General features: G+C 43.0%; 2 pseudogenes; one reads left to right on the top strand and one right to left on the bottom strand.

Annotated features, from left to right (window-relative positions):
* Positions 1-25,401: 25,401 nt before the first annotated feature.
* On the bottom strand, positions 25,402-25,520 carry LOC134971398 (5S ribosomal RNA; annotated as a pseudogene).
* Positions 25,521-28,333: 2,813 nt separating this feature from the next.
* LOC134971397 (5S ribosomal RNA) lies at positions 28,334-28,452 on the top strand (annotated as a pseudogene).
* Positions 28,453-72,089: the final 43,637 nt, after the last annotated feature.

Raw genomic sequence — 72,089 nt, 5'->3', positions numbered from 1 at the left:
GAGTCTATATAGACACGGTATACACAGTATACATAAAAACCAAACAAAACAAAGCAGAAAAAATAATAAAAATAATGGCAAAACTGACTTATAATTGAGACTGAATGCTGCTGCAAACACGGTTGTAATTATTAAAAAGAAAAATACAAGGAAAATATATATATAAAGAAAAATTAAATAAAAAATAATAAATAATAATCAACCCTTCGATAATACCGATAATTTCGGAAGGTACTGTTGTGTGCAATAGCATTCAGCCATAAATTTAACCTAGATAGCTAACAATTTTGAGATTAATTACTCATAAAGGAGTTAATTAAACACATACAATGTGTATAAATACCATTTCCAGTCAAAGTAAAAGGATGATCATAATTTAATATCAGATGACCTATATTTATTATGATAAAGTAGATATATTCAAATAAAAAATCAGAATCTTATAAAAATGTTAACTAACGTTCTAAGATACGAACTCGAGACCTCGTTATTCTATAGTCCGGTGTCTTAACAATCTGCGCCACTGAGCATTTGCTAGGTGTACAGTGGATAAATGAACAAGTGGAAAACAGAATCTAAAGAGAATATGTTGTCGTTCCTAAATACAGACTCAAAACCTTACTGTTCTATAGTCAGATGTCCTAGCCATCTGCGCCACTGAGAATTTGCTGAGTGTGCAGTGGATGAGCTAGAAAAGTATGATAGACATCGGCTACTAAGAGGACTTCATTATTACCAGTAAAACTGAATAATAATAAATAATACATAATATATGATAATTATAGATAAACAAAATATGAGTATGCTGTATATGCATAAAAAAAGGACAACTACAAGAGATGTCTATTAGTTAGGGGAACATAATAGCCGTTCTGATTGCAAAATTTGTTAGGAGAGTTATGGCTCCTATCAAAAAAAGACGTACCAGCACATGAATGATGGCATAGAGTGCATTCACAAAAAAGAGGGAATGTAACCAAGAATAGGAATTGATATCAGAACTGTCATATCTTAAAAAGAATGACATAACTCATACCGGAAAGACCACTCATTAAACACCTTACATTATTCACATGTATCGACTTATTTCATTAGTTGTACATGAGAAATAATTATGATTTATATTAATAGGAGGTATATAGAGACGAGGAGTATTTCAGCGAGAGTAAGGAATAGAGGATAGAGTGACATTCTACTGCAGATCAAACTCAATGCTTTCGTTTAACCCTTCCGGTATGAGGGATTTCAGTTTATGTATCCAATAGTTCTCTCGAAGGCATAACCTCCTATATCTATCACCTCCTCGTATTGTGGGTGTAATGGATTCAATACCAACCAAATAAATATCATCTGGGTTTTTATGATGTTTGTCTGCAAAGTGTCTAGAGACGCTATGGAACATAAATCCATTCTGGATGTTCCGTCTATGTTCAAGGAACCTGATCCTTAATTTACGCGTAGTCCTACCGACATAGATTAAATTGCATTTGCAAATAAGTAGATAGATCACAAAAGAGCTATTGCAATTAATAAAAGAGCGTATCTCCAGTGATGATGAATTCGGGGCAATGAAATTCCTAATGTTATTCTTAATATACGATCACGTTATATATTGTTTCGCACCACATTTAAAATAACCTGTGATTTTAGGTAACCACTGGGTATTCTTGGCAGAAACTGTATTATCATTCATAATTCTTTTATCTATAAAAAGGCTAGGTGCAAGGTATTGTTTAAGATTGTTAGATTTTTTAAAGATCACTGATGGTGCATCACTTAGTTCAGATCTAAGAACCTGGTCTGTAAGAAGGATGGGATAATTGTTCCGAATAATATTTCTAATCTTTGACGAAGAACAATTAAATTGTGATAGAAAATGAGGTTGAGTTTGTTCGAACTTCTGTACTTGAACTTTGTGTGTTAATAAATCCTTTCGATCTAGAGCATCTACCTTTTCGCGTGCTGACCTAATTAATGCACTCGGATAACCTCGGTTCTCAAGAGATAAAGAGAGCTCCTCTGCCTGTCGTTGATAGTCGGTAGTGTTACTACAATTACGTTTAATACGTCTTAATTGTCCGAAAGGAATATTATTTAACCAGGGCTTATAATGTTGGCTATTGTAGTGTAAAAAATTGAGAGTATCAACCTCTTTACGGAAAGTTTTGGTGGAGACTTTCCCATCTACTATAGAGAGTGACATATCTAAAAAGGAAATAGAAGATTTATGTGAAGTACCCGTAAAACATAAATTAAAATTATTATTATTTAATTGGGCAATAAGATTAGATGATAAAGATATATCACCATCAAAAATGAAAAATAAATTATCTATGTAACGGCCATAGTAGACGAGGTCCGCGCCGAAGTTCCGCCCCCAAACATGGCAATCCTCAAAGGCACCCATGTATAGGTTGGCGAAACTCGGCGCAAACCTCGTCCCCATGGCCGTTCCAAGTGTCTGTAAATAATATTTCCTATCAAAAACAAAAAAATTATGTGACAGAATAAATGATATTGAGTCAAGTATAAATTGTTGCAATTCGGCATCAATCAGACTGGTCTTTGATAGAAAATCCGCTATGGTCAACAGACCCTTCTGATGCGGAATGTTAGAATACAGTGCCTGCACATCGCAGGTCATAAAGAAAAAAGAGTTTTTCCAGTTAATATTGGAAATGGCACTCAGAAAAGAATTAGTGTCTTTAATATGAGAACGTAATGAAGAAGCAAGTGGCTGTAAAAAATAATCAACAAAATGTGATAGATTGGAAGTGAGGGACCCAACACCAGAAATAATAGGCCGCCCAGGAGGTGATGTGAGTGATTTATGGATCTTGGGGAGGTGATAATAAGTGGGAGTGATTGGATGTGTGGGAATTAAATACCTACATTCCTCCTTAGTTATAACACCTTTGTAAAAGGCGCCTTTAACTAAAATAGTGAGAGATCTATGATAATCCTGAGAAGGGTTAACTGCCAATTTTCTATAAGTATTGCTATCATTAAGCTGTCTGAAAGCTTCTAATAGATAGTCTTCTGTATTCTGAATCACAATGCCCCCTCCCTTGTCCGCCGGTTTAATGACAAGGGAGGGGTCATTGGCTAATTTCTGAAGAGCCAGTCTCTCCTGAACAGAGAGATTATGTCTATATTTAAATCTTTTAAATTCCTTCTGGCATAAGATATTGAAATCGTTCAAAGTTTTTTTATAGAATATCTCAATAGGTGGACTCCTATAATGTAACGGAAAAAATTGTGATTTATTCCTAAATCTAAAAGCACGCTCATTATAGCGTCCTAAGTTGAAAATAGGAACCGTAGAGTCAAATAAATGACTCTCTTGGAATAGAGATTCTAACATGTCTAAACCAGTCTTGTCTTGATCATCAAGTACAATGGGAACACCATCAAGTTTATGTTGGGAAAGCTTCTTAGTGGCAAAAAATCTTTTATGTGCTAACGTCCGTATATACGTATTTAATTCTACGAATAGATTAAAAAAAGCAGGAGGTTTAGAGGGGGCAAATTTTAAACCCTTCGCCAAAAGTTGAGTTTCAGATTTGCTCATTTGTGTAGATGATAGATTGTAAATATTAGTACAGCTTATACTCTCACGTCTCGCTTTTTTTCCTTGTAACCTACTGCCTGCTCTACATCCTCTATGTCTTCCTCCCTTGCTCTTTTTGGGGAGTCTATTCTGAGGACATCGTACCGATTGTGCATATGGTAAGGAGGTCTGATATTCAAAAGCCTCTGTTCCTTCTCTAAAAAATAACTGGAATGCGTAGTTGAAGTGGTAATCTTAGAGGGAGAATACTTCTGTGTTGGAATTTTGGGTCTGACAGATAAATCTGCCTGGCCCATTATTGGAAAATGAATTTGTTTATGGCTATGTTCATATGTGTTCGAGAAATAAGAAGGTTTAGTATATTGCTGCCTTTGATCAGTGTTAACTGTTCTCTTAAAGGAACCATTCATTCTATTCGGTCTTCGATTTGATGAACTCCTTGATCTCCCTCTATTAAAGGAGTTCAATTGTTTTTTGTAACTCCGAACTCTACCCTGATTATAATCCTCTGTGTCTCTATCAAATTTCTTATTCTTACCATCTATCACCTCTTTTTCATAGAGTTCTAATTTATGATTCAATTTTAAGTCATTATGATGAAATTGAGGATGATCAGAGAATGCACTAAGGCATTTCCTGGTTTCCTCTATCTCTGTTATGCACACCAGTGCCTGCAGGAAAGTACTGGTGTTTGAACTGTTATGCAAAACAGATGGACTCACAGACAAACTGGGGGATATGACATAATGTACACAGAAGGTGATAGGGTAACAAAATACACACAAAGTGAACAGAGAAGCCCAGAGGCTAAGGAACTGGGTATCTCCCTTGTATTAGAACTGCTCAGATGGAAAAGCAAGATGTTGTGTTTTAATACGTAGAGAACCCAAAATGCTGTTGCTAAGGGCAACAGCAAAACCCTAAAGGGTTACCAACGGGTGTGGCAGTAAACTCCTTGGTCAGAGATGGAATGATAGACACAAGGAGAATCTCCACAATCCTAATTCTCACTTGCAGTGCACAGGTTTTAGCTTACTGCCACTAAACTGACCCCTGACACCTAGCACAGTGAGACAGGATTAGACAGGCAAGTCTTAGAATACAGCCGCAAACTTGCTAAGTTCACAGAGTAGTAACAGAACCCCAGCAAGCTAAACGACTGACTCCAGTCTTACTGCTAGGTCTGGATTGGCAGAGTGTAATACCAAATCCCCAGGCCTATTTGCAGTAAGCAACAAACAAATACAAAGCTACACAGTACTGGCTAACTTTCATGAACTGACTAACCAACAAAGATTCAGCAGCATCTGCTTACCCTGAAAAGAGGCCTTATAAAGCAGGTGCTGTCCACGCCCCACTCAGACCTCACAGACTGTGAGCACAAAAACCAGCACCGGATCCCCTGCCGTGCACAGAGCCTATAACCACTGCACAGCAAAAGACCCGAACCGGAGTATCAGCTGCGCTCAGGTTACTCCACTAGCACTTGTCTCCCGGTTGCCATGACGACGTGGCAGCACAGGGCAGTAGACCCTAACAGTACCCCCCCTCTGACGAGGGGTCAAAGAACCCCTACCACCGGGTTTATCGGGGAACTGCGAGAAGAAAGAGCGTATCAGTCTGGGGGCATGAAGATCACAACTGCGCACCCACGACTGCTCCTCCGGGCCATACCCCTTCCAGTGCACCAAAAATGACAGCCGACCCCGAACCACCTTGGAGTCAAGAATCCATCAACAACAAACTCCCTCTGGCCACGTATCAGAAGAGGGGAAGGTCTTCCACTGGAAGAAGGATTACTAATCGCCCGTTTTAAAAGGGAACAATGGAATGTTTTATTGATACCCAAAGAACGGGGCAGATCTAACTGAAATGCCACCGGATTGATAACCCTGGTGATCTTATAAGGGCCGATGAACCGGGGCCCTAACTTATGAGATGGCTGTCTCAACTTCAAATTCTTGGTAGACAACCAGACGAAGTCTCCTAATTTGAAGCTGCAGGGTCTTTTCCGCTTATCAAAAACCCTTTTGGTCACTAATGACACAGACACAAGGGCTTTCTTCACTTTCCGCCAAATACCTCTAAGGACCGAAACCACAGAGGAACCACCAGGCGTGGAGTCCAGGGGGTCAAAAGAATTGGCCTTAGGATGATGCCCATACACACAAAGGAAGGGAGAGATCCCTGTAGCAGAGTGAGCCGCGTTGTTATAGGCAAACTCCGCCATGGACAGATGAGCAACCCAGTCAGTCTGACACTTGGAGACATAACACCTGAGGAACTGCTCCAAGGACTGGTTCACCCTTTCAGTCTGCCCATTAGACTGCGGATGGTAGCCTGACGACAAGCTGACAGAAATCTGGAGATCGGAACAAAATGCCCTCCAGAATTTGGCCACAAACTGGGATCCGCGGTCAGAGACCACATCAAGTGGCAACCCGTGGAGACGCACAACATGCAGCATAAATAATTCAGACAGGCGTCTGGCTGATGGCAGCCCAACCAGTGGAACGAAGTGCGCCATCTTCGAAAACCTGTCAACGACAACCCAGATGGCTGTCATCCCCGAGGATTTGGGCAAGTCCACCACAAAATCCATAGAAATGTGGGTCCATGGCTTAGATGGGATAGAGAGTGGATGTAATGGGCCAACAGGAACCCCTCTAGGAGTCTTATTTCGGGCACAGATGTCACATGCCCGAACCCACTGATCCACATCCTTAGCCACCGAGGGCCACCACACCGCCCGAGATAGCAACTCCCGAGTTCTGGCAATACCCGGGTGACCTGCCGACTTCTTGGCATGGAATTCCAGGAACACTCGCTGTCTTAACCTAGGAGGCACAAACAAAAGACCTACCGGAAGGTCTGGAGGAGCCTGCTCCTGTGCTCTAAGGACTAATGATAAGAGGTCCTGGGTAATGCCCACTTTAATACATGATGGGGAAACAATGGGCAACGGCTCCTCGGTGGTCTCCTGGATTGGAGCAAAACTCCGCGAGAGCGCATCAGCCTTGATGTTTTTTGACCCAGGGCGATATGTTATCAAAAAATTAAAGCGAGCAAAAAACAAAGCCCATCGTGCCTGCCTGGCATTGAGACGCTTCGCTGACTCTAAATATGCCAGATTCTTATGGTCAGTGAGAATTGAGACCACAAACTTAGCCCCCTCAAGCCAGTGTCTCCACTCCTCGAGTGCATCCTTAATAGCCAACAATTCCCGGTTACCCACGTCATAATTCATCTCGGCAGGCGAAAATTTACGGGAAAAGTAAGCACGGGGATGAAGGCGATTATCAGACACTCCCATCTGAGAAAGCACTGCCCCAATACCCATCTCAGAGGCATCCACCTCCACCACAAAAGGACGCTCTGGATCTGGGTGTCGCAGCACCTTGGCCGAAACAAATGCCCTTTTGAGACGGGCAAAAGCCGCTTTAGCCTCACAAGACCAGTGAGCAACATCCGCCCCTTTCTTAGTGAGTGCCACCAAGGGCGCCACTATAGACGAAAATCCAGCGATAAATCGTCTATAAAAATTCGCAAAGCCCAGGAAACGCTGAAGCGCCTTCAAACTAGTGGGCTGCACCCAATCCAGGACTGCCTGTACCTTGGAACCCTCCATTTGGAAACCTTCTGGGGAGATAATATATCCTAGAAATGCGATTTGCTGAACTTCAAATTCGCACTTCTCCAGCTTCGCCCCTAGCCGGTGGTCTCTGAGTTTCTGGAGGACTAAGCGTACATGCTTCCGATGTTCCTCCAGGGAATGGGAGAAGATTAGGATGTCATCTAAGTATACAACTAAGAATCTATCCAAATATTCCCTGAGCACATCATTCATGAAATCCTGGAAGACTGCCGGGGCATTACAGAGCCCAAAAGGCATCACCAAATATTCATAATGCCCTGAGTGGGTATTAAAGGCAGTCTTCCATTCATCCCCCTCTCTTATTCGGATTAGATTGTACGCACCGCGTAGGTCAATCTTAGAAAAAATGGTGGCAGTACGAAGCTGGTCAAACAAGACCGAAATGAGAGGCAGTGGGTATGAGTTTTTAATCGTGATACGGTTCAATTCCCTGAAGTCGATGCAGGGTCGCAACGAACCGTCCTTTTTACCCACGAAGAAGAACCCCGACCCAACTGGAGACTGTGAAGGTTTGATAAATCCCTTAGCCAAGTTCTCCTGAATGTACTCTGCCATAGCCTGAGTCTCAGGACGTGACAGGGAGTACAACCTGCTCTTGGGAAGCTTAGCATTTGGCAACAAATCAATGGCACAGTCATAGGGGCGATGGGGAGGTAGTACCTCTGCAACTTTTTTGGAGAACACGTCCGCAAAATCTGCATAACACCCTGGCAATCCTGGCAAACTTAGCTGCGAGAGCCTGACTGGAAGGCTCAAGCAACTCCTGAAACAATCAGTACCCCAACTAAGAATCTCCCCAGAGACCCAGTCAAATTGAGGATTGTGGGCCCTTAACCAGGGTAACCCCAACACCAATGGGGCAAAAGTACAAACAGTCACATAAAAGGACAATTTTTCAGAGTGTGTGGCTCCAATAGACAAAGAAATCTGGCTAGTGCAAGAGGTAATTTTACCTTGGGATAATGGTTCCCCGTTTAACCCACAAATCTCAATTTCCGATGCCAAGGGTACTAAGGGAACAGAGTGTTTCAGGGCGAATTGGCGGTCCATAAAAACCCCGTCGGCCCCACTGTCCACAAAGGCCTCAGTCTTGACAGTTTGACCGAGGATCTTCAAGGTCACCGGAATGATAAAAGTCTTCTTGGGAAATTCTGACTTCTGGCCTGACAGGATATTTCCCATCACCCTCAGGCCCTGAAGTTTTCCGGCTTTTCTGGGCATGATACTACCACATGACCTTTATTCCCACAGTACAAACACAACCCCTGCTGTCTCCTCCGCGTCTTCTCACGCGAGGAGAGGCGGGTAGCCCCAATCTGCATAGGCTCCTCAGAAAATTCCTCAGAGTCTGAGGTTCCCTTGGGAAGGAAGGAAATCTCAGTCTCCCTTTCAAGCCTACGCTCTCTCAGCCGTCTATCCACCCGGATGGATAACTGCATGAGCTGATCCAAGCTATCAGGCAAGGGATATTGTACCAGTTGGTCCTTTATCTGGTTAGAAAGACCTCTTCGGTACTGGTGTCTCAGGGCTGGGTCATTCCACTGGGTATCATGGGCCAACCTCCGAAACTCCGTACAGTAAACCTCAACTGGCCTTCGCCCTTGCTTAAGGATCGAAATCTGAGCCTCGGCTGAGGCCGTCTTGTCAGGGTCATCATACAACATGCCCAGTGCCGTAAAAAAAGCATCAACACTTTTAAGCGACGGACAGTCAGGCTGCAACCCATATGCCCAGACCTGTGGGTCTCCTTGTAGCAAGGAAATCACTATGCCCACCCGCTGAATCTCCGACCCAGAAGACTGAGGCCTAAGCCGGAAGTATAGCTTGCAGCTCTCCTTGAAACAAAAGAACTACGAGCGATCTCCAGAAAAACGATCCGGGAGATTTACTTTCGGCTCCTTAACCCCTGCAGGTGCTGCTGCTGCGGGAGCTCCGCCAGCAGCCTGGGAGGTGTGCATTTTAATGGACAAATCATTAAATTGTCGAGTCAGGACCTGCACCTGATCGACCACCTGTTGCAACGTATTTTGAGGGGTATGCTCCATATTCCCACAAAATTTCAACAGGAGTATTAGGCTGCTGAATATGTTATGCACACCAGTGCCTGCAGGAAAGTACTGGTGTTTGAACTGTTATGCAAAACAGATGGACTCACAGACAAACTGGGGGATATGACATAATGTACACAGAAGGTGATAGGGTAACAAAATACACACAAAGTGAACAGAGAAGCCCAGAGGCTAAGGAACTGGGTATCTCCCTTGTATTAGAACTGCTCAGATGGAAAAGCAAGATGTTGTGTTTTAATACGTAGAGAACCCAAAATGCTGTTGCTAAGGGCAACAGCAAAACCCTAAAGGGTTACCAACGGGTGTGGCAGTAAACTCCTTGGTCAGAGATGGAATGATAGACACAAGGAGAATCTCCACAATCCTAATTCTCACTTGCAGTGCACAGGTTTTAGCTTACTGCCACTAAACTGACCCCTGACACCTAGCACAGTGAGACAGGATTAGACAGGCAAGTCTTAGAATACAGCCGCAAACTTGCTAAGTTCACAGAGTAGTAACAGAACCCCAGCAAGCTAAACGACTGACTCCAGTCTTACTGCTAGGTCTGGATTGGCAGAGTGTAATACCAAATCCCCAGGCCTATTTGCAGTAAGCAACAAACAAATACAAAGCTACACAGTACTGGCTAACTTTCATGAACTGACTAACCAACAAAGATTCAGCAGCATCTGCTTACCCTGAAAAGAGGCCTTATAAAGCAGGTGCTGTCCACGCCCCACTCAGACCTCACAGACTGTGAGCACAAAAACCAGCACCGGATCCCCTGCCGTGCACAGAGCCTATAACCACTGCACAGCAAAAGACCCGAACCGGAGTATCAGCTGCGCTCAGGTTACTCCACTAGCACTTGTCTCCCGGTTGCCATGACGACGTGGCAGCACAGGGCAGGAGACCCTAACAATCTCATGAGACAGTAATACTGTTTTCTCCTTACGGTAAGACACAAGAAGCTCCATTAATGAGAAAGAGCAATCATCAAGTAAGGAGTCCCACTTGTCTTTCAGAGTGGGATCATCCACAAAAGATAAAGTTTTGAAGATCCTGAGACCTCTAGGTATCTTCTTATTTTTAATATATTTCTGTAATGTGACCATATCCCACCAGTGGCGGGTTTCTGTTTTCATAAGGTCTTCCAATTTATAGAAGAGGGTGTTAAACTCCCTTTCATGGTCATTCTGTGTTGAAGATAAAGTAGAGGTCTCAAGTTCCCCATTAAAGTTAGCTTCATAACATAATCTCCTCTTTGCACATTCCGATAAACAAGTCAGATTTGCCATCATATAAAAAAAAAAAAGGAAAAATAATAGTAATAAAAAAAAAGAAAAAAAGAAAAAGTTTTTTATCTACAAATAAAGATATTCAATAATTATATTAAAAATTCTTATGCCAATATATTCAAAATCAGCAAGCAGAAAACACAAAGAATTGAAAACCACAAAACAACAACACTTAACTGCTAAACAGCGCCTATGTAATAAGGCAAATGGACAATTAAGAACAGCTCCTGAGATACTGCGCGTGCCGAGAACACTATGTGGAGTGGACAAGGAACAATGAAACAAAAAACAACGGCTGCGCTGTGTGTCAGGAGATGCTGTATATAAAGAGAGCCGACATATGAATGATTAACAATATTTAATATGATTAAAAAACAATTAAGAACCAATCACAATGAAAAGAACACACCTTATGAGCTCAGAATATTAATATGCTCTATGAGAGCGTTAAGGATAAATTTCAGGACACAATAATGGTGAGTGTCCGTTTTTCATAGGCTAAATAGCCATAGCCTGGATTAATAGCCGGTGAATTGAGCACAAAAAGTTCCAAGAGTCTGAGTGCTTGCAGCAGTTGGATATTAAAGGTTGACGGTTTTACCTCTCCAGTGGGCTGGGCGAGAGTCGGGCGTCACCGACTATCCGTCCTGCAATGCCCACGTTCACACAGCGGCGGGGAGGAATGAGGATCGTTTGAAGAGATGACTGGCTGTAGAGACGTGACGTCCAGCGGTCGCTCTCAGCAAATTTGTCAGCCAGATAGGAAACCGTTCTCATCCGTGCAAGTAACACCTGTAACTATCTGAGCAAGGTGTGTAGGAGGGCGGGGTCTGACGCGTTTCGTCACATACCATGTGACTTTTTCAAAGATGTAGTCCTGCCTCCCAGGGTGTCCGTATTTCTAGTCTGATCAATTAGCCATCAGACAGATGTATTGTATCAATGTTTAATTAGAGCAACTCATGTGTTCTTAACCTCATGTATAAAACGAACATAGTCGGCTCTCATATATGAATGAGTCTATATAGACACGGTATACACAGTATACATAAAAACAAAACAAAGCAGAAAAAATAATAAAAATAATGGCAAAACTGACTTATAATTGAGACTGAATGCTGCTGCAAACACGGTTGTAATTATTAAAAAGAAAAATACAAGGAAAATATATATATAAAGAAAAATTAAATAAAAAATAATAAATAATAATCAACCCTTCGATAATACCGATAATTTCGGAAGGTACTGTTGTGTGCAATAGCATTCAGCCATAAATTTAACCTAGATAGCTAACAATTTTGAGATTAATTACTCATAAAGGAGTTAATTAAACACATACAATGTGTATAAATACCATTTCTCTAATGTCCTAAGTGGATGCTGGGGACTCCGTAAGGACCATGGGGATTAGCGGCTCCGCAGGAGACTGGGCACAACTACAAAGAAAGCTTTAGACTACTGGTGTGCACTGGCTCCTCCCACTAAGACCCTCCTCCAGACCTCAGTTAGATTTTTGTGCCCGGCCGAGAAGGGTGCACACTAGGGGCTCTCCTGAGCACCTAGAAAGAAAGTATATTTAGGTTTTTTATTTTCAGTGAGATCTGCTGGCAACAAACTCACTGCAGCGAGGGACTAAGGGGAGAAGAAGCGAACCTACCTAACAGGTGGTAGTTTGGGCTTCTTAGGCTACTGGACACCATTAGCTCCAGAGGGATCGACCGCAGGACCCGACCTTGGTGTTCGTTCCCGGAGCCGCGCCGCCGTCCCCCTTACAGAGCCAGAAGCACGAAGAAGGTCCGGAAAATCGGCGGCAGAAGACTTCGGTCTTCACCAAGGTAGCGCACAGCACTGCAGCTGTGCGCCATTGCTCCTCTTGTACACCTCATACTTCGGTCACTGATGGGTGCAGGGCGCTGGGGGGGGGCGCCCTGAGGGCAATAGATAACACCTTGGCTGGCAAAATATGCATCATATATAGTCCTAGGGGCTATATAGATGCAAAATTACCCCTGCCAGTATAACAGAAAAAGCGGGAGAAAGTCCGCCGAAAAGGGGGCGGGGCTTCTCCCTCAGCACACTGGCGCCATTTTTCCCTCACAGTTCCGCTGGAAGGAAGCTCCCTGGCTCTCCCCTGCAGTCTGAGAATACTACAGAAGGGTAAAAAAGAGAGGGGGGGCACTAAATTTAGGCGCAGTATAGATATATATATATATATGTAATATATATAAAAAAGCAGCTATAGGGAAAACACTCATTGATAGTGGGATCCCAGTGTTATATAGCGCTCTGGTGTGTGCTGGCATACTCTCTCTCTGTCTCTCCAAAGGGCTTTGTGGGGTCCTGTCCTCTGTCAGAGCATTCCCTGTGTGTTTGCGGTGTGTCGGTACGGCTGTGTCGACATGTTTGATGAGGAGGCTTATGTGGAGGCGGAGCAGATGCCTGTAAATGTGATGTCACCCCCTGCGGGGTCGACACCTGAGTGGATGGTGCTGTGGAAGGAATTACGTGATAGTGTCGACTCCTTACATAAAAGGTTTGACGACATACCTAATGTGGGACAGCCGGCTTCTCAGCCTGTGCCTGCCCAGGCGTCTCAAAAACCATCAGGGGCTCTAAAACGCCCGCTACCTCAGATGGTTGACACAGATGTCGACACGGATACTGACTCCAGTGTCGACGACGATGAGACTAATGTAACTTCCAGTAGGGCCACACGTTACATGATTGAGGCAATGAAAAATGTGTTACACATTTCTTACCCCCGGTACCACAAAAAAGGGTATAATGTTTGGAGAGAAAAAACTACCAGTAGCTTTTCCTCCATCTGAAGAGTTAAATGAAGTGTGTGAAGAAGCGTGGGCTTCCCCTGATAAAAAGATGGTAATTTCTAAGAGGTTACTAATGGCGTACCCTTTCCCGCCAGAGGATAGGTCACGCTGGGAAACATCCCCTAGGGTGGATAAGGCGCTCACACGCTTGTCGAAGAAGGTGGCACTACCGTCTCCGGATACGACCGCCCTGAAGGAATCTGCTGATAGAAAGCAGGAGGCTATCCTGAAATCTATATATACACACACAGGTGTGATACTGAGACCGGCTATAGCTTCAGCCTGGATGTGCAGCGCTGCTGCTGCGTGGTCAGATTCCCTGTCAGAAAATATAGATACACTGGATAGGGACACTATTTTGCTGAACATAGAGCATATAAAAGACGCACTTTTATACATGAGGGATGCACAGAGGGATATTTGCCGGCTGGCATCCAAATTTAGTGCAATGTCCATTTCTAAGAGGCAGAGGTAGAGGGAAAAAGCTGCAACATACAGCCAGTTCCCAGGAGCAAAAGTCCTCCCCCGCTTCCTCAAAGTCCACAGCATGACGCTGGGGCTCCACAGGCAGAGCCAGGTACGGTGGGGGCCCGTCTCAAGCATTTCAGCAAGCAGTGGGCTCGCTCACGGGTGGATCCCTGGATCCTTCAAATAGTATCTCAGGGGTACAAACTGGAATTCGAGACGTCTCCCCCCCGCCGTTTCCTCAAATCTGCCTTACCAACCACTCCCTCAGGCAGGGAGGCAGTGTTACAGGCAATTCAAAAGCTGTATTCACAACAAGTGATAGTAAAGGTGCCCCTACTTCAACAAGGAAGGGGTTACTATTCCACAATGTTTGTGGTACCGAAACCGGACGGTTCGGTGAGACCCATTTTAAATTTGAAATCCTTGAACACATATATAAAAAAATTCAAGTTCAAGATGGAATCGCTCAGGGCGGTTATTGCGAGTCTGGACGAGGGAGATTACATGGTATCGCTGGACATCAAGGATGCTTACCTACATGTCCCCATTTACCATCCTCACCAGGAGTACCTCAGGTTTGTGGTACAAGATTGTCATTACCAATTCCAGACGTTGCCGTTCGGTCTCTCCACGGCTCCGAGGGTCTTTACCAAGGTAATGGCGGAAATGATGATACTCCTTCGAAGGAAGGGAGTTTTAATTATCCCGTACTTGGACGATCTCCTGATAAAGGCGAGGTCCAGAGAACAGTTATTGGTAGGGGTAGCACTATCTCGGGAAGTGCTGCAACAGCACGGCTGGATTCTAAACATTCCAAAGTCACAGCTGGTCCCTACGACACGCCTGCTGTTCCTAAGGATGGTTCTGGACACAGAACAGAGAAAAGTGTTTCTCCCGGAGGAGAAGGCCAAGGAGCTGTCATCTCTAGTCAGAGGCCTCCTAAAACCAAAACAGGTGTCGGTGCATCACTGCACGCGGATCCTGGGAAAAATGGTAGCTTCCTACGAAGCGATTCCATTCGGCAGGTTTCATGCAAGAACCTTTCATTGGGACCTTTTGGACAAGTGGTCCGGATCGCATCTTCAGATGCATCGTCTGATAACCCTGTCTCCAAGGACAAGGGTGTCTCTGCTGTGGTGGCTGCAGAGTGCTCATCTTCAAGAGGGCCGCAGATTCGGCATACAGGACTGGGTCCTGGTGACCACGGATGCCAGCCTTCGAGGCTGGGGAGCAGTCACACAGGGAAGAAACTTCCAAGGACTATGGACAAGTCAGGAGACTTCCCTGCACATAAATATTCTGGAACTAAGGGCCATTTACAATGCCCTGAGTCAGGCAAAACCCCTGCTTCAAAACCAGCCGGTACTGATCCAGTCAGACAACATCACGGCAGTCGCCCATGTAAATCGACAGGGCGGCACGAGAAGCAGGACGGCGATGGCAGAAGCCACAAGGATTCTCCGATGGGCGGAAAATCACGTGTTAGCACTGTCAGCAGTGTTCATTCCAGGGAGTGGACAACTGGCAAGCAGACTTCCTCAGCAGGCACGACCTCCACCCGGGAGAGTGGGGACTTCATCCAGAAGTCTTTCAAATGAGTGTAAACCAGTGGGAAAAACCACAGGTGGACATGATGGCGTCCCGCCTAAACAAAAAGCTAGAAAAATATTGCGCCAGGTCAAGAGACCCGCAGGCGATAGCTGTGGACGCTCTGGTAACACCGTGGGTGTACCGATCGGTTTATGTGTTCCCTCCTCTTCCTCTCATACCAAAGGTACTGAGGATAATAAGGAGAAGAGGAGTAAGAACTATACTCATTGTTCCGGATTGGCCAAGAAGAGCGTGGTATCCGGAACTTCAAGAAATTATGTCAGAGGACCCATGGCCTCTACCGCTCAGACAGGACCTGCTGCAGCAGGGGCCCTGTCTGTTCCAAGACTTACCGCGGCTGCGTTTGACGGCATGGCGGTTGAACACCGGATACTGAAGAAAAAGGGCATTCCGGAGGAAGTCATTCCTACGCTGATAAAAGCTAGGAAAGAAGTAACCGCGAACCATTATCACCGCATATGGCGAAAATATGTTGCGTGGTGTGAGGCCAGGAAGGCCCCAACGGAAGAACTTCAGCTGGGCCGGTTCCTGCACTTCCTACAGTCAGGGGTGACTATGGGCCTTAAATTGGGTTCCATTAAGGTCCAGATTTCGGCTCTGTCGATTTTCTTCCAGAGAGAATTGGCTTCACTACCTGAAGTTCAGACTTTTGTTAAGGGAGTGCTGCATATTCAGCCCCCTTTTGTGCCTCCAGTGGCACCTTGGGATCTGAACGTGGTGTTGGATTTCCTAAAGTCACATTGGTTTGAGCCACTGAAAACCGTGGATTTAAAATATCTCACGTGGAAAGTGGTCATGTTGTTGGCCTTGGCTTCGGCCAGGCGTGTTTCAGAATTGGCGGCTTTGTCATGTAAAAGCCCTTATCTGATTTTCCATATGGATAGGGCAGAATTGAGGACTCGTCCCCAGTTTCTCCCCAAAGTGGTATCAGCTTTTCATCTGAACCAACCTATCGTGGTGCCTACGGCTACAAATGACTTGGAGGATTCCAAGTTGCTGGATGTAGTCAGGGCCCTAAAAATTTATGTTTCCAGGACAGCTGGAGTCAGGAAGACTGACTCGCTCTTTATCCTGTATACATCCAACAAGATGGGTGCTCCTGCTTCTAAGCAGACTATTGCTCGCTGGATCTGTAGTACGATTCAGCTTGCACATTCTGCGGCTGGACTGCCGCGTCCTAAATCAGTAAAAGCCCATTCCACGAGGAAAGTGGGCTCTTCTTGGGCGGCTGCCCGAGGGGTCTCGGCTCTTCAACTTTGCCGAGCTGCTACTTGGTCAGGGGCAAACACGTTTGCTAAATTCTACAAATTTGATACCCTGGCTGAGGAGGACCTTGAGTTCTCTCATTCGGTGCTGCAGAGTCATCCGCACTCTCCCGCCCGTTTGGGAGCTTTGGTATAATCCCCATGGTCCTTACGGAGTCCCCAGCATCCACTTAGGACGTTAGAGAAAATAAGAATTTACTCACCGGTAATTCTATTTCTCATAGTCCGTAGTGGATGCTGGGCGCCCATCCCAAGTGCGGATTGTCTGCAATACTTGTATATAGTTATTGCTTAACTAAAGGGTTATTGTTGAGCCATCTGTTGAGAGGCTCAGTTATATTTCACACTGTTAACTGGGTATTGTATCACGAGTTATACGGTGTGATTGGTGTGGCTGGTATGAGTCTTACCCGGGATTCAAAATCCTTCCTAATTGTGTCAGCTCTTCCGGGCACAGTATCCTAACTGAGGTCTGGAGGAGGGTCTTAGTGGGAGGAGCCAGTGCACACCAGTAGTCTAAAGCTTTCTTTGTAGTTGTGCCCAGTCTCCTGCGGAGCCGCTAATCCCCATGGTCCTTACGGAGTCCCCAGCATCCACTACGGACTATGAGAAATAGAATTACCGGTGAGTAAATTCTTATTTTCCAGTCAAAGTAAAAGGATGATCATAATTTAATATCAGATGACCTATATTTATTATGATAAAGTAGATATATTCAAATAAAAAATCAGAATCTTATAAAAATGTTAACTAACGTTCTAAGATACGAACTCGAGACCTCGTTATTCTATAGTCCGGTGTCTTAACTATCTGCGCCACTGAGCATTTGCTAGGTGTACAGTGGATAAATGAACAAGTGGAAAACGGAATCTAAAGAGAATATGTTGTCGTTCCTAAATACAGACTCAAAACCTTACTGTTCTATAGTCAGATGTCCTAGCCATCTGCGCCACTGAGAATTTGCTGAGTGTGCAGTGGATGAGCTAGAAAAGTATGATAGACATCGGCTACTAAGAGGACTTCATTATTACCGGTAAAACCGAATAATAATAAATAATACATAATATATGATAATTATAGATAAACAAAATATGAGTATGCTGTATATGCATAAAAAAAGGACAACTACAAGAGATGTCTATTAGTTAGGGGAACATAATAGCCGTTCTGATTGCAAAATTTGTTAGGAGAGTTATGGCTCCTATCAAAAAAAGACGTACTAGCACATGAATGATGGCATAGAGTGCATTCACAAAAAAGAGGGAATGTAACCAAGAATAGGAATTGATATCAGAACTGTCATATCTTAAAAAGAATGACATAACTCATACCGGAAAGACCACTCATTAAACACCTTACATTATTCACATGTATCGACTTATTTCATTAGTTGTACATGAGAAATAATTATGATTTATATTAATAGGAGGTATATAGAGACGAGGAGTATTTCAGCGAGAGTAAGGAATAGAGGATAGAGTGACATTCTACTGCATATCAAACTCAATGCTTTCGTTTAACCCTTCCGGTATGAGGGATTTCAGTTTATGTATCCAATAGTTCTCTCGAAGGCATAACCTCCTATATCTATCACCTCCTCGTATTGTGGGTGTAATGGATTCAATACCAACCAAATAAATATCATCTGGGTTTTTATGATGTTTGTCTGCAAAGTGTCTAGAGACGCTATGGAACATAAATCCATTCTGGATGTTCCGTCTATGTTCAAGGAACCTGCTCCTTAATTTACGCGTAGTCCTACCGACATAGATTAAATTGCATTTGCAAATAAGTAGATAGATCACAAAAGAGCTATTGCAATTAATAAAAGAGCGTATCTCCAGTGATGATGAATTCGGGGCAATGAAATTCCTAATGTTATTCTTAATATACGAACACGTTATACATTGTTTCGCACCACATTTAAAACAACCTGTGATTTTAGGTAACCACTGGGTATTCTTGGCAGAAACTGTATTATCATTCATAATTCTTTTATCTATAAAAAGGCTAGGAGCAAGGTATTGTTTAAGATTGTTAGATTTTTTAAAGATCACTGATGGTGCATCACTTAGTTCAGATCTAAGAACCTGGTCTGTAAGAAGGATGGGATAATTGTTCCGAATAATATTTCTAATCTTTGACGAAGAACAATTAAATTGTGATAGAAAATGAGGTTGAGTTTGTTCGAACTTCTGTACTTGAACTTTGTGTGTTAATAAATCCTTTCGATCTAGAGCATCTACCTTTTCGCGTGCTGACCTAATTAATGCACTCGGATAACCTCGGTTCTCAAGAGATAAAGAGAGCTCCTCTGCCTGTCGTTGATAGTCGGTAGTGTTACTACAATTACGTTTAATACGTCTTAATTGTCCGAAAGGAATATTATTTAACCAGGGCTTATAATGTTGGCTATTGTAGTGTAAAAAATTGAGAGTATCAACCTCTTTACGGAAAGTTTTGATGGAGACTTTCCTTCTACTATAGAGAGTGAGATATCTAAAAAGGAAATAGAAGATTTATGTGAAGTACCCGTAAAACATAAACTAAAATTATTATTATTTAATTGGGCAATAAGATTAGATGATAAAGATATATCACCATCAAAAATGAAAAATAAAAAAATAAATCATCTATGTAACGGCCATAGTAGACGAGGTCCGCGCCGAAGTTCCGCCCCCAAACATGGCAATCCTCAAAGGCATCCATGTATAGGTTGGCGAAACTCGGCGCAAACCTTTATACACATTATGCCTGGTACAGCCCATTATACACATTATGAAGGTCATTGAGACCCCACTGCAATAGCAGCACTCAGTACAGTTTGCCAGTGGCAGCAAACTGTGCATGCACAGTGGGCGCGAGGCCACACACATTGCGGTCGCTTCCCCATGGATGCGACCACAATGTGATTGATAGGCGACAGCGTAGCGGAGTTAAGGTGTTGCTGGGGTGATGCAAGAAAAATGGGGGCCGGCTGGAACGTCACACAGAGCCGCCCCCCCCCAAAAAAAATGGCTGCTGACCAGGCTGTGCTGCCAGGGGTCAACCTTAGATCAGATTCGTCCTCAATCAAATTGCGGATACATCGGGAGGCGGCGCCACACATGCTGGCCGGCCTTGCCTTGTGCTGGGCTCCCCTCAGCATGTGCAGAGATGAACGCAGATCTGGCTGCATATGCGTCCATCTGCGTTCATCTCTCAATAACCCCCTATGTCAGGTACAGCCTTCATTCCCACCACAGTGCGGCCCATGTACCTGCAGGAGGTCCCGACTCAGACGCTGCTCCTCCTCTCCCTTCTCCGCCTCCGGTTTTCTTTACTTCAACAACGGCTGTAGGATGTCGGCAGTGATGCCGACGGGGGGAGGGAGCGGGTACTAATTACTCGGGCCTGGGACTTATGGAGTGGCCGAGCACGGACCCTGGTCTGCCGCACTACCAACACCATCCCTCTTTACTGGGCAGCAGCATAAGGCTCTCATCCTGGGAGCACAGCACAGAGCCTCCTCCTGTTCCAATACAGGTGGTGTGTGTGTGTGTGTGTGTGTGTGTGTGTGTGTGTGTGTGTGTGTGTGTGTGTGTGTGTGTGCGTGTGTGGGGAGGGGCGAGTGATCACACTGATCACGCTTGCACACTGAATTGACCCTGGCTGAGGGGCTGAGGGCTGGGGGCTCAGGGATCATCAGGCACGATAAAGATTAAAAAAAAACAAAAAAAAAAACTTTTTCAATAAGGGGGTATGGCCACGTCTCACACAATTAGGCCATGCCCCAAATCAATTCGGAGCGCAGGATGTCGGTGCCGGCAGGAGCGCTGTGTGAGGGGTGAGTCTGCACAGTGCACACTGCCTGCAGTCTCACTGGGGAGGAGAAGGGGGGGCGCACTACCCGCTGCCAGCACCGCTAACTGTCATCCAGTCTGACAGGCGCAGTGGCAGCAGTAGGGTAGCAGAGCAGGGAGAGTGCCTCTTCACCTTAGTGCCTCCCGGCATTGCATACCCTTGTTGAGGGGGTAGCGCTGACACTGCCAAGGAGTGTCTAATTGGGGTAAGCCATTGTACAATGATGTCCCGCAGTTTCAGTAAGAGGTTGTCAGCGGTGTGCCTCTTACGGAAAGTGGTGATACATAGCATAGCCTGCCTAGGAACGAGTGGGAATTTGTGAGATTCTGCTACTGGTGCCACTGCTGTTGTCGCTGCGGGAGGCTATACATCTACCCAGTGGGCTGTCACAGTCATATCCGTGGTTAAGTGGACAGTGGTTAAAACTGCATTTTTTAGGACACTGAGGGCACTTTTTCTGACGTCTATGTACATTCTCTGTATTGCCTGCCTACTGAAGTGGAACCTAGAGAGGAATTGGTACCGGAAACACACTACCTTCATCAATTCTCTAAGTCTCACTGCACCAATGGCGGATACCGGACGCACGTCTAACACCAATATAGCTGTCAAGGCCTCAGTTATACGCTTTGCAACAGGATGACTGCTGTCATATTTTATCTTTCTCGCAAAGGACTGTTGGACAGTCAATTGCATACTTGAAGTAGTGCAAGTGGTCTTCCGACTTCCCCTCTGGGATGACGATCGACTCCCAGCAGCAACAACAGCAGTGGTAGCAACAGCAGCAATAGGCGTACCACTCAAGGATCCTCCGGAGGAATCCCGGTTAGGAGAGGACTCCTCAGTCTTGCCAGTGACATGGCCTGCAGGACTACTGATCCAGTTCCTGACTGAGGAGAAAGTTGACATTGAGGGAGTTGGTGGTGTGGCTTGCAAGAGCTTGGGTACAAGAGGAAGAAGGGATTTAGGTGTCAATAGAATGCTTACGCTCTTACCCAAAGTTTCACTGACACTTGACACTGACTTCTGATGAATGCGCTGCAGGTGACGTATAAGGGAGGATGATCCTAGGTGGTTAACGTCCTTACCCCTACTTATTACGGATTGACAGAGGCAACACACGGCTTGACACCAGTTGTCCGGATTTGTGGAGAAATAATTCCACACCGAAGAGGTTGCTTTTTTAGTATTTTACGCAGGCCTCACAATAGGCTTATTCATCCCACAGACAACAGGTGCCTCCCCAAGTGCCTGATTTAAACAAACCACATCACCATCAGAATCCTCATCATCAACTTTCTCCTCAGCACCAGCAAGACCCATATCCTCATCCTGGTGTACTTCAACAGTGACATCTTCAATTTGAATATCAGAAACTGGATTGTGGGTGCTACTTTCAGCACTTGCAGAGGGCGTGCAAAAGGTTGAAGGAGCCAACTCTTCCCATCCAGTGTTGGGAAGGACAGGCATCGCAACAGCCGACACACTTGGACTCTCCTTGGGGATTTATGATACCATCTTAGAATGCACAATTCTTTGCTGTGCTTTTGCCAGCTTAGCTATGATCATTTTTCTAGTGGGAGGATGAGGGCTTTGATCGTCATGTGAAGCTGAACCACTAGTCATGAACATAGGCCAGGGCCTTAGCCATTCCTTGCCACTCCCTGTCATAAAAGGCATATTGGCAAGTTTACATTTCTCCTCAGACTATTTAAATTTATTTTTTGGGGTCTTTTTAATGAACTTTGGCTTTTTGGATTTTACATGTCCTCTACTGTCACACTGGGCAACGGCTTTGGCAGATGACGTTGATGGGATTTCATTGTCTATGTCATGACTAGTGGCTGCAGTTTCAGCACTAGGAGGAAGTGGTTCTTGATCTTTCCCTAATTTATCCTCCACATTTTTGTTCTCCATTATTTTTCTGGAGTTATATAACAATGGCGGTAATTCCAAGTTGATCGCAGCAGGATTTTTTTTAGCAATTGGGCAAAACCATGTGCACTGCAGGGGAGGCAGGTATAACATGTGCAGAGACAGTTAGATTTGGGTGTGGTGTGTTCAATCTGCAATCTCATTTGCAGTGTAAAAATAAAGCAGGCAGTATTTACCCTGCAGAGATATAAAATAACCCACCCAAATCTAACTCTATCTGCACGTTATACCTGCCTCCCCTGCAGTGCACATGGTTTTGCCAAACTGCTAAAAAAAATCCTGCTGTGATCAACATGGAATTACCCCCTATATGCGGTACAGGAGAGTGTACCTCTACACCAGGGCCGGTACTTTGCCTTGTGGCGCCCCGGGCAAAATATAGGGGCGTGACTTCAAATGGGGGCGTGGTCACGACGCTGAAAGAAAAAATTAAATTAAAAAAAAGTATACTTACCATCCCCGTTCCTGATCCAGACCGCTGCAGACCCCCTCCGCCGGCGGCGCCGCTCTTCTCCTCTCTTCGAACAGCATAGACACTAGAGGTCAATTATGACCCCTAGTGTCTGTGCCACTATGCTGTGCGGTGCAAAGGTCCTCTACATGAAGGGAAACTAGACCGTAGCGTCTAGTTTCCATTCATGGAGAGGACCTTTGCTGTGCGGTGCGCGATGACGTCATTGCGCACCGCACAACTAAGGTCATCTCAATGAAGGGAAACTAGACGCTACGCGTCTGATTCCCTTCAAAGCGGGGGGGGGCACAGCAGGGCACTGCGGGGGGCACAGTGGCAGGTATTGCCCTGGTGCGGCACCCTCCAGATGGCGCCAGCGCCCTCCGGAAGGCGGCGCCCCGGGCAAAAGTACCGTTTGCCCGTGGCAAGAACCGCCACTGCTCTACACCTCACAATGCAAACCTTGTGAAAATAATTTGGATTAAATATTAATAACCCCTTTTTTTGGAGTAAATAATATACAGCAAAGGACAGCACCACTGAATTTATATGGCAGAACCACTGGACAGGATTTATACGGAATTATATGGATTTATATGCAATTATACGGCAGGGTCACTGCAATTACACGGCAGGATTAGTGGAATTAAAAATCAGGATCACTGCAATTATAAGGCGGGATCACTGGAATTATACGGCAGGATCACTGCAATTATACGGCAGGATCACTGGAATTATACCCCAGTACCACTGGAACTAAACGGTAGGATCACTAGAATTATACGGCAGGATCACGGGAATTATACAGCAAAATCAATGAATTATACATCAAGATCACTGGATTTATACGGCAGTACTGCTGGACATATACTGCAGTACCGCTGGACTGATTTATATGCCAGTACCACTGTAATTATATGGCAGGATCACTGGACTTATACTCCAGTCCCAGTGGAATTATAGAGCAGGTTCACTGGATTTATACACCAGTACCACTGGAATTATACGGCAGTACCAAAAGAATTATACAACAGGATCACTGGAATTATACGGCAGGATCACTGGGTTTATACAGCAGGATAACTGAATTTATACAGCAGTACCGGTGGACATATATGGCAGTTCCACTGGACATATATGGCAGTATTACTGAACTGGACTTATACGGCAGGATCACTGGACTTCTGGATTTATACGCCAGTACTACTGGAATTATACGGCAAGATCACTAGAATAATATGGCTGGATCACTGGACTTATACGGCAGGATCACTGGACATATACAGCAGGATCACTGGACTTATATTGCAGGGTCACTGGATTTATATGGCAGTACCACTGGACATATATGGCAGTTCCGCTGGACATATACGGCAGTATCAATGGACATATACAGCAGTATCACTGAACATATACGACAGGATCACTGGATTTATACGCCAGTACCACTGGAATTATACGACAGGAACACTGGATTTATACGGCAGGATCAATGACAATATCACTGGACTGGATTTATACTCCAGTACCACTGTAATTATACGGCAGGATCACTGGGCTTATATGCCAGTACCAATGGAATTATACGGCAGGATCACTGGAATTATACGGCAGGATAACTGGAATTATACAGCAGGATCACTGGAATTATACTGCAGGATCACTGGATTATACATCAGGATCACTAGATTTATATTGCATTACCGCTGGACATATACGGCAGTACCGCTGGACTGATTTATATGCCAGAACAACTGTAATTATATGCCAGGATCACTGGATTTAAACACCAGATCCACAGGAATTATACAGCAGGATCATTGGATTTATAAACCAGTACCACTGGAATTATACAGCAGGATCACTGGAATTATATGGCAGGATCAATGGAATTATATGGCAGTACCAATGTAATTATACAACAGGATCACTGAAATTATATGGCAGGATCACTGGAATTATACATGTAAGGAAGAAAAAGTATGACTCTTGTTTGGGCGCACTCTTGTGTTAACTATGTGTTAATTGATAAGTAAATTGTTAGAGGAGTAATGCCAGTACAATGTTTATTTTCACTCTTTAAAGTACATGAGGGTTAAGCACGACAGGTTGGAGATGGAGTCGGTGTTGATAGGTCAACTGGAGACAGCGGTCTCATAAGAGGATGTTCAGATCTTAATTATTCCTAGATAATTGCATGTCGGAAGTTAGCTATGAATTGAGCTACTTCCCTCTGCCCAAGATCTGTACAAACTGAGTTTGTATTAATGCAGCCCTGATTGGGTTACAATCGTGAAGTGGGAGAGCCCATACACTTGGTAACACTTCTAAACATTTACCTGCGTAATGAGTAAAAAGAAGAAGTAGGAAAACAAAGTATGAGTGGTGATACTGCTGTTGGTATCTTTTCTACAGGAAGGGGAGTTTCCTACTTCACTGGGTATTCCCTAGTGGTCGCCCGTCTAGGTACTGACCCAGCCCACCTGTGTTTAGCTTCCAAGATCGGACGAGATTGGGCGTGAACGTAGGGGTATGGTCGTAGGAAAGTTCAACCTATAGTACCAATGAGAGTGCACCGAAATAGGAGGATTGAATCCGCCTTGGAAAAATGCAATGCTGGAAATGCGTACTGAGAAAGGAGAGAAGTGACAGGAAAGTGTAAAAAATGTGAATCTGCTGTCCACGTTAGACCGAGGAAGCGTGTCTCCTGAGGGGACACGCTCCTCTGAATCGTGGATGAGAGTTCACGGAAGGAAGAGCAGTTGGAGGAGATAGGTGTGTGAATCCGGGATGGGGAGAGAGAAAGGCAAAAGGGAAAGTTGTTTACGCATTAACTGTAGGTCCCCATGGGGTTACCTCAGGTGTGTAATTACTGCCAGATCCTGGCCCAAAGTTGCAACACAGTGACAGGTGTTTAGAAAGCAAATAAACACCAGAGATGGAGAAACATATCTCATGAATTGTGTCAAGATGAGAAGTATATGTGTGTCTTGTTGGTAGTGCACATTAGATTCATATGACAATCAACAGTTAGATAGACAAATATATGACGTGCGCCAGAACCTTAGATTTCACAGATGATATGAGCAGAATGTCCTCACATCAGGCCAGATCTCAATTAATGGCACAGGGCTAAACCTGAGGCAAAGGAGAGAGATACCCCTGTGCACTTCTCTCAGAGATGAAAAAACTTCACGAGAGCATGTGATGCACAATTAGAGATTATCAAGAACAAAAATGCTTGCAGGATCACACCGCACCTAACCTTTTTACACTAGGGTGTGAAAAAAAGGTGTGACACACTGTGTTAGGGCTAGAAGCACCAGCAATATGTTTCATAGAAATTACTGTATTAGGACTAGAAGCACCAGCAATATGTTTCATAGAAATTACTATACTGTAGCAAAGGTGCTAAATCTTTAGCAATAGAAATGGTACAACAATGATCAACAACCCCACTCCAAGTGTCAGGCAGGTCAGGTGCTAGCAGAAATACAGAAAAATATATATAAATATATAATAAAAAAATATGTGTATCTCGTTAGTGGTGCACTTCAGATTTATATAACAATCAGCAGTGAGAAGAGTGTCCCATATCAGGACAGACCTTAATTAGTGACACAGGGCTATATACGAGGCACAGGGAAGAAATGCCCCTGTGCAGTTCTCTCAATGGTGTAAGCAAACTTCACGAGAGTATGCTATACACAGTTTGAGATTACCAAGGGCAGAGTACATGCAGGGTCACACCGCACCTATCCTATTTATACTTGGGTGTGAGATGAATTGTGACACATTATACTAGGGCTGGAAGCACCAGCAATATCACTTAGAGCAATTTCTGCACTGTAGCACAGGTGCTTAATCTTAGCAATAAATATGGTACAATAATGATCAACATCACCAGCAAAAACGCGTTCAGGATGGAAGTGAACAAGCCCGAGACCGGGTGAAACGCGTTTTCCTGCATTCCTACAAGCACCCGACCTGCCTTTTATTTGGAGTGGTGATGTTGATCATTATTGTACCATATTTATTGCTAAGATTAAGCACCTGTGCTACAGTGCAGAAATTGCTCTAAGTGATATTGCTGGTGCTTCCAGCCCTAGTATAATGTGTCACAATTCATCTCACACCCAAGTATAAATAGGATGTGACCCTGCATGTACTCTGCCCTTGGTAATCTCAAACTGTGTATAGCATACTCTCGTGAAGTTTGCTTACACCATTGAGAGAACTGCACAGGGGCATTTCTTCCCTGTGCCTCGTATATAGCCCTGTGTCACTAATTAAGGTCTGTCCTGATATGGGACACTCTTCTCACTGCTGATTGTTATATAAATCTGAAGTGCACCACTAACGAGATACACATATTTTTTTATTATATATTTATATATATTTTTCTGTATTTCTGCTAGCACCTGACCTGCCTGACACTTGGAGTGGGGTTGTTGATCATTGTTGTACCATTTCTATTGCTAAAGATTTAGCACCTTTGCTACAGTATAGTAATTTCTATGAAACATATTGCTGGTGCTTCTAGTCCTAATACAGTAATTTCTATGAAACATATTGCTGGTGCTTCTAGCCCTAACACAGTGTGTCACACCTTTTTTTCACACCCTAGTGTAAAAAGGTTAGGTGCGGTGTGATCCTGCAAGCATTTTTGTTCTTGATAATCTCTAATTGTGCATCACATGCTCTCGTGAAGTTTTTTCATCTCTGAGAGAAGTGCACAGGGGTATCTCTCTCCTTTGCCTCAGGTTTAGCCCTGTGCCATTAATTGAGATCTGGCCTGATGTGAGGACATTCTGCTCATATCATCTGTGAAATCTAAGGTTCTGGCGCACGTCATATATTTGTCTATCTAACTGTTGATTGTCATATGAATCTAATGTGCACTACCAACAAGACACACATATACTTCTCATCTTGACACCATTCATGAGATATGTTTCTCCATCTCTGGTGTTTATTTGCTTTCTAAACACCTGTCACTGTGTTGCAACTTTGGGCCAGGATCTGGCAGTAATTACACACCTGAGGTAACCCCATGGGGACCTACAGTTAATGCGTAAACAACTTTCCCTTTTGCCTTTCTCTCTCCCCATCCCGGATTCACACACCTATCTCCTCCAACTGCTCTTCCTTCCGTGAACTCTCATCCACGATTCAGAGGAGCGTGTCCCCTCTGGAGACACGCTTCCTCGGTCTAACGTGGACAGCAGATTCACATTTTTTACACTTTCCTGTCACTTCTCTCCTTTCTCAGTACGCATTTCCAGCATTGCATTTTTCCAAGGCGGATTTAATCCTCCTATTTCGGTGCACTTTCATTGGTACTATAGGTTGAACTTTCCTACGACCATACCCCTACGTTCACGCCCAATCTCGTCCGATCTTGGAAGCTAAACACAGGTGGGCTGGGTCAGTACCTAGACGGGCGACCACTAGGGAATACCCAGTGAAGTAGGAAACTCCCCTTCCTGTAGAATAGATACCAACAGCAGTATCACCACTCATACTTTGTTTTCCTACTTCTTCTTTTTACTCATTACGCAGGTAATTGTTTAGAAGTGTTACCAAGTGTATGGGCTCTCCCACTTCACGATTGTAACCCAATCAGGGCTGCATTAATACAAACTCAGTTTGTACAGATCTTGGGCAGAGGGAAGTAGCTCAATTCATAGCTAACTTCCGACATGCAATTATCTAGGAATAATTAAGATCTGAACATCCTCTTATGAGACCGCTGTCTCCAGTTGACCTATCAACACCGACTCCATCTCCAACCTGTCGTGCTTAACCCTCATGTACTTTAAAGAGTGAATATAAACATTGTACTGGCATTACTCCTCTAACAATTTACTTATCAATTAACACATAGTTAACACAAGAGTGCGCCCAAACAAGAGTCATACTTTTTCTTCCTTACATGTACATTTCCCCCTTTCTTTGATTCCGGGCGCACCGCCACACGGACAGAAATTATTGCTACTATTCAGCACTATTGTCCACTTTGTGGCATCCATATTTATATTTATACGTACTTTGAATCCAGGTCGGTGCAGGATCAAAAACCTTTTCTTTTCGTGCTCACTGGAATTATACGGCAGTATCACTGGGTTTATACAGCAGGATAACTGGATTAATATGGCAGTACCGCTGGACATAAATGGCAGTATCACTGAACTGGATTTATACGCCAGTACCACTGTATTTATACGGCAGGATCACCGGATTTATATGCCAGTACTACTGGAATTATACTGCAGGATCACTGGAATTATACGGCAGGATCACTGGACTTATACGGCAGGATCATTGGACATATACGGCAGTATCAATGGACATATATACGGCATGATCACTGGATTTATACGGCAGGATCACTGGATTTACATGGCAGTACCGCTGGATATATATGGCAGTAACAATGGACATATAAAGCAGTATCACTGGACATATATGGCAGTATCACTGGACTTGATTTATACGCCAGTATCACTGTATTATACAGCAGGCTCACTGGGTTTATACGCCAGTACCACTGGAATTATAGGGCAGGATCACTGGAATCATACGGCAGGAACACTGGATTTATACTGCAGGATTACTGACAATATACGGCAGTATCAATGGATATATACGGCAGGATCACCGGACTTGTACTGTAGGATCACTGGAAATATACGGCAGGATCATTGTATTTATACGGCAGTACCACTGACGGCAGTACCATTGGACATATACCGCAATATCAATGGACATATACGTCAGTATCACTGGACATATTTGGCAGTATCACTGGACTGGACAAATACGCCAGTACCACTGTAATTATACAGCAGGATAACTGGACTTATACACCAGTACCACTGGAAAAATATGGCAGCATCACTGGAATTATAGGGCAGGATCGCTGGACTTATACTGCAGGATAACTGGACTTATACGCCAGTACCACTGGAATTATACGGCAGGAACACTGTACTTATACGGCAGGATCACTGACAATATACGGCAGTATCAATGGACATATACAGCAGGATCACTGGACTTATACGCCAATACCACTGGAATTATACGGCAGGAACACTGGACTTATACGGCAGGGTCACTGACAAAATACGGCAGTATCAATGGACATATACGGCAGGATCGCTGGACTTATACTGCAGGATCACTGGAATTATACGGCATGATCACTGTATTTATACGGCAGTACCGCTGGACATATACGGCAGTACCACTGAACATATACGGCAATATCAATGGACATATATGGCAGTACCACTATATGTATGCGGCAGGATCACTGGACTTATACACCAGTACTACTGGAATTTTACTGCAGGATCAGTGGAATTAAATTGCAGAATCACTGGACTTATATGGCTGGATCACTGGACATATACGGCAGTATCAATGGACATATATACGGCAGAATCACTGGACTTATACGGCAGGATCAGTGGATTTATATGGCAGTACCGCTGGACATATATGGCATTACCGCTGGACATATACGGCAGTCTCAATGGATATATACAGCAGTATTACTGAACATATACGACAGTATCACTCGACTGGACTTATACGCCAGTACCACTGTAATAATACGGCAGGAACACTGGACTTATACGGCATGGTCACTGACAAAATACGGCAGTATCAATGGACATATACGGCAGGATCGCTGGACTTATACTGCAGGATCACTGGAATTATACGGCATGATCACTGTATTTATACGGCAGTACCGCTGGACATATATGGCAGTACCACTGAACATATAAGTCAATATCAATGGACATATATGGCAGTACCACTATATGTATGCGGCAGGATCACTGGACTTATACACCAGTACTACTGGAATTTTACTGCAGGATCACTGGAATTAAATTGCAGGATCACTGGACTTATATGGCTGGATCACTGGACATATACGGCAGTATCAATGGACATATATACGGCAGGATCACTGGACTTATACGGCAGGATCAGTGGATTTATATGGCAGTACCGCTGGACATATATGGCATTACCGCTGGACATATACGGCAGTCTCAATGGACATATACAGCAGTATCACTGAACATATACGACAGTATCACTCGACTGGACTTATACGCCAGTACCACTGTAATAATACGGCAGGATCACTGGACTTATATGCCAGTACCACTGGAATTATACGTCAGGAACACTGGACTTATACGGCAGCAACACTGACAATATACGGCAGTATCAATAGACATATACGGCAGGATCGCTGGACTTATACTGCAGGATCACCGGAATTATGCAGCAGGATCACTGTATTTATACGGCAGTACTGCTGGACATATATACGGCAGTACCACTGGACATATACGGCAATATCAATGGACATATACGGCAGTATAACTGGACATATACAGCAGTATCACTGGACTGGACTTATACGCCAGTAGCACTGTAATTATACGGCAGCATAATTGGATTTATACACCAGTATCACTGGAAATATATGACAGGATCACTGGACATATACGTCAGTATCAATGGAGATATATACGGCAGGATCACTGGAATTATACGGCAGGATCACTGGATTTATACGGCAGTACCGCTGAACATATACGGCAGTACCGCTGGACATATACAGCAGTATCAATGGACATATACAGCAGTATCACTGGACATATATGGCAGTATCACTGGACTAGATTTATATGCCAGTACCACTTTAATTATTCGGAAGGATCACTGGGCTTATACGCCAGTACCACTTAAATTATACATCAGGATCACTGGTCTTTTACACCAGTACCACTGGAATTATACAACAGGATCACTGGAATTATACTGCAGGAACACTGGACTTATACTGCAGGATCACTGACAATATACGGCAGTATCAATGGACATATACGGCAGTATCACCGGACTTATACTGTAGGATCACTGGAAATATACGGCATGATCACTGTATTTATACGGCAGTACCACTGACGGCAGTACCATTGGACATGTACCGCAATATCAATGGACATATACGTCAGTATCACTGGACATATTCGGCAGTATCACTGGACTGGACTTATACGCCAGTACCACTGTAATTATACGGCAGGATAACTGGATTTACAAACCAGTTCCACTGGAAATATATGGCAGGATCACTGGAATTATACAGCAGGATAACTGGTATTATACGGCAGGTTCACTGGATTTATACAGCAGGATCATTGGATTTATACGACAGTATCGCTGGACATATACGGCAGTACCGCAGGACATATACGCCAGTATCACTGGACATATACGGCAGTATCACTGGAATAGACTTATACGCCAGCACCACTGGAATTATACGGCAGGATCACTGGAATTATACGGCAGGAATACTGGACATATACTGCAGGATCACTAGAATTATACTGTAGGATCACTAGAATTATACGGCAGGATCACTAGACTTATACGCCAGTACCACTTGAATTATATGACAGGATCACTAGAATTATACGGCAGGATTACTGGAATTAAATGGCAGTGTCACTGGAGTTATACGGCAGTACCGATGGACATATACCGCAGTATCGATGGACATAGAGTATACGGCAGGATCACTGGACATATACGGCAGTAACACTGGACTGGATTTATAGGCCAGTCCACTGTAATTATACGGCAGGATAACTGAACATATACACCAGTACCACTGGAAATATATGACAGGATCACTGGAATTATAAGGCAGGTTCACTGGATTTATACGGCAGGATCACTGGATTTATACGGCAGTATAGCTGGACATATACGGCAGTACCGCTGGACATATACGCCAGTATCAGTGGACAAATACAGCAGTAACACTGGACAAATATGGCAGTATCACTGGACTAGACTTATACGCCAGTACCACTGTAATTATACGGTAGGATCACTGGATTTATATGCCATTACCACTGGAATTATACGGCGGGAGCACTGGAATTATATGGCAGTATCACTCGACATATACGGCAGGATCAGTGCGACTATACGGCAGGATCACTAGAATTATACGGCAGGATCACTGAATTTATACGCCAGTACCTCTGGAATTATAAGACAGGATCACTGGAATTATACGCCAAGATCACTGGAATTATACAGCAGGATCACTGGAATTAAATGGCAGTGTCACAGGAGTTAAAAGACAGTACCGCTGGATATATACGACAGTATCGATGGACATACAGTATACGACAGGATCACTGGACGTAAAAGGCAGTAACACTGGACTGGATTTATACGCCAGTACCACTTTAATTATACGGTAGGATCACTGGATTTATACGCCAGTACCACTGTAATTATATTGCAGGATCACTGGACTTATACGCCAGTACCACTGTAAATATATTGCAGGATCACTGCATTTACACGGCAGTACCGCTGGACATATACGGCAATACCGCTGGACATATACAGCAGTAACATTGGACATATACAGCAGGATCACTGGAGTTATATGCCATTACCACTGGAATTATACGGCAGGATCACTGGAATTATACGGCAGTATCACTGGACATATATGGCAGGATCAGTGCAATTATACGGCTGGATCACTGTAATTATACGGCAGAATCACTGTAATTATACATCAGGATCACTGGAAATATATGGCAAGATCACTGGAATTATACGGCAGGACCACTGGAATTATATGTCAGGATCACTTGATTTATACGGGAGGATCAATGCAATTATACGGCAGGATCACTGGAATTATACGGCAGGATCACTGGATTATACATCAGGATCACTGGATTTATATGACTGTACCGCTGCACTGATTTATATGACAGTACCTCTGGACTGATTTATACGCCAGTCCCACTGGAATTATATGGTAGGATCACTGGATTTATACACCAGACCACTGTGATTATTAGTGATGAGCGGGTTCGGTTTCTCGGAAACCGAACCCCCCCGAACTTCAGCCTTTTTACACGGGTCCAAGCCGTGCTCGGATTCTCCCGTGTGGCTCGGGTAAACCGAGCGCGTCCGAACGTCATCATCCCGCTGTCGGATTCTCGCGAGATTCGGATTCTATATAAGCAGCCGCGCGTCGCCGCCATTTTCACACGTGCATTGAGATTGATAGGGAGAGGACGTGGCTGGCGTCCTCTCCGTTATAGTCATAATAGAAAAGACTAAGAGTGACATTGTTATAATTGTGGGGAGGATTGGGGACGGGGAGCAGCTGTTAGGAGTACAGTGCAGGGTTTTGCTGATAGTAGTGAGTGTGACCACCAGTTTAATCCGTTCTCTGCCTGAAAAAAAACGCTCCATACCATATCTGTGCTCAGTGTGCTGCATGATCTATCTGTGCTGCGTGCACTGCTCACACTGAATAATTGTGGGTACTGGGGAGCAGTTATAGCAGGAGTACAGTGCACAGTTTTGCTGACAGTGACCACCAGTCCAGTATACGTTTGTCTGCCTGAAAAACACTCCTGTGGTGGCTTTTTTCTTTATACTAGTAGTTTAGCAGTCTGCTGACAGTGTCCACCAGGTCCATTTATTATACAGTATATTATATGTATAGCAGTACGGTAGGCCACGGCTGTACCTACCTCTGTGTCGTCACTCGTCGTCCATAAGTAATAATAGTATCCATCTACATTGTATACCTGTGGTGGCTTTTTTTTCTTCATACTAGTTTAGCAGTCTGCTGACAGTGTCCACCAGGTCCGTTAGTATTCTGTATATATTATATATATAGCAGTATGGCAGGCCACGGCTGTACCTACCTCTGTGTCGTCACTCGTCGTCCATAAGTAATAATAGTATACTATCCATCCATCTACATTGTATACCTGTGGTGGCTTTTTTTCTTCATACTAGTTTAGCAGTCTGCTGACAGTGTCCACCAGGTCTGTTATTATTATTCTGTATATATTATATATATAACAGTACGGTAGGCCACGGCTGTACCTACCTCTGTGTCGTCACTCGTCGTCAATAAGTAATAATACTATACTATCCATCCATCTACATTGTATACCTGTGGTGGCTTTTTTTTCTTCATACTAGTTTAGCAGTCTGCTGACAGTGTCCACCAGGTCCATTTATTATACAGTATATTATATGTATAGCAGTACGGTAGGCCACGGCTGTACCTACCTCTGTGTCGTCACTCGTCGTCCATAAGTAATAATAGTATCCATCTACATTGTATACCTGTGGTGGCTTTTTTTTCTTCATACTAGTTTAGCAGTCTGCTGACAGTGTCCACCAGGTCCGTTAGTATTCTGTATATATTATATATATAGCAGTACGGCAGGCCACGGCTGTACCTACCTCTGTGTCGTCACTCGTCGTCCATAAGTAATAATAGTATACTATCCATCCATCTACATTGTATACCTGTGGTGGCTTTTTTTCTTCATACTAGTTTAGCAGTCTGCTGACAGTGTCCACCAGGTCTGTTATTATTATTCTGTATATATTATATATATAACAGTACGGTAGGCCACGGCTGTACCTACCTCTGTGTAGTCACTCGTCGTCAATAAGTAATAATACTATACTATCCATCCATCTACATTGTATACCTGTGGTGGCTTTTTTTTCTTCATACTAGTTTAGCAGTCTGCTGACAGTGTCCACCAGGTCCGTTATTATTATTCTGTATATATTATATATATAGCAGTACGGTAGGCCACGGCTGTACCTACCTCTGTGTCATCACTCGTCGTCCATAAGTAATAATACTATACTATCCATCCATCTACATTGTATACCTGTGGTGGCTTTTTTTCTTCATACTAGTTTAGCAGTCTGCTGACAGTGTCCACCAGGTCCGTTATTATTATTCTGTATATATTATATATATAGCAGTACGGTAGGCCACGGCTGTACCTACCTCTGTGTCGTCACTCGTCGTCCATAAGTAATAATACTATACTATCCATCCATCTACATTGTATACCTGTGGTGGCTTTTTTTTCTTCATACTAGTTTAGCAGTCTGCTGACAGTGTCCACCAGGTCCGTTATTATTATTCTGTATATATTATATATATAGCAGTACGGTAGGCTACGGCTGTACCTACCTCTGTGTCGTCACTCGTCGTCCATAAGTAATAATACTATACTATCCATCCATCTACATTGTATACCTGTGGTGGCTTTTTTTTCTTCATACTAGTTTAGCAGTCTGCTGACAGTGTCCACCAGGTCCGTTATTATTATTCTGTATATATTATATATATAGCAGTACGGTAGGCCACGGCTGTACCTACCTCTGTGTCGTCACTCGTTGTCCATAAGTAATAATACTATACTATCCATCCATCTACATTGTATACCTGTGGTGGCTTTTAGTTGTGCGCAAAATATGGAGAACAAAAATGTGGAGGTTAAAAAAATAGGGAAAGATCAAGATCCACTTCCACCTCGTGCTGAAGCTGCTGCCACTAGTCATGGCCGAGACGATGAAATGCCATCAACGTCGTCTGCCAAGGCCGATGCCCAATGTCATAGTACAGAGCATGTAAAATCCAAAACACAAAAGATCAGTAAAAAAATGACCCAAAAATCAAAATTAAAAGCGTCTGAGGAGAAGCGTAAACTTGCCAATATGACATTTACGACACGAAGTGGCAAGGAACGGCTGAGGCCCTGGCCTATGTTCATGGCTAGTGGTTCAGCTTCACATGAGGATGGAAGCACTCAGCCTCTCGCTAGACAAATGAAAAGACTTAAGCTGGCAAAAGCACAGCAAAGAACTGTGCGTTCTTCGAAATCACAAATCCCCAAGGAGAGTCCAATTGTGTCGAGTCCAATTGTGTCGGTTGCGATGCCTGACCTTCCCAACACTGGACGGGAAGAGCTTGCGCCTTCCACCATTTGCACGCCCCCTGCAAGTGCTGGAAGGAGCACCCGCAGTCCAGTTCCTGATAGTCAAATTGAAGATGTCAGTGTTGAAGTACACCAGGATGAGGATATGGGTGTTGCTGGCGCTGGGGAGGAAATTGACAAGGAGGATTCTGATGGTGAGGTGGTTTGTTTAAGTCAGGCACCCGGGGAGACACCTGTTGTCCGTGGGAGGAATATGGCCATTGACATGCCTGGTCAAAATACAAAAAAAATCAGCTCTTCGGTGTGGAATTATTTCAACACAAATGCGGACAATAGGTGTCAAGCCGTGTGTTGCCTTTGTCAAGCTGTAATAAGTAGGGGTAAGGACGTTAACCACCTCGGAACATCCTCCCTTATACGTCACCTGCAGCGCATTCATCATAAGTCAGTGACAAGTTCAAAAACTTTGGGCGACAGCGGAAGCAGTCCACTGACCAGTAAATCCCTTCCTCTTGTAACCAAGCTCACGCAAACCACACCACCAACTCCCTCAGTGTCAATTTCATCCTTACCCAGGAAAGCCAATAGTCCTGCAGGCCATGTCACTGGCAAGTCTGACGAGTCCTCTCCTGCCTGGGATTCCTCCGATGCATCCTTGAGTGTAACGCCTACTGCTGCTGGTGCTGCTGTTGTTGCTGCTGGGAGTCGATCGGCATCCCAGAGGGGAAGTCGGAAGACCACTTGTACTACTTCCAGTAAGCAATTGACAGTCCAACAGTCCTTTGCGAGGAAGATGAAATATCACAGCAGTCATCCTGCTGCAAAACGGATAACTGAGGCCTTGGCAGCCTGGGCGGTGAGAAACGCGTTTCCGGTATCCATCGTTACTTCAGAGACAACTATAGACTTGATTGAGGTACTGTGTCCCCGTTACCAAATACCATCTAGGTTCCATTTCTCTAGGCAGGCGATACCGAGAATGTACACAGACCTCAGAAAAAGAGTCACCAGTGTCCTAAAAAATGCGGTTGTACCCAATGTCCACTTAACCACGGACATGTGGACAAGTGGAGCAGGGCAGACTCAGGACTACATGACTGTGACAGCCCACTGGGTAGATGTATTGCCTCCCGCTGCAAGAACAGCAGCGGCGGCACCAGTAGCAGCATCTCGCAAACGCCAACTTGTTCCTAGGCAGGCTACGCTTTGTATCACCGCTTTCCAGAATACGCACACAGCTGAAAACCTCTTACGGCAACTGAGGAAGATCATTGTAGAATGGCTTTCCCCAATTGGACTCTCCTGGGGATTTGTGGCATCTGACAACGCCAGCAATATTGTGCGTGCATTACATCTGGGCAAATTCCAGCACGTCCCATGTTTTGCACATACCTTGAATTTGGTGGTGCAGAATTATTTAAAAAACGACAGGAGCGTGCAAGAGATGCTGTCGGTGGCCAGAAGAATTGCGGGCCACTTTCGGCGTACAGGCACCGCGTACAGAAGACTGGAGCACCACCAAAAACACCTGAACCTGCCCTGCCATCATCTGAAGCAAGAGGTGGTAACAAAGTGGAATTCAACCCTCTATATGCTTCAGAGGATGGAGGAGCAGCAAAAGGCCATTCAAGCCTATACATCTGCCTACGATATAGGCAAAGGAGGTGGAATGCACCTGTCTCAAGCGCAGTGGAGAATGATTTCAACGTTGTGCAAGGTTCTCCAACCTTTTGAACTTGCCACACGTGAAGTCAGTTCAGACACTGCCAGCCTGAGTCAGGTCATTCCCCTCATCAGGCTTTTGCAGAAGAAGCTGGAGGCATTGAAGGAGGAGCTAAAACAGAGCGATTCCGCTAGGCATGTGGGACTTGTGGATGGAGCCCTTCATTCGCTTAACCAGGATTCACGGGTGGTCAATCTGTTGAAATCAGAGCACTACATTTTGGCCACCGAGCTCGATCCTAGATTTAAAACCTACGTTGTATCTCTCTTTCCGGCAGACACAAGTCTGCAGAGGTTCAAAGACCTGCTGGTGAGAAAATTGTCAAGTCAAGCGGAACGCGACCTGTCAACAGCTCCTCCTTCACATTCTCACGCAACTGGGGGTGCGAGGAAAAGGTACGAATTCCGAGCCCACCCGCTGGCGGTGATGCAGGGCAGTCTGGAGCGAGTGCTGACATCTGGTCCGGACTGAAGGACCTGCCAACGATTACTGACATGTTGTCTACTGTCACTGCATATGATTCTCTCACCATTGAAAGAATGGTGGAGGATTATATGAGTGACCGCATCCAAGTAGGCACGTCAGACAGTCCGTACGTATACTGGCAGGAAAAAGAGGCAATTTGGAGGCCCTTGCAGAAACTGGCTTTATTCTACCTAAGTTGCCCTCCCTCCAGTGTGTACTCCGAAAGAGTGTTTAGTGCCGCCGCTCACCTTGTCAGCAATCGGCGTACGAGGTTACTTCCAGAAAATGTGGAGAAGATGATGTTCATTAAAATGAATTATAATCAATTCCTCTGTGGAGACATTCACCAGCAGCAATTGCCTCCAGAAAGTACACGGGGACCTGAGATGGTGGATTCCAGTGGGGACGAATTAATAATCTGTGAGGAGGGGGATGTACACAGTGAAAGGTGTGATGAATCGGACGATAATGATGAGGTGGACATCTTGCCTCCGTAGAGCCAGTTTGTGCAAGGAGAGATTGATTGCTTCTTTTTTGGTGGGGGCCCAAACCAACCAGTCATTTCAGTCACAGTCGTGTGGCAGACCCTGTCGCTGAAATGATGGGTTCGTTAAAGTGTGCATGTCCTGTTTTTACAACATAAGGGTGGGTGGGAGGGCCCAAGGACAATTCCATCTTGCTCCTTTTTTATCTTTCATTTTTCTTTGCGTCACGTGCTGTTTGGGGAGTATTTTTTTGAAGGGCCATCCTGCTTGACACTGCAGTGCCACTACTAGATGGGCCAGGTGTTTGTGTCGGCCACTTGTGTCGCTTAACTTAGTCACACAGCGACCTTGGTGCGGCTCTTTTTTTCTTTGCGTCATGTGCTGTTTGGGGAGTATTTTTTTGAAGGGCCATACTGCATGACACTGCAGTGCCACTCCTAGATGGGCCAGGTGTTTGTGTCGGCCACTTGGGTCGCTTATCTTAGTCACACAGCTACCTCATTGCGCCTATTTTTTTTCTTTGCGTCATGTGCTGTTTGGGGAGTATTTTTTGAAGGGCCATCCTGTCTGACACTGCAGTGCCACTCCTAGATGGGCCAGGTGTTTGTGTCGGCCACTTGGGTCGCTTATCTTAGTCACACAGCTACCTCATTGCGCCTCTTTTTTTCTTTGCGTCATGTGCTGTTTGGGGAGTATTTTTTTGAAGGGCCATCCTGCGTGACACTGCAGTGGCACTCCTAGATGGGCCAGGTGTTTGTGTCGGCCACTTGGGTCGCTTATCTTAGTCACACAGCTACCTCATTGCGCCTCTTTTTTTCTTTGCGTCATGTGCTGTTTGGGGAGTATTTTTTTGAAGGGCCATCCTGTCTGACACTGCAGTGCCACTCCTAGATGGGCCAGGTGTTTGTGTCGGCCACTTGGGTCGCTTATCTTAGTCACACAGCTACCTCATTGCGCCTCTTTTTTTCTTTGCGTCATGTGCTGTTTGGGGAGTATTTTTTTGAAGGGCCATCCTGCGTGACACTGCAGTGCCACTCCTAGATGGGCCAGGTGTTTGTGTCGGCCACTTGGGTCGCTTATCTTAGTCACACAGCTACCTCATTGCGCCTCTTTTTTTCTTTGCGTCATGTGCTGTTTGGGGAGAATTTTTTTTGAAGGGCCATCCAGCGTGACACTGCAGTGGCACTCCTAGATGGGCCAGGTGTTTGTGTCGGCCACTTGGGTCGCTTATCTTAGTCACACAGCTACCTCATTGCGCCTCTTTTTTTCTTTGCATCATGTGCTGTTTGGGGAGTATTTTTTTGAAGGGCCATCCTGCGTGACACTGCAGTGGCACTCCTAGATGGGCCAGGTGTTTGTGTCGGCCACTTGGGTCGCTTATCTTAGTCACACAGCTACCTCATTGCGCCTCTTTTTTTCTTTGCGTCATGTGCTGTTTGGGGAGTATTTTTTTGAAGGGCCATCCTGTCTGACACTGCAGTGCCACTCCTAGATGGGCCAGGTGTTTGTGTCAGCCACTTGGGTCGCTTATCTTAGTCACACAGCTACCTCATTGCGCCTCTTTTTTTCTTTGCATCATGTGCTGTTTGGGGAGTATTTTTTTGAAGGGCCATCCTGCATGACACTGCAGTTCCACTCCTAGATGGGCCAGGTGTTTGTGTCGGCCACTTGGGTCGCTTATCTTAGTCACACAGCTACCTCATTGCGCCTCTTTTTTTCTTTGCGTCATGTGCTGTTTGGGGAGTATTTTTTTGAAGGGCCATCCTGTCTGACACTGCAGTGCCACTCCTAGATGGGCCAGGTGTTTGTGTCGGCCACTTGGGTCGCTTAGCTTAGTCACACAGCTACCTCGGTGCAAATTTTAGGACTAAAAATAAGATTGTGAGGTGTGAGGTGTTCAGAATAGACTGGAAATGAGTGGAAATTATGGTTATTGAGGTTAATAATACTATGGGATCAAAATGACCCCCAAATTCTATGATTTATGCTGTTTTTTAAGTTTTTTTGAAAAAAACACCCGAATCCAAAACACACCCGAATCCGACAAAAAAAATTCGGTGAGGTTTTGCCAAAACGCGTTCGAACCCAAAACACGTCCGCGGAACCGAACCCAAAACCAAAACACAAAACCCAAAAAATTTCCGGTGCACATCACTAGTAATTATACAGCAGGATTACTGGAATTTTACGGCATGATCACTGGAATTATACGGTAGTATCAATGGAATTATACAACAGGAACACTGGAATTATACGGCAGGATCACTGGAATTATACAGCAGGATCACTGAATTTATACAGCAGGATAACTGCATTTATACGGCAGTACCAGTGGACATATACGGCAGTACCGCTGGACATATATGGCAGTATCACTGGACTAGATTTATAAGCCAGTACCACTGTATTTATACGGCAGGATCACTGTACTTACTGTATATCCCAGTACTACTGGAATTATACGGCAGGCTCACTGGAATTATACGGCAGGATCACTGGACATATACGGCAGTATAAATGGACATACAGTATATACGGCAGGATTACTGGAATTATACGTCAGGATCACTGTATTTATATTGCAGTACCGCTGGACATATACGGCAGTACCACTGTACATATACGGCAATATCAATAGACATATATGGCAGTATCACTGGACATATACAGCAGTATCACTGGACTGGACTTATACGCCATTACCACTGTAATTATACACCAGGATAACAGGACTTATACATCAATATCACTGGAAATATACGGCAGGATCACTGGACATATATGGCAGTAACAATAAGATTTTACTCACCGGTGAATCTATTTCTCTTAGTCCGTAGTGGATGCTGGGGAATAGACGGGCTCCGCAGGAGACTGGGCACTCTAAAGAAAGATTTAGTACTACCTGGTGTGCACTGGCTCCTCCCTCTATGCCCCTCCTTCAGACCTCAGTTAAGGAAACTGTGCCTGGAAGAGCTGACAGTACAAGGAAAGGATTTTTGGAATCCAGGGTAAGACTCATACCAGCCACACCAATCACACCGTACAACTTGTGATAATATACCCAGGTAACAGTATGAACAAAGAACAAGCATCACTCAACTGATGCCACATAACATAACCCTTTAGTAAGCAATAACCATATACACGTATTGCAGAAAGTCCGCACTTGGGACGGGCGCCCAACATCCACTACGGACTACGAGAAATAGATTTACCGGTGAGTAAAATCTTATTTTCTCTAACGTCCTAGTGGATGCTGGGGACTCCGTAAGGGCCATGGGGAATATACGGGCTCCGAAGGAGACTGGGCACTCTTAAAAGAAAGATTAGGTACTATATCTGGTGTGCACTGGCTCCTCCCTCTATACCCCTCCTCCAGACCTCAGCTAGGGAAACTGTGCCCGGAAGAGCTGACATTACTAGGAAAGGATTTGGAATCCAGGGTAAGACTCATACCAGCCACACCAATCACACCATACAACTTGTGATAACTATACCCAGTTAACAGTATGTACAACATATGTACAACAAATGAGCCTCATTTAACAGATGGCTCATAACAATAACCCTTTAGTTAAGCAATAACTATATACATGTATTGCAGAGAGTCCGCACTTGGGATGGGCTCCTAGCATCCACTACGGACTACGAGAAATAGAATTACCGGTGAGTAAATTCTTATTTTCTCTGACGTTCTAGTGGATGCTGGGTACTCCGTAAGGACCATGGGGATTATACCAAAGCTCCCAAACGGGCGGGAGAGTGCGGATGACTCTGCAGCACCGAATGGGCAAACACAAGGTCCTCCTCAGCCAGGGTATCAGACTTGTAGAATTTTGCAAATGTGTTTGAACCCGACCAAGTAGCAGCTTGGCAAAGCTGTAATGCCGAGACCCCTCGGGCAGCCGCCAAAGAAGAGCCCACCTTTCTTGTGGAATGGGCTTTCACTGATTTTGGATGCGGCAATCCAGCCGCCAAATGAGCCTGCTGAATCGTGCCACAGATCCAGCGAGCAATAGTTTGCTTTGAAGCCGGAGCACCCAGCTTGTTGGATGCATACAGGACAAACAGCAAGTCAGTCTTCCTGACTCCAGCCATTCTGGTCACATAAATCTTCAAAGCCCGGACTGCGTCAAGCAACTTGGAATCCTCCAAGTCACAATTAACCGCAGGCACCACAATAGGTTGGTTCAAATGAAAGGATGACACCACCTTTGGCAGAAATTGCGGACGAGTTCGCAATTCTGCCCTATCCATATGGAAAACCAGATAGGGGCTTTTACATGACAAAGCCGCCAATTCTGACACCCGCCTAGCCGAAGCTAAGGCCAACAGCATGACCACTTTCCACGTGAGATACTTTAGCTCCACGGTCTTAAGTGGCTTAAACCAGTGGGATTTCAGGAAACTCAACACCACATTAAGATCCCAAGGTGCCACTGGTGGCACAAAAGGGGGTTGAATATGCAGCACTCCCTTAACAAACGTCTGAAACTCAGGCAGTGAAGCCAGTTCTTTCTGAAAGAAAATGGATAGGGCCTAAATCTGGACCTTTATGGACCCTAACTTTAGGCCCATTGTCACTCCTGACTGCAGGAAGTGCAGGAATCGACCCAGCTGGAATTCCTCTGTAGGGGCCTTCCTGGCCTCACACCAAGCAACATATTTTCGCCATATACGGTGATAATGCTTTGCTGTCACGTCCTTCCTAGCCTTTATCAGCGTAGGAATAACTTCATCCGGAATGCCTTTTTCCGCTAGGATCCGGCGTTCAACCGCCATGCCGTTAAACGCAGCCGCGGTAAGTCTTGGAACAGACAGGGCCCATGTTGTAACAGGTCCTGTCTGAGAGGCAGAGGCCATGGGTCCTCTGTGAGCATTTCTTGCAAATCCGGGTACCAAGTCCTTCTTGGCCAATCCGGAACAATGAGTATTGTTCTCACTCCTCTTTTTCTTACAATTCTCAGCACCTTTGGTATGAGAGGAAGAGGAGGAAACACATAGACCGACTGGAACACCCACGGTGTTACGAGTGCGTCCACAGCTATCGCCTGAGGGTCCCTTGACCTGGCGCAATACCTTTTTAGCTTTCTGTTGAGACGGGACGCCATCATGTCCACCTTAGGCAGCTCCCATCAATTTGCAATCTGCACGAAGGCTTCTTGATGAAGTCCCCACTCTCCCGGGTGGAGGTCGTGCCTGCTGAGGAAGTCTGCTTCCCAGTTGTCCACTCCCGGAATGAACACTGCTAGTACGTGATTCTCCGCCCAACGAAGAATCCTGGTGGCTTCTACCATTGCCACCCTGCTTCTTGTGCCACCCTGGTGGTTTAAATGGGCCACTGCAGTGATGTTGTCTGACTGAATCAGCACTGGTTGGTTTCGAAGCAGAGGCTCCGCTTGACTCAGGGCGTTGAATATGGCCCTTAGTTCCAGGATATTGATGTGCAGTCAAGTCTCCTGACTTGACCACAGCCCCTGGAAGTTTCTTCCCTGAGTGACTGCCCCCCATCCTCGGAGGCTTGCATTCGTGGTCACCAGGACCCAGTCCTGTATGCCGAACCTGCGGCCCTCGAGGAGGTGAGCACTTTGCAGCCACCACAGAAGAGACACCCTGGTCCTGGGGGACAGGGTGATCAGCCAATGCATCTGAAGATGCGATCCGGACAACTTGTCCAACAGATCCCACTGAAAGATCCTTGCATGGAACCTGCCGAAGGGAATGGCTTCGTATGAAGCCACCATCTTTCCCAGGACTCGTGTGCAGTGATGCACCGATACCTGTTTTGGTTTTAGGAGGACTCTGACCAGAGTCACAAGCTCCTGAGCCTTCTCCTCCGGGAGAAACACCTTTTTCTGGTTTGTGTCCAGAATCATGCCCAAGAAGGGCAGACGCGTCGTAGGAATCAGCTGCGACTTTGGAATATTCAGAATCCAGCCGTGCTGTCGCAACACTTCCTGAGAGTGTGCTACGCTGATCAGCAACCGCTCCCTGGACCTCGCCTTTATGAGGAGATCGTCCAAGTATGGGATAATTTTAACCCCTTGCTTCCGAAGGAGCACCATCATTTCCGCCATCACCTTGGTAAATATTCTCGGTGCCGTGGACAGGCCAAACGGCAACGTCTGGAATTGGTAATGACAGTCCTGTACCACAAACCTGAGGTACTCCTGATGAGGTGGATAAATGGGGACATGCAAGTACACATCCTTGATGTCCAGAGACACCATAAAATCCCCTTCCTCCAGGCTTGCAATGACCGCTCTGAGTGATTCCTTCTTGAACTTGAATTTCTTCAGATAAATATTCAGGGATTTTAAATTCAAAATGGATCTGACCGAACCGTACGGTTTCGGTACAACAAACATGGTGGAACAGTAACCCCTTCCCTGTTGAAGGAGGGGAACCTTCACTACCACCTGCTGGAGATATAGCTTGTGAATTGCTGCCAACACAACCTCCCTTTCCCTGGGGGAAGCTGGCAAGGCCGATTTTAGGTAACGGTGAGGGGGCGTCACCTCGAATTGCAGCTTGTATCCTTGAGACACAATTTGTATAGCCCAAGGATCCACCCGTGAGCGAACCCACTGGTGGCTGAAATTTTGGAGACGCGCCCCCACCGCTCCTGGTTCCGCCTGTGGAGCACCAGCGTCATGCGGTGGATTTAGTGGAAGCCGGGGAGGACTTTTGTTCCTGGGAACTAGCTGCATGGTGCAGCTTTTTTCCTCTACCCCTGCCTCTGGCAAGAAAGGATGCACCTCTGACTTTCTTGCTTTTTTGTGAACGAAAGGACTGCATTTGTTAATACGGTGCTTTCTTTGGCTGTGAGGGAATATATGGCAAGAAATTTGACTTCCCAGCCGTAGCTGTGGAAACTAGGTCCGAGAGACCGTCCCCAAACAATTCCTCACCCTTATAAGGTAACACCTCCATGTGTTTTTTAGAGTCGGCATCACCTGTCCATTGCCGAGTCCACAGGACCCTTCTGGCAGAAATAGACATTGCGTTTATTCTAGAGCCCAGCAGGCAAATGTCCCTCTGGGCATCCCGCATATATAGGACAGCGTCTTTGATATGTCCTAGGGTCAGTCTCCCTGTCTAGGGTATCTAACTCCTCAGACAGAGTATCTGTCCATGCTGCTACAGCACTACACATCCAGGCCGAAGCAATTGCTGGCCTCAGAAGAGTACCAGAATGTGTATAAACAGACTTCAGTATACCTTCCTGCTTCCTATCCACAGGATCCTTTAGGGTGGCCGTATCGTATGACGGCAGGGCCACCTTCTTAGATAAGCGCGTCAACGCTTTGTCTACCCTATGGGAGGATTCCCAGCGTAACCTATCCGTTGGCGGGAAAGGATACGCCATAAGTAATCTTTTGGAAATCAGTACTTTCCTATCAGGGGAATCCCACGCTTTTTCACATAACTCATTAAATTCATGTGAAGGGGGAAATGTCACTTATACACCAAACGTGTAAAAGTGTACGTGTACGTCAGGATCACTGTATATATATATATGGCTGTACCGATGATGGCAGTACCGCTGGACATATATATCGTAACATCAATGGACATATACATCAGTATCACTGGACATCACTGGACATATATGGCAGTATGAAAAAGAGAAATTGCAACAGAGATCAGTTTCCTTGGGTGCACTCCATCCCATTTACAAGTGATTTAGTAATTCCATAAACTCATTATTGGATACATGTCCTCCAGCAAAAGTAGCCAATATCCACGTGGAATATTCCTAGCTTGTGTTCCACATGTGATATTATTATGGCCTTATTATTCGGCCATACTAAAGCGAAATATTTAAAATTAATAGAAATAGAAAAACGTGAAGAAAGAAAAAATCTTTATTAGACAGATTTCTGTCTTGTGTGAAAATAAAAATATTTAAAACCAAATTGTGTGCCGCCTATTGATACTTCTATATTCTCAATATACTCTTATGATGAGTACAATGTATAGCCTTGATTATTCATGTGTATATCCACTATAGATAATAGTATAATCCCATCCTTGTCCTGGATTTCTGTGTGTAATATATACTTGCACCTATACCCAAATAATATTCTGCTTGTTATATATCTTTATATTGTGTATTGGTCCCACGGATTAACCACATAAAATGGAAGAATAACCCTCAATTTAACATTTAGATCACAGCCTTTGTGCTTATAATGTGTCCATTCACTTTCTTATTCTGGTAACTCTTGTTTTTTCAGTGTAATATTGCCAAGTATGTAAGAAATGGCAACAACTGTTTAGTAACAGCCTTGGTATTTCTGCTGTATCAATTCAGCATCATCTGCAACAAATGTTGCCATGTGGGTTGTATTTCAAGTTCTTAACATCCTGCCCCTATTAATATGCTTGGGACACTCGTACAGACTTAACACATACAGGTTTATTAGTTGTGCCTTAATTTTAATGTCCCTATTGTTTTCTGTGTATATAATTACGTAACATAGGTGCATATAATTAAACACCTGTGATTGCTGACACTATTCCACAAACAGAAAAATACGTTCCAGATTGTAATTCACCCTATTTATATCAATAATGTTAAATATCCCAGTGTGTTTTCTTCACATCTGATCCTGTGCTTATCTACACAATACTCTATAATTCCTCATGGATCATGTGCATTCTGGACACTGATTACTGAAGGGACTGCTGTTTATTCCTGGTACACACAAACTATAATAGTATTTGCAGGAGTCAGAGATTTTTTTATATATACGTAAATATTTATATTGGCACTCCACACCCTCCCTATTACAGGGATTACTGTTTGTTACTACAGTTTGTTACTGATATACACAAGCTGTGGTGGCATTTGCAGGAATCTAAAGTTTATATGTGTATCTTTATTAACACACCACACACTGTTTATTCCGGGGACTGCTGTTTTGTTGCTAGTGCATACACACGATGTTAAGGTCCACAGAAGTCAGTAAGTAATCTCCATATATTTACTGGTGATGATATTTATAATCAAGATACACCTATAATTACTGATATCGTCCCTAACTCCTTCTAAATGTTCCCCTACACTTCCAAATGCTTGTGATCTTATGTACCTAAGCACCACGTTTAGTGATGTAATATGTACAAGAGTTAAATAACCTGCATGAATTCATATACAGTTGTGCTGCAGAACAGATTATGCTGACCCTGTTTGCAGTGGCTCTCTATTATCGTGCATAGCCTTTCGTTCTGAATGGTGAATGGACATTGAACAGATTCTAGTATACACACACAGCTTGGCTTTCTATAATAGGGTCTCCTTCCTATACTCTATAGTATAAAGATATACAGTGCAAGTAAGTGATTATAAGGCTAAACATTCAATGAGCATCGACGGCACACAGCTAACCTATGCGCATTTCGCTCTATGTTAGAGCTTCCTCTGGCAGTATCACTGGACATATACGGCAGTATCACTGGACTGGATTTACACCCCAGTTCTACTGCAATTATACGGTAGGATAATTGGATTTATACACCAGTACCACTGGAAATATAACTGCCTCACTGGAATTATATGGCAGGATCACTGGGATTATACCGCAGGTTCACTGGATTTATACGGCAAGAACACATGGTTTATACGGCAGTATAGCTGGACATATAAGCCAGTATCAATGGACATATACGGCAGTATCACTGGACATATACGGCAGTATCACTGGACTAGACTTATATGCCAGTACCACTGTAATTATACGGCAGGATCACTGGACTTATATGGCAGTACCACTGGAATTATACTTCAGGATCACTGCAATTATACGGCAGGATCACTAGAATTATACGGCAGAAACACTGAATTTATATGCCAGTACCACTGGAATTATACGCCAGGATCACTGAAATTATACAGCATGATAACAGGATTTATACACCAGTATCATTGGAAATATATGGCAGGATCACTGGACATATACGGCAGTAACAATGGACATATATATGGCAGGATCACTGGACTTATACAGCAGGATCACTGGATTTGTATGGCAGTACTTCTGGACATAGACGGCCGTATCAATGGACATATATTCAGCAGTATCACTGGACTAGACTTATACGCCAGTACTACTGTAATTATACGGCAAGATCACTGGACTTATATGGCAGTACCACTGGAATTATACGTCAGGATCACTGCAATTATATGGCAGGATCACTAGAATTATATGGCAGGATCACTGAATTTATACACTAGTACCACTGGAATTATACACCAGGATCACTGAAATTATACAGCAGGATCACTGGAATTAAATGGCAGTGTCACTGGAGTTATACGGCAGTACCGCTGGACATATACGGCAGTATCGATGGACATACAGTATACGGCAGGATCACTGGACACACACGGCAGTATCACTGGACTGGACTTATACGCCAGTACCACTGTAATTATACGGCAGGATCACTGGACTTATACGCCAGTACCACTGGAATAATATTTCAGGATCACTGGATTTATACGGCAGTACTGCTGGACATATACGGCAATACCGCTGGACATATACAGCAGTATAATTGGACATGTACGGCAGGATCACTGGACTTATACGGCTAGATCACTGTAATTATACAGCAGGATCACTGTATTTATACGTCAGGATCACTGGAAATATACGGCAGGACCACTACAATAATATAGCAGGATCACTGGATTTATACGGCAGGATCACTGCAATTATACAGCAGGATCACTGGAATTATACAGCAGGATCACTGGAATTATACTCCAGTACCACTGCAATTATACAGCATGATCAATGGAATTAAGGAATTAAGGCAGGATCACTGCAAATATACGGCAGGATGTCTGAAATTATACGGCAGTACCTCTGGAATTATACAACAGGATCACTGGATTTATACGCCAGTGCCACTGTAATTATATGGCAGTATCACTGGAGTTGTATGCCATTACCACTGGAATTATACGGCAGTATCACTGGACATATACAGGATCATTGCAATTATACGGCAGGATCACTAGAATTATATGGCAGGATCACTGGATTTATATGCCAGTACCACTGGAATTATACGCCAGGCTCATTAGAATTATACGGCAGTGTCACTGTATTTATATGGCTGTACTAATGACGGCAGTACCGCTGGACATATATTGCAACATCAATGGACATATCCATCAGTATCACTGGACATATATGGTAGTATCACTGGACATATACGGCAGTATCACTGGACTGGATTTACACCCCAGTACCACTGTAATTATACGGTAGGATAACTGGATTTATATACCAGTACCACCGGAAATATATGGCAGGATCACTGGAATTATACGGCAGGATCACTGGAATTATACGGCAGGTTTACTGGATTTATACGGCAGGAACACTGGATTTATACAGCAGTATAGCTGGACATATAAGCCAGTATCAATGGACATATAAGGCAGTATCACTGGACATATATGGCAGTATCACTGGACTAGACTTATACGCCAGTACCACTGTAATTATACGGCAATATCACTGCACTTATATGGCAGTACCACTGGAATTATACGTCAGGATTACTGCAATTATATGGCAGATCACTAGAATTATACGGCAGGATCACTGAATTTATACGCCAGTACCACTGGAATTATACGCCAGGATCACTGAAATTATGCAGCAAGATCACTGGAATTAAATGGCAGTGTCACTGGAGTTATACGGCAGTACTGCTGGACATATACGGCAGTATCGATGGTCATACAGTATACGGCCGGATCACTGGAAATATACGGCAGGACCACTACAATAATATAGCAGGATCACTGGATTTATATGGCAGGATCACTGCAATTATACAGCAGGATCACTGAAATTATACAGCAGGATCACTGGAATTATATGCCAGTACCACTGCAATTATACACCATGATCAATGGAATTAAGGAATTAAGGCAGGATCACTGCAAATATACGGCAGGATGCCTGGAATTTAACGGCAGTACCACTGGAATTATAGGATCACTGGATTTATACGCCAGTACCACTGTAATTATATGGCAGTATCACTGGACTAGATTTATATGCCAGTACCACTGTAATTATACATCAGGTTCACTGGAATTATACAGCAGGATCACTGGACATATACGGCAGGATCATTGCAAATATATGGCAGGATCACTAGAATTATATGTCAGTATCACTTGATTTATACGCCAGCACCACTGGAATTATAAGCCAGGATCATTAGACTGGAATTAAATGGCAGTGTCACTGGAGTAATACGGCAGTACCGCTGGACATATACGGCAGTATCGATGGACATACATTATACGGCCGGATCACTGGACATATACGGCAGTATCACTGGACTGGACTAATACGCCAGTACCACTGTAATTTTACGGCAGGATCGCTAGACTTATATGCCAGTACCACTGGAATTATATTGCAGGATCACTGGATTTATACGGCAGTACCGCTGGACATATACGACAATACCGCTGGACATATACGGCAGTATCTTTGGACATGTACAGCAGGATCACTGTAATTCTGCAGCAGGATCACTGTAATTATACATCAGGATCACTGGAAATATACAGAAGGTTCACTGGAATTATACAGCAGGACCACTGGAATTATACGGCAGGATCACTGGACATATATGGCAGTATTACTGGACTGGATTTATACGCGAGTACCACTGTAATTATACGGGAGGATCACTGGACATATACGCCAGTACCACTGGAATTAAATTGCAGGATCACTAGATTTATACGGCAGTACCGCTGGACATATATGACAATACCGCTGGACATATACGGCAGTATCAATGGACATATACAGCAGTATCATTGGACATATACGACAGTATCACTGGACTTGACTCATATGCCAGTACCACTGTAATAATACGGCAGGATCACTGGACTTATACGCCAGTACCACTGGAATTATACAGCAGGAACACTGGACTTATATGGCAGGATCACTGACAATATACGGCAGTATCGATAGACATATACGGCAGGATTGCTGGAATTATGCAGCAGGATCACTGTATTTATACAGGAGTACTGCTGGACATATACGGCAATATCAATGGACATATACGGCAGTATTACTGGACATATACAGCAATATCAATGGACATATACAGCAGTATAACTAGACATATATACGGCAGTATCACTGGACTGGACATTTACGCCAGTACCACTGTAATTATACGGCAGCATAATTGGACTTATACACCAGTATCACTGGAAATATATGGCAGGATCACTAGACATATACGTCAGTATCAATGGACATATATACAGCAGGATCACTGGATTTATATGGCAGGATCACTAGAATTATACAGCAGGATCACTGGAATTATACGCCAGAATCTCTGGAATTATACGGCAGGATTACTGGAATTAAATGGCAGTGTCACTGGAGTTATATGGCAGTACTGCTGGACATATACGGCAGTATCGATGGACATACAGTATACGGCAGGATCACTGGACATATACAGCAATATCACTGTACTGGATTTATATGCCAGAACCACTGTAATCATATGGCAGGATCACTGGATTTATGCGCCAGTACCACTAAAATTATATTGCAGGATCACTGGATTTATACGGCAGTACCGCTGGACATATGCGGCATGATCATTGGACATGTACGGCAGGATCACTGTAATAATACGGCAGGGTCACTGTAATTATACGGCAGGATCACTGGAAATATACGACTGGATCACTGGACATATACGGCAGTATTAATGGACATATATACGGCAGGATCACTGGACTTATATGGCAGGATCACTGGATTTATACGGCAGTACCGCTGGACATATATGGCATTACCGCTGGACTTATATGGCAGTATCAATGGACATATACAGCAGTATCACTGAACATATACGACAGTATCACTGGACTGGACTTATAAGCCAGTACCACTGTAATAATACGGCAGGATCACTGGATTTATACGCCAGTACCACTGGAAATATACAGCAGGAACACTGGACTTATACGGCAGGATCACTGACAATATACGGCAGTATCGATAGACATATACGGCAGGATCGCTGGAATTATGCAGCAGGATCACTGTATTTATACGGCAGTACTGCTGGACATATACGACAGTACAACTGGACATATACGGCAATATCAATGGACATATACGGCAATATCAATGGACATATACGGCAATATCAATGGAAATATACGGCAGTATAACTGGACATATACAGCAGTATCACTGGACTGGACATTTACACCAGTACCACTGTAATTATACAGCAGCATAATTGGACTTATATATAATTTACTCAAGGTAGGGTTGGAAACAGTCATACTCACGAAGAAAGAACATGAATTTCTGAACATCACTGATCCCATCCTCCCTGTATTCTACTACTTACCAAAAGTACATAAAGACAAATGTAACCCTCCAGGACGTCCAATAATTTCATGTTTAAAGGCACATACTACAGACAGACTACAGGGACAGCGATGGGGACTAGGTTTGCTACAAGTTACGCCAACTTGTTTATGAGTAAGTGGGATGATGACAACATCTGGAGTGGGCGTGACTTTGGGGCAAACCTGGTCCTCTGGAAAAGGTACATAGATGATGTCATCTTCATCTGGAAGGGAACAGAAGAGAGCTTACAAGAATTTTTGACTTACATCAACTCGAATGAAAATAATTTAGTTTTCACTACAGATTATAGTAATTTGACAGTGAATTTTTTAGACATAACCATTTTTATAGAAAACAAGACTCTGCACACCAAAACTTTTCAGAAAAGCATAGATGTGAACAGTTATATCTTGCACACAAGTGGACATCATCCAAATTGGTTGCAGAATATCCCATTAGGACAATATAAGAGAGTCAGGAAAAACTGTACTAAGATAGAAGATTTCCAAATGCAAGCGACATAAATTAAAAAACAATTCATGGAGAAAAAATACGAAGAAGAAATTTTAGAGCGAGATCTGCAGATAGCCAGAGATTTAGAAAGAGACACTCTTCTTACATACAAAAAGAAAGAAGACTCCAGTGACAAAGTTAAGACAGTTTTTCTGACACAATACAGCACAAACAATAGGCAACTAGAGAAAATGCTGTACAAACACTGGCACATCCTATTAGAAGATGAGACATTGGCACATACACTTCCACCGAAACCAAAAGTAGTCTATAGAAGAGCCCCATATCTAAAATCCAGACTATCACATAGCCATCTCAAAAAGGCAGATCCTATACAAAGGACACTAACAGGGCAAAAACTTAGTAAAGGTTTTTTCATTGTAGAACATGTGCATATTGCAAGACACATACTAATAGCACCAAGAAAACAACAAGTTTCTGTTCAAGACAAACCGGTGAGACTTTTGATATACAAGAACACATATCTTGCCAAAGTAAAGGGGTAATTTACCTCATAGAGTGCCCATGCCACCTGCAGTACATAGGGAGAACTATAAGACCGTTGAAAACAAGAATATCTGAACATATGAGGAACGTGAGAAAGGGATTGGAGACGCATAGTCTATCCAATCATTTCAGAAAGACACATGAGAGTAACCCTATAGGCATGAAGATTTTGGGCATCAAATTATTATCACCCAATTGGAGACGAGGCGATTTCACAAAACAAATCAATAAAGAGGAGTTAAAATGCATTTATACACTAAAGACACTTAAAGCCCATGGCATGAATGCAGACAATGAGGTGAGGGCAGTAATAATGAGCTAAATAATTTACATTGTTAGAGATTAAGCATCATGTACATCACTAATGCTGCTCACTTTATTCTTACAATGTAATGCTGAGTCTAGACAAAATATTAAAAAAAAATTGTCGTCATGTTTATCAATATATGTACACACAATACAATCCATTTATAGTAAAAGGTATAGATCATATCTTACAATTCATTCCACTTATTGGTAATCTTATATTTATTTTATTATTATTATTATTATTATTCTTTATACTCACATTTTTATATTTATTTTCATTTTTATTTGATCTGACTTATATTTTATTTTATTTTTATTTTTATTATTTTATTTAGTTATCTAAATTTCATTTTATTCCATTTCTGTTTCATTTAATTTAATTTTATTTAATTTTATTTCATTAAATTTTGTGAATTATTTCTAAAGTTAGAATGGTTAGCGACAAGAAAATCAAAGGTATGGTGGGACAGTAAGACACTTGATTGGTACTTACAGAAAAAAATAATACCAAAGGGCCTCAGAATTAAGAAAACACCAACACAGAATCAAGAGAACTCCATCTTTATGGAGAAATGGAATAGTATCCTTGATTATTGTTCAACACAATTTATGCAATTGATTTTGAGTACACCTGAGACAGAACTGATTAATTTAGAAACAGAGATAGAATCCCTACAGGAAGCATTAGAGGTCCATAAACATGATAAAGAATTTCAGGAATTTGAAACAATTTCCAAGAACAGACTGAAAAAGGTAGAAGAAGAAATCATATCCACAAAGAAATCAAAGATTCTCAGAGATAAAATATGAAAAACCAAAAAACACCAAGAAGCGTACTGACAAATCCAAACCCAACACTGCACTATTAAAAACACCACGAGCAGTCAAGGTACGGAAAGCATTCAGATCTCCAAGTAAGACACCAATCTACAAAATACTGAATTTGACCTATCAGCAATACATGACCAAACTACATCAGAAAACATCTAGAACCAAGAATAAGGCTGGTGTCACAGAAGACAGAAAGACAAGCTTAGACAGGTCTGACCTTGAAACCACCATAGACAGTGATTTCTCGACATATAGCATTGAAGATTGTGACAATTACGAAAATCTTGCAAGAACCTCTCTAGAAAAGGGATTTCAGATATCAGCAAATCTAAAAGAACTCAGTTCAACTAAGAACACAGCATACAGGTCACAGATCATGAGAGAATAGGAACATGTGCAGATCCTCTTCTTTTTTTAGGGAAGATTGCAGGTCACCTGTCCTGCGAACAAAATCAAGTTACACCAAACAAACGCAAGTTGGAAGATCTAGACGAGGATGTAGAGGTGGAGGTAATAGGAAGAAGCAAGAGGAACAACAACAAAAGATAGAAACCAAAGGTATTTTCAATCTAAGTACAGTCACACTGAAAGATGAACATATAACACTTCTAAACAAGGGTCTAAAATTCGCACCTACAAAACAATTGAATAAATTTGAGACATATCTAGATCTACACAGGTTCACGAGAAAACTAACACTTGACAAATATTACAGTAGAGGTCCAATTACAACTACAGAACCTAGAAATCTAGATAAGACATATAAACATTCAGATTTGAAGCCAAAATCTAGCTTTTACCCACAGCACATGAGAGGTAATCTCATAAGTACATTTGAGCAATTGGTAACTCGTGATTTAGATAAGTTGAAAACAAAACCAAGGTTGGCGAATCTAACAGGAAATGAAAAGAAGGCACTCCAAGATCTAATCAACAACAAAGACCTAATAGTAAAACCCGCAGACAAAGGGGTGGAATAGTCCTGTTAGATAGGAATGACTACACAGCAGAATCACTCAAAATTCTTAGTGATAAGAATACATACGAAACATTAACACAAGATCCGACATGTAGATTCAAAAATAGCCTGAGTAATTTACTCAAGGTAGGGTTGGAAACGGGCATACTCACGAAGAAAGAGCATGAATTTCTGAACATCACTGATCCTGTCCTCCCTGTATTCTACTACTTACCAAAAGTACATAAAGACAAATGTAACCCTCCAGGACATCCAATAATATCAGGGATAGGTTCACTAACATCGAATTTGTCACAATATATAGATTCATGTCTACAACCTTATGTACAAACACAAAAGTCCTACATCAGATATACGACAGACATAATCAGGACATTAGGTGAAGTCACCTGGTCAGAGAAATATTGGATCTGCACAAGTGACGTCACCTCCCTATATACAGTAATAGATAAAAAACAGGGCTTAGAGGCAGTGGGAAACTTTCTGTCATCAGATCCAACTATGAAAACAAAACAATCACAGTTCAGTCTAGATTGTATCCAGCACATTCTGCAACACAACTATTTCATGTTTAAAGGCACATACTACAGAAAGGCTACAGGGACAGCGATGGGGACTAGGTTTGCTCCAAGTTACGCCAACTTGTTTATGAGTAAGTGGGAGGATGACAACATCTGGAGTGGGCGTGACTTTGGGGCAAACCTGGTCCTATGGAAAAGGTACATAGATGATGTCATCTTCATCTGGAAGGGAACAGAAGAGAGCTTACAAGAATTTTTGACTTACATCAACTCGAATGAAAATAATTTAGTTTTCACTACAGATTATAGTCATTTGACAGTGAATTTTTTAGACATAACCATTTTTATAGAAAACAAGACTCTGCACACCAAAACTTTTCAGAAAAGCATAGATGTGAACAGTTATATCTTGCACACAAGTGGACATCATCCAAATTGGTTGCAGAATATCCCATTAGGACAATATAAGAGAGTCAGGAGAAACTGTACTAAGATAGAAGATTTCCAAATGCTAGCGACAGAAATGAAAAAACAATTCATGGAGAAAGGATACGAAGAAGAAATTTTAGAGCGAGATCTGCAGATAGCCAGAGATTTAGAAAGAGACACTCTTCTTACATACAAAAACAAAGAAGACTCCAGTGACAAATTTAAGACAGTTTTTCTGACACAATACAGCACAAACAATAGGCAACTAGAGAAAATGCTGTACAAACACTGGCACATCCTATTAGAAGATGAGACATTGGCACATACACTTCCACCGAAACCAAAAGTAGTCTATAGAAGAGCCCCATATCTAAAATCCAGACTATCACATAGCCATCTCAAAAAGGCAGATCCTATACAAAGGACACTAACAGGGCAAAAACTTAGTAAAGGTTTTTTCATTGTAGAACATGTGCATATTGCAAGACACATACTAATAGCACCAAGAAAACAACAAGTTTCTGTTCAAGACAAACCGGTGAGACTTTTGATATACAAGAACACATATCTTGCCAAAGTAAAGTGGTCATTTACCTCATAGAGTGCCCATGCCACCTGCAGTACATAGGGAGAACTATAAGACCGTTGAAAACAAGAATATCTGAACATATGAGGAACGTGAGAAAGGGATTGGAGACGCATAGTCTATCCAATCATTTCAGAGAGACACATGAGAGTAACCCTATAGGCATGAAGATTTTGGGCATCAAATTATTATCACCCAATTGGAGACGAGGCGATTTCACAAAACAAATCAATAAAGAGGAGTTAAAATGATTTATACACTAAAGACACTTAAACCCCATGGCATGAATGCAGACAATGAGGTGAGGGCAGTAATAATGAGCTAAATAATTTACATTGTTAGAGATTAAGCATCATGTACATCACTAATGCTGCTCACTTTATTCTTACAATGTAATGCTGAGTCTAGACAAAATATTTTACAAAAATTGTCTTCATGTTTATCAATATATGTACACACAATACAATCCATTTATAGTAAAAGGTATAGATTATATCTTACAATTCATTCCATTTATTGGTAATCTTATATTTATTTTATTTTTATTATTATTATTATTTATACTCATATTTTTATATTTATTTTCATTTTTATTTGATCTGACTTATATTTTATTTTATTTTTATTTTTATTATTTTATTTAGTTATCTAAATTTCATTTTATTCCATTTCTGTTTCATTTTATTTCATTTTATTTTATTTTATTTCATTACATTTTGTGAATTATTTCTAAAGTTAGAACGGTTAGCGACAAGAAAATCAAAGGTATGGTGGGACAGTAAGACACTTCATTGGTACTTACAGAAAAATTAATACCAAAGGGCCTCAGAATTAAGAAAACACCAACACAGAATTAAGAGAACTCCATCTTTATGGAGAAATTGAATATTTTCCTAGATTATTGTTCAACACAATTTATGCAATTGATTTTGAGTACACCTGAGACAGAACTGATTAATTTAGAAACAGAGATAGAATCCCTACAGGAAGCATTAGAGGTCCATAAACATGATAAAGAATTTCAGGAATTTGAAACAAATTCCAAGAACAGACTGAAAAAGGTAGAAGAAGAAATCATATCCACAAAGAAATCAAAGATTCTCAGAGATAAAATAGGAAAAACCAAAACAACCAAGAAGCGTACTGACAAATCCAAACCCAACACTGCACTATTAAAAACACCACTAGCAGTCAAGGTACGGAAAGCATTCTGATCTCCAAGTAAGACACCAATCTACAAAATACTGAATTTGACCTATCAGCAATACATGACCAAACTACATCAGAAAACATCTAGAACCAAGAATAAGGCTGGTGTCACAGAAGACAGAAAGACAAGCTTAGACAGGTCTGACCTTAAAACCACCATAGACAGTGATTTCTCGACATATAGCATTGAAGATTGTAACAATTACGAAAATCTTGCAAGAACCTCTCTAGAAAAGGGATTTCAGATATCAGCAAATCTAAAAGAACTCAGTTCAACTAAGAACACAGCATACAGGTCACAGATCATGAGAGAATAGGAACATGTGCAGATCCTCTTCTTTTTTTAGGGAAGATTGCAGGTCACCTGTCCTGCGAACAAAATCAAGTTACACCAAACAAACGCAAGTTGGAAGATCTAGACGAGGATGTAGAGGTGGAGGTAATAGGAAGAAGCAAGAGGAACAACAACAAAAGATAGAAACCAAAGGTATTTTCAATCTAAGTACAGTCACACTGAAAGATGAACATATAACACTTCTAAACAAGGGTCTAAAATTCACACCTACAAAACAATTGAATACATTTGAGACATATCTAGATCTACACAGGTTCACGAGAAAACTAACACTTGACAAATATTACAGTAGAGGTCCAATTACAACTACAGAACCTAGAAATCTAGATAAGACATATAAACATTCAGATTTGAAGCCAAAATCTAGCTTTTACCCACAGCACATGAGAGGTAATCTCATAAGTACATTTGAGCAATTAGTAACTCGTGATTTAGATAAGTTGAAAACAAAACCAAGGTCGGCGAATCTAACAGGAAATGAAAAGAAGGCACTCCAAGATCTAATCAACAACAAAGACCTAATAGTAAAACCTGCAGACAAAGGGGTGGAATAGTCCTGTTAGATAGGAATGACTACACAGCAGAATCACTCAGAATTCTTAGTGATAAGAATACATATGAAACATTAACACAAGATCCGACAAGTAGATTCAAAAATAGCCTGAGTAATTTACTCAAGGTAGGGTTGGAAACAGGCATACTCACGAAGAAAAAACATGAATTTCTGAACATCACTGATCCCGTCCTCCCTGTATTCTACTACTTACCAAAATTACATAAAGACAAATGTAACCCTCCAGGACGTCCAATAATATCAGGGATAAGTTCACTAACATCGAATTTGTCACAATATATAGATTCATATCTACAACCTTATGTACAAACACAAAAGTCCTACATCAGATATACGACAGACATAATCAGGACATTAGGTGAAGTCACCTGGTCAGAGAAATATTGGATCTGCACAAGTGACGTCACCTCACTATATATAGTAATAGATCAAAAACAGGGCTTAGAGGCAGTGGGTCACTTTCTGTCATCAGATCCAACTATGAAAACAAGACAATCACAGTTCATTCTAGATTGTATCCAGCACATTCTGCAACACAATTATTTCATGTTTAAAGGCACATACTACAGACAGACTACAGGGACAGCGATGGGGACTAGGTTTGCTCCAAGTTACGCCAACTTGTTTATGAGTGAGTGGGAGGATGACAACATCTGGAGTGGGCGTGACTTTGGGGCAAACCTGGTCCTCTGGAAAAGGTACATACATGATGTCATCTTCATCTGGAAGGGAACAGAAGAGAGCTTACAAGAATTTTTGACTTACATCAACTCGAATGAAAATAATTTAGTTTTTACTACAGATTATAGTAATTTGACAGTGATTTTTTTAGACATAACCATTTTTCTAGAAAACAAGACCCTGCACACCAAAACTTTTCAGAAAAGCGTAGATGTGAACAGTTATATCTTGCACACAAGTGGACATCATCCAAATTGGTTGTGGAATATCCCATTAGGACAATTTAAGAGAGTGTGGAGAAACTGTACTAAGATAGAAGATTTCCAAATGCTAGCGACAGAAATGAAAAAACAATTCATGGAGAAAGGATACGAAGAAGAAATTTTAGAGTGAGATCTGCAGATAGTCAGAGATTTAGAAAGAGACACTCTTCTTACATACAAAAACAAAGAAGACTCCAGTGACAAAGTTAAGACAGTTTTTCTGACACAATACAGCACAAACAATAGGCAACTAGAGAAAATGCTGTACAAACACTGGCACATCCTATTAGAAGATGAGACATTGGCAAGTACACTTCCACCAAAACCAAAAGTAGTCTATAGAAGAGCCCCAGATCTAAAAACCAGATTATCAGATAGCCATCTCAAAAAGGCAGATCCTATACAAAAGACACTAACAGGGCAAAAACTTAGTAAATATTTTTTCATTGTGGAACATGTGCATATTGCAAGACACATACTAATAGCACCAAGAAAACAACAAGTTTCTGTTCAAGACAAACCGGTGAGACTTTTGATATACAAGAACACATATCTTGCCAAAGTAAAGGGGTAATTTACCTCATAGAGTGCCCATGCCACCTGCAGTACATAGGGAGAAATATAAGACCCTTGAAGACAAGAATATTTGTATCACCCAATTGGAGAGGAGGCGATTTCACAAAACAAATCAATAAAGAGGAGTTAAAATGGATTTATACACTAAGGACACTTAAATCCCATGGCATGAATGCAGACAATGAGGTGAGGGCAGTAATAATGAGCTAAATAATTTACATCGTTAGAGATTAAGCATCATGTACATCACTAATGCTGCTCACTTTATTCTTACAATATAAAAAAAAATTGTCTACATGTTTATCAATATATGTACACACAATACAATCCATTTATAGTAAAAGGTATAGATTATATCTTACAATTCATTCCACTTATTGGTAATCTTATATTTATTTTATTTTTATTATAATTATTATTATTATTTTTTATACTCATATTTTTATATTTATTTTCATTTTTATTTGATCCGACATATTTTATTTTTATTATTTTATTTAGTTATCTAAATTTCATTTTATTCCATTTCTCTTTCATTTTATTTCATTTTATTTTAATCATAATTTATTTATTTTTATATTTTTTCTCTTTTCTTATTTATTTATTTTTATTTTTATCATTTTTATTCTATTTCATGTATACATCTTCTTTCCATATCATCTCTATATATTAATTTGGATAATACTTATTAATATCACTAATATTTTTACTACCATTCTCCATTTCTAATTTTAATTTCTATCTTTGCATATTTCATAAATATTGCATTCAGAGTTCCATACTCATTTTCATTTTTTCATTTATCCTATTTTCATATTGCACTATAGATTTTCTTTTTTCATATATAAATACGCTCCCCCTTTTTGGTGATGTAATGAACTTTGGGCATAAATAGCCCAAATCAAACATGGCCACCAAGGAATCCCTGACGAAGACCCACATGGGTCGATACGCGTAGGAGCGCTACATACCATAACATCATACGTTTATTAATGCTGTACAATAACTCAGAAACTTTGGATAGACAATACAACTCAGCAGTCTTGATGTGCAGTGCCCCAGGGGCATACAGAGAAACAGGCGCAGACCGGGGTCACGTGACCGCAAGCATCGTAACCAGGAAGTAGACCAGAGACCAGGAGCAGCAGGACGAGCAGCGCTATTAAGTGGAGATGGACGCCGGGAAGCAACCTCTGGAGATACAGGTAACAGCTCTGTTCAGGGGAGAGTACACGGCTGACAGTCCCGTTCGGGTCTTGAAGCAGCTGTCACTTTCCCCACAGAGACAGGCACGCTTCCCTCTGATAGGGTGATGGATGGCGTCTGTAGTAACAGGCATTTTCCAGCAGCGCTGTCTCCCCCCGCATTTCCATCAGGGGTACCCTGCTCACTCTAGAACGTTACCGTTTTCAAGGATAACATCTCTATATATATTACTCCTGAAACAGACTTTCCTTCACTCATAGACTTTTTACTTAAAACAGGAGTAGCATAAAACTGGGACTGCGTTATTAAGTGAATTGCACAGCCAGAGACATTGTGGACATTCATAGTGCAGAGAGGAGGTGGGATGCCACGCTCCCATTCAGCACAAATATCAGAATCATATTAGCATTTGTGGTTAATGACCCAATCAAACCCCCCCCCCCCTTTTTTCCAATTCCCTAATTTTATTTCTCTGACGTCCTAGTGGATGCTGGGTACTCCATAAGAACCATGGGGGATAGACGGGCTCCGCAGGAGACTGGGCACTCTTAAAAGAAAGATTAGGTACTATATCGGGTGTGCACTGGCTCCTCCCTCTATGCCCCTCCTCCAGACCTCAGTTAGAATCTGTGCCCGGCCAGAGCTGGATGCACCCTAGGGGCTCTCCTGAGCTTCCTAGAAAAGAAAGTATTTGTTAGGTTTTTTATTTTCAGTGAGATCTGCTGGCAACAGACTCACTGCTACGTGGGACTGAGGGGAGAGAAGCGAACCTACCTGCCTGCAGCTAGCTTGGGCTTCTTAGGCTACTGGACACCATTAGCTCCAGAGGGATCGAACACAGGCCCCGACCTCGGTCGTCCGTTCCCGGAGCCGCGCCGCCGTCCCCCTTGCAGAGCCAGAAGACTGAAGAGAAAGTTGAAAATAGGTGGCTGAAGACTTCTGTCTTCATTAAGGTAGCGCACAGCACTGCAGCTGTGCGCCATTGCTCCCACAGCACATCACACACTCCGGTCACTGTTGGGTGCAGGGCGCTGGGAGGGGGGGGCGCCCTGGGCAGCAATTAGATTACCTTATTGGCAAAAAAGCACATAATTCATTCTAATAAACTGTATATGTGCAATAACCCCTGCCAAATATGTATTAAAAATGCGGGAGAAGCCCGCCGCTGAAGGGGCGGGGCTATCTTCCTCAGCACACCAGCGCCATTTTTTCTTCACAGCTCCGCTGGAAGGAAGCTCCCCAGGCTCTCCCCTGCAGTATCCAAATACACAAAGGGTGAAAAGAGGGGGGGGCACATAAATTTAGGCGCAAAATTAAATATACAGCAGCTACTGGGTAAACACTGAGTTGTAGTGTAATCCCTGGGTTATATAGCGCTGGGGTGTGTGCGGGCATACTCTCTCTCTGTCTCTCCAAAGGGCCTTGTGGGGGAACTGTCCTCAAATAGAGAATCCCCTGTGTGTGTGGTGTGTCGGTATGCGTGTGTCGACATGTCTGAGGTAAAAGGCTCCTCTAAGGAGGTGATAGAGCGGATATGTGTGTGAGAGGGTGTCTCCGTCAACAACGCCGACACCTGTGTGGATATGTGTAAGTGCTAAGGTGAATTCATTGCACAAAAGGTTAGGGAACAGACAGGAAATCTACCTGTGTCTGTCCCTATGTCACAGAGACCTTCAGAGTCTCACAATGCTCACTATGCAAAATAACAAACACCGGTATCGACACAGAGTTTAACTCCACTGTCGACTACGATAATGCAAAGTTACAGCCAAGATGGCTAAAAGGTTTTTAATATATGATTATTGTAATAAAACATGATTTGCATATCACTGATGACTCATCTGTCCCTGACACGAGAGTACACATGTTTAAGGGGAAGAATGCTGAGGTAAATTTCCCTCCTCTCATGAGGAAAAAGAGCGGGAATCTCCAGACAAGAGACGGCAGCTTCCCACAAGAGAATTCTCAGGCTGTATCCTTTCCCCACTAAGGCCAGGATGTGTTGAGAATCTTCCCCTAAGGTATCCTGTTTGCACAGATGGTAGCACTTGCTATTCTCAGGGATCCTGCAGATAGCATGCACTTTCTAGTATACTACCCAGACCGGCGATTGTGTCGGCATGGGTTTATAGCGCTGTGGCAGCGTGGACAGGTACCTTATCAGCAGAGATTGAGTCCCTAATATAAATACATTAAAGATGCTGTCGAAAGTGATATATATATGATTATAAAGCATGCCCAAAGAGACATGAGTATGTCCTAGAGTCAAAGCTATGTCGATCTCTGCTTGACGTGTCCTGTAGAATATGCATTGGACAAATGATGCCGACTTAGGAGGCATATGGAAGGCTGAGTATTGTGTGGAGAAGGGTACTCGGGCCTGGTCTCCACAGCTATAGCTGGTAATTCTGCTAGTTAGCCTTATATTACTGCACAGCCTAAGAAAGCACGACATTATTAAATGCAGCCTTTCGAATAAAGAAACAAGAAAGTCTGACGTGCGTCCTTTCTTGTCAGAGCCGGGGACAGAGGAAGGAAGCTGCACAACACAGCTAGTTCCCAGGAACAGAAGTCCTCCCCGGCCTCTACAAAAATCCACCAATGTCGCTGGGGCTCCACAGGCGGAGCTAGGCCCGGTGGGAACACGCCTTCGTAAGTTCAGCCACAAGTGGGTTCACTCCCTGTGAGATCCCTGGGCAATAGATATTGTGTCTCAGGGATACAAGCTGGACTGTGAGAAGATGCCCCCTCACAGACGGCCCTGCGGGCTTCCCCCCAAGAGAGGGAGCCAGTGTTAACTGCAATTCACAAATTGTATCTTTAACAGGTGGTGGTCAAGGGTCCCCTCCTTCAACAAGAGGGTGTTATTATTCGACCATGTTGTAATCCCAAAACCAGACGGTTCGGTCAGATCCATATTGAATTAAAAATCCCAGAACATATACCTGAGAAGGTTCAAGTTCAAGATGGAATCGCTATGAGCGGTCAGTGCAAGCCTAAAAAGGGGAGAATTTATCGTGAATCGGGACATAAGGGATGCATACTTTTATGTCTCCATTTATCCACCTCATTAGGTGTACCTCAGAATTGCGGTACGGGATTGTCGTTACCAATTTCTGATGTTGCCGTTTGGTCTCTCCACGGCCCCGAGAATATTCACCAAGGAAATGGCGGATATGATTGTGCTCCTGCGGAAGCAGGGTGTCACTATTATCACGTACTTGGACGATCTCCTCATAAAAGCGAAATCAAGAGAGCAGTTGCTGAACAGCGTATCACTTTCTCTGAAAGTGTAACGGCAACACGGCTGGATTATATATATTCCAAATTCGCAGTTGGTTCCTACAGCTCATCTGCCTCTCCTAGGCACGATCCTAGACACAGACCAGAAAGGGGTTTATCTCCCGATAGAGAGAGCTCAGGAGCTCATGACACTGGTCAGGAATCTATTAAAACCAAAACAGGTATCAGTGCATCACTGCACTCGAGTCCTGGGACGGATGGTGGCATCATACGAGGCCATCCCCTTAGGAAGGTTCCATGCGACGAACCTTCCAATGGGACTTACTGGACAAGTGGTCCGCATCACCTCTTCAGATGCATCAGTTAATCACTCTATCCCCCAGGGCCAGGGTGTCTCTCCTGTGGTGGCTGCAAAGTGCTCGCCTTCTCGAGGGCCGCAGTTTCGGCATTCAGGACTGGGTCCTGGTGACAACGGATGCAAGGCTCCGAGGGTGGGGGGTAGTTACACAGGGAAGAAATTTCCAAGGTCTGTGGTCAAGTTAACAGACTTGCCTTCACATCAATATCCTGGAACTAAGGGCTATATACAACGCCCTAAGTCAAGCGGAGATCCTGCTTCGCGACCAACCGGTTCTGATCCAGTCAGACCGCAGGGGTTCATGTAAACCGCCAAGGTGGAACAAGGAGCAGGGTGGCGAGGGTAGAAGCCACCAGAATTCTTCGCTGGGCGGAGAATCACGTAAGAGCACTGTCAGCAGTGTTCATTCTGGGAGTGGACGACTGGGAAGCAGACTTCCTCAGCAGGCACGACATCCACCCGGGAGAGTGGGGACTTCATCCAGAAGTCTTCACACGGATTGTAAATCGTTGGGAACGGCCACAGGTGGACATGAGGGCGTCCCGCCTCAAGAAAAAGCTAGAAAGATATTGCGCCAGGTCAAGGGACCCTCAGGCGATAGCTGTGTACGCACTAGTGACACCGTGGGTGTACCAGTCGGTTTATATGTTCCCTCCTCTTCCTCTCATACCCAAGATACTGAGGATGATAAGAAAGAGAGGAGTAAGAACTATACTCATCGTTCCGGATTGGCCAAGAAGAACTTGGTACCCAGAACTACAAGAAATTATCTCAGAGGACCCATGGCCTCTGCCTCTCAGACTGGACCTGTTACAGCAGGGGCCCTGTCTGTTCCAAGACTTACCGCGGCTGCGTTTGACGGCATGGCGGTTGAACGCCGTGTCGAATACTGTGACAGAGGCAACCTGCTGAAGGCCTATCAGTTATATATATGTACTACGGGATAGTACGTATATTATGCATACACCCAATAATCACAATATCAAAGGTGATCTACATTCACTAGTATAGTATAAAAGCATAAGAGAATCCATTTTGGTTCTAGCTAGATGATACAGCAAATTCATCTTGAACTTTGTACACACTGTAAGATGAAAAACAACTTTGTTGGCTAAGTATTAATTCCACATACGCACATCCGAAAAGCTCATAGTGTCCAGCTTAATTCCTAATATAGACACATAGCTGAAGATCACGAGTATCTTGTAGTTTTCTTGACAATTGTCCTAATATTGCATAACACTGTATTCCAGATGTGTGAAATCATATGGGAGGGTTATAAGAATCGGGCGTAACAGGTATGTTATAAAAATCATTGTTGTTACGTGTGTCGGGGGTTGAAGCATTTGACTAAGGCTATGAGGATGTAGTCTCTAGACCTGTATAAGGGCGTGGTCCTTAAATAAAAGATATGTTCATTTGTTTTTCTAAATCTGACTTTATATAGTTATTTACTTTAACAGTAACTCAAACAACAAACAGCAACATGATGGTTAATTTAGTTAACACTAAGTATTTAACAATTTGGGGGCTATGTCCTTGGACCTGTAGATCTTGATCTCTTCATCAAATTCTCAAAGGGGTGTGCCAGCCAGCCAGCAACTGAGGATGGAAGGAATATCCCAAGTCATTACAGCACTGGTAAGCATAGAATACCATGTTATGTGCTATATTCCAGTACATGCTGTTTCTATGCCTGCCAGCTGTCTGTGTGATTGTATTTTTTTTTTATAATATGAGAATAAGGAGTGGAGAGATTGACTAAGCTAGGAAAATAACTCAGGGACCTGTTTGTTGTTGCTTGTTTGTAAAATGAATCCCAAAGTTGTGTTCAAGTCGGTTGAAGGACCAAGTAGCGAGGAATAGTAACTCGGGAATGATGATTGACAGATGCTGTTGCATGAAAAAAAAGAATAAATAAGAATACTGAAATTAATTAATTAATGTAAAGTTTGTATTTGGGCAGAGAAATAGTGACCTGGGTTTTTCACTCTATGAGTAATTGTGTGAATAAGTGCTGTGGACCATCTTCACGAGGTTTGAATGAGTTCCAATCTGAGCTCACAGTTAACGCTGTGAGTGTCAGATAAGATAAGAGCCAAAGTAATGTGAAAACACATAAATCACATCCCTAGTGAATAGCGACATACGTGTGCCAGAGTGTGAATGAAATAAATAGGGTGATCACCCGAGGTTATAGGTGATTATAAATAATTTGATTGAAATTTTGTACTGTAATACTGTGCAGCTGCTGATTGTTTTAACCATATATGGATTCTGGTAAATAACAGAATCTACAGACTACAGTCCCAAATATATTCTGAGTCTTTTTGCTAACCTTGTTTATTAACATTTATTTATTGTGCACAAAAGAACGGAGCAACTCTAAATAGGTGTTGTTTTAACCATAACCTAAGCCTGTTTGCTAACATTGTAGAGCACTAAGTTGACAAGCAACTTTTAACATGGCATGCATGTTGCTTTGTGATTGTAGTTTGTGATAAGAGGAACCACTGCAGTTTCCCAGTTGACAGACGTGTCGCGTGTGTGAAAGATTGCAGGGATTGCAAATTTTTCAGCGTATGGGAAGGGCAGGGAGGATTAACCCTAAGTGTGCATATCATGTATGGAAGAAATATTCCATAGAAGCAACAATTTTGTATAGTACTGTGACAAAGGGGTACAGTCTATGTTTTGCATTTCAATCATGCTGTATAATATTGGCCTGATCAACCAATACTAAGCGTATTTTGAAATCGGCAAAACTGTTGAAATCTGCAAGATATTGAAGTTTGCAAACTGTTTTTATTATTATTTAATGTATGGGCGCCCAACTTATGAAACTATAAAACAAATAAAAACTATGGTACCAAAAGAACACTCCCCTTGCGCTGGCGAAACCGTATGTCAATTTTTGTGTTTTATGGTGTCTTGTGTGTGGGACATAAAAGTTCAGTGTTTGTTCAGTTAAGTATATTCTCAAATCTGTGTCTAACAGAAACTTTCTGTCTGTGACTGGCATGGTTACAAGTCTAATGAAAAGTGTTTATCTGATGTTACTATCTAACTATGAAGTGAAGTTTCCATATGGTATTGGTTAATACGTAAAGTCTTTAATGCAATATATTGTGAGAAGGTCTGCCAGCATATTAATGGCTGGATGCCGTGTGTTGTATTGCATTATAAAGGAAAATAAAAAGTTTTTTTCTGTAAAATAAGCTTTCAGTTTCCAATGCTGTGTAACACGGAGAGGTAGGGAGCTGTGACAGCCCCCCCTTTCCAGCAGCAGCATAGTAGTATCCAGAAGCAGCATCGTAGTAAAAAAAAAAAAAAAAGTGTTCAGTGAGATTTGATTTTTTTCATCTAATGAGATGGATCATAATAAGCATAAGCCAGTGGTTTTTTTTTTGAATTATGGCGCCCTAGAATATCAAAAAAAAATTCACGGCACCCCTAGGCCAAAAATTTCTTATTGAGAAATGTAAAAATAAATATTACATTAAGTAGATCGCGTTTATATGTCATCCTTAGGGTCAGTTGTGTGGTGAGGGACAAGATTTGCTTCTGTTTGGCCACATATTTTATGACTGGCAGCCATCAGCACTGGTTTTGCCTATTATATTGACCATGAATGATTTGAATTGGTCCTGGACCGCCAACCCAGTGCGCCCCTGCGGGTGTCCCGGGGCGCCCCAGGGAGCCGCTGCACATAAGTTTGGGAACCTCTGGCATAGGCAATACTCTAAATATGTTTTCTGCTACAAATATTGTTGGAAGAACAATGATTGTAATTTTAAATGTTTGTTATACAAATGAGCTACTCTATTTTTTTTTAATATAAGAACTAATATCTTAAACAGATAGTCCGTAGAGAAGGCTGCCAATAATAAAAAAAAATAGTGTAGTTACGGGAGCATAACTGTAATTAGGAAAAATCCCAGCAGCATATACCGGCTAGAAATGTCAGCGCTAACAGCGTTAAAGCTAACAGATCTGCATTTGGCAGATAGTCAAGAAGACAACGCCCTATCCCTGCACACAGATTTCTCCCTCAGATGTGGGATATACGGGGGGGGGGGAGAGTTTTCAAAGCAGCAGTTAGAATCATACAAAATAAAATAAAGGTATAATTCTGTAAAGTATATGCTGTAAATCACAGATTGCTACAAACAATTAATCATTACGCTTCCAGTATTAACACACTTTTAGGCAATTCTTCAAATTTATTTGGAAGAAACCTAATTTGTAAGTTACAGTGTAAGATATACTGCATGACGGATGAGATATTTTTAAAGATTCCAGAAAGTATAGAATAGGGACAGATTCAGTTGGATACATAGCATACATATAATAAGATTTTACTCACCGGTAAATCTATTTCTCGTAGTCCGTAGTGGATGCTGGGACTCCGTAAGGACCATGGGGAATAGCGGCTCTGCAGGAGACTGGGCACAACTAAAGAAAGCTTTAGGACTACCTGGTGTGCACTGGCTCCTCCCACTATGACCCTCCTCCAGACCTCAGTTAGGATACTGTGCCCGGAAGAGCTGACACAATAGGGAAGGATTTTGAATCCCGGGTAAGACTCATACCAGCCACACCAATCACACCGTACAACTCGTGATACTATACCCAGTTAACAGTATGAAATATAACAGAGCCTCTCAACAGATGGCTCAACAATAACCCTTTAGTTAACAATAACTATATACAAGCATTGCAGACAATCCGCACTTGGGATGGGCGCCCAGCATCCACTACGGACTACGAGAAATAGATTTACCGGTGAGTAAAATCTTATTTTCTCTGACGTCCTAAGTGGATGCTGGGACTCCGTAAGGACCATGGGCATTATACCAAAGCTCCCAAACGGGCGGGAGAGTGCGGATGACTCTGCAGCACCGAATGAGCAAACTCAAGGTCCTCCTCAGACGGGGTATCAAATTTGTAGAATTTAGCAAAAGTGTTAGACCCTGACCAAGTAGCAGCTCGGCAAAGTTGTA

The sequence above is a fragment of the Pseudophryne corroboree genome, chromosome 11 (assembly GCF_028390025.1).
Source record: "Pseudophryne corroboree isolate aPseCor3 chromosome 11, aPseCor3.hap2, whole genome shotgun sequence".
Lineage (NCBI taxonomy): Eukaryota > Metazoa > Chordata > Amphibia > Anura > Myobatrachidae > Pseudophryne > Pseudophryne corroboree.
This window is presented reverse-complemented; position numbering and strand designations above follow the sequence as displayed.